The sequence below is a fragment of the Pristiophorus japonicus genome, chromosome 4, assembly GCF_044704955.1.
Source record: "Pristiophorus japonicus isolate sPriJap1 chromosome 4, sPriJap1.hap1, whole genome shotgun sequence".
NCBI lineage: Eukaryota > Metazoa > Chordata > Chondrichthyes > Pristiophoridae > Pristiophorus > Pristiophorus japonicus.
In genome coordinates, this window is record NC_091980.1 from 274,622,060 (window position 1) to 274,694,148 (window position 72,089).

The window sequence follows — 72,089 nt, forward strand, 5'->3', positions numbered from 1 at the left end:
CCAGCATCACAATTCATGGTTACATTGCATACATTTTCATACTTGCACCCTTTAATCGCATCTTTAGCTTTAAAGTACGTGTACTCAAATAGTTGAAACTTCCCCTTTAAAGTTCTTTGGTTACCAGTCTCCTTTAAGGGAGCCTTCAAATCCGATTGGCCGCTTGGTGTCACGTGATGCTCCTCCATGTTCACTCGTGGCATGGTGGAGGCCCTTTTGATTACAGGTTCTGCTGCTTGTGGTGCTGCAGCCATTTTTTGGTCTTGCTGCAGATAGGCTGTGGTGCTCTTTGCTTCCACAGGTTTGATCCTGGATGTTGGGAAACCATTTCTTTCATCAATGTTCACCTCTTGGAGTACTGCCCTGGTCCGGAAAGTGGACAGTGGAACCTCCGGATGCTGCGATGGATCCATGTTCAAGGTCAATTGCCGGAGCCCGGAGGCCTGGGAGCAGCTTCACTTGGATAGGATGCCGTTGTGGTCGATTGGCGGGATTCATCCAAAGTTCGTCAAAGGTCGCTTGGCTCATCACAGACTGGCTCACCCCTATGTCGCTCTCCATAGAAACTGGGACTCTGTCGACGTTTACTTTCATCGTCCACGGAGAACTTTCGGTAGAGCAGGTATGAGTTCCATACTCTTCTTCCAGGGGTTGAGCAACTTCACCTTCCTCTCTGTCGGAGCCCCGGTGATCAGCCAACTCATCAGAGACACGGTGAGTACAGCTTTTTCTGCACATCCTTTGAAGGTGCCTTTTCCCTTTGCATGCATAGTCTTCGTAGCGGCACTAGTGGACCCTGTGGTTTCCTCCACAGCGCCAGCACGGGGCTAGCCGGTTTGCGCATGTGGCGGACTCAGGGTTGCGGGACTCGGGGCAGCGTTTCTGCCTTTAGAAGTATCAATGCGGTGCACTGCTCTCATCGGTTTAGAGTCCCTTAGTGCTTCATTTAGGTGGTCACCAAAGTCGCACGGTGCAGCCAGTCTCCTTAACTGTTCCAATCTTTCTACAAAAGCATCCCAATCTTCCCCATCGGTAAATTGCTGAAAGATGCTGAGCGTGTGGTTCGTGACCTCGTATTCCCTTCGCCAGTTGTAGCGTATGTAGGCATCTTTAGTAATGACTCCACGAGGCAGGGTATGATACTTAAACTGTGTTGAGCTGTAGTCCTTTATTTGCAGCTCCTGAGTGAGGACAACAAGCTGTGTGGTTTTTTTTATACTGGGTTACCTGCAGTGTGCAGGTAACCCTTAGGTCTCCTGCAGCAGCATCCTCTGGTGTACAGGCAAGGTATGTACAGTGTAAATGTACATTCAGTGTTACAGACATCACACAGTAAACAGGCATGCATACACAACACCGCCCATTTAAAACTAAGATGAGGAGACATTTCTTCTCTCAAAGGGTTGTGGTTCTGTGGAATTCGCTGCCTCAGAGAGCTGTGGAAGCTGGGATATTGAATAAATTTAAGACAGAAATGGACAGTTTATTAAACTATAAGGGAATAAGGAATTATGGAGAGCGGGCAGGGAAGTGGAGCTGAGTCCATGATCGGATCATCCATGATCGTATTAAATGGCGGAGTAGGCTCGAGGGGCCATAAGGCCTACTCCTGCTCCTATTTCTTATGTTCTTATGTTCTTACATGTCTTTGTAGGGAGATGTAGCATTTGGAAAATATATTTTTTTCCTCCGAGGTAAAGAAAGACAGTTGTTTATCCTCTATTTTTATCTAAAGTGGTGTGAAGTTACAACTTTCGCACATTGTTGTGGTAGGACAGAACTTTCTGTGAAACTAGGCTTATAACTAAAGCGAGGTATTGATATAGTAGCTATAACACATGGCTTCGGTTTGGGAACTAAACATTCCTAGTTATAACATTTTCAAAAGAGATAAAGATAAACAGGGTTGGGTTGGGGAGATTTATAATAATTCAGAGAGATATGTATCAACAGGGCAATAATATTGAGTGATTTAAATTATTCCAATATTGACTGAGGTAAAGGTAATGTGAAAGCAAAATACTGCGGATGCTGGAAATCTGAAATAAAAACAGAAAGTGCAGGTAAGGCAGCATCTGTGGAGAGAGAGTTAATGTTTCAGGTCAATGATCTTATGTCATCAAAAAAGGTAATCAACCTGAAAGGTCATCGACCTGAAAGGTTAACTGTTTCTTTCTCCACAGATGCTGCCTTAACTGCTGAGTATTTCCAGCACTTTCTGTTTTTAGATTAGTAAAGGTAATGTGTCTGGTCATAATGGAGAATCTTTTTTAGAATACATCCAAGACTGCTTCTTAGATCAGAATGGATCTCATCCAAAAAGGAAAGAAGCATTCATTCAGTTCTGGGAAATGAAGTGGGACAAATAAATGACACAATATTAGCAGAACAATTGGATAATAGTCAAAACAAGTAATTAAGTTCAATGTGAAAAAAAGAAAAGGATAATGATGAGTCAAAGCTATGGAAGATGGACTGGCAAAGGGTGAAGTTCCATGAGATAAGAAGGGGTCTGGCCCAAATTAACGGCTGAAATGTTAGCCCAGTTGGATCAGCAGTGGGAAATCTTCAAATATTAGATAGATAGACTACAGAATAAATTTTTTAAAATTTGTTCTCAGGATGGGGGCAACCCTGGCAAGGCTTCATGTATTGCCCCGAGATGGTGATGGTAATCCTTCTAGGTGATTCTTTTTTTTAAACAATGGAATAGCTTGCTTGTCTATTTCAGAGAACATTAAGAATCAACCATGTAGTGGGACTGGAGTCATGTGTAAGCCAGACTAACTACAGACAACAGGTTCCCTTCTCTGCAGGTCATTAGTAAACCACTTGGGCTCTTAATAACAATCCGGAACTTTGATGGTCATAATCATATTTTACCAGCTCACAAATGATCAGATTTATTGAATTAATTTCACAATTTATTATGGAGGAATTATTACCTCATGACCTGTACCACAACCATCCCAAAATTTCCTCTATGGTGAAAAAGGCGTGCATCAAAGGATAGAGTTTTATGGATTAATAGAGAGATCAAACCTAAACGAAAACTTAAAAGATAGACATCCGATAAAATAATAGAGTAATGAACTAAATGGTATATTAGCATGGGTGAAAGGGAATATGCGGGGGGGGGGGGGAGAGCGGGGAGGGGGGAGAGCGGGGAAGGGGAAGCCATCAGATAATATAACTGGAAATAGTAAGGGTTTTTATAAGCAATTTAAAGGAATAATGAAAGAAATATTAGTTTAATTGTGGAGCATGAAAGAATGACATTTGAAATGAGAATGCAAGTGTACTAGAGGAGGACAAGGAAAAATTGTTAAAAGATAATTGTATAAAAAGGAATTGGTTCTGAAATTTTTCAGAACGATACAGTTTTGATTTGCATCTATGATTCAAAGGTATTGAGTTTCAGACCTCTGTTGGGCTGTGGGGGAGGTGACACTTGGAGCTATTGCACTTTCTGACAAGCAGGGATAGAAAACTGAAGGGTGAGAATATCTTGAACCTCCTGATAGCAAGTTAATCATCAGGATTTCAGATGCCTTAGGGTAGTTTGCCTAGCTGCTCTCCCAGCCAGGGAGTATTACTTTGTGGTGGGGTGCGGATCTAAAATCGCTGGCCTATCGCCAGGAAAAAAAAGCCGAAAGTAGCGATCTGAAAAACGGATGATATTCCAGCGATCCTGAAAGCTGAAACATCACTAAGGCTGGAACTTCACCCATTTTTTGGGCCCTAGCGATCTAAGTGGAAAGTCTAGCCCCAACTGACATGATATGATGCATGTCGGAATCCCCCAATGGTGCTTGCAAGGCGATGTGGGTACAATCAATGCAGCCCTGTACATTGGGAAGCCAGCAGTCCTGGAGAAGCCCACAGCCCTGTCATGGTTGCTTGGGCGGTCATGGGGAACTTTATGAAGTCATTCCCACACGCATACAATGCAGTCGTCACCTGGTGAATGCAGACATGTGTTGCATGTTGAGAGATGGCACACACATCCCCAGTTGTAGCTTGAAATGAGCCGGAGGCATAGAATGAAAGTGCAGCTGTAACCTTCACTTCAACTGACAAACCAGTCCGCCTGATGCTTCTAGGTTGCAGGTCTGCTTTGACCAACTCACAGATTTCACTTATAACTTCTTTGCCGAAACGCAGCCTTCTGACACAGTCTGCATCACTCAGGTGGAGGTATAAACGCCTGTCTCGATATACCCGAGGTGGGTAAGGTCTCCCGCCCAACACCCTATGGGCTCTGATGTTCCTGATGTGATGAAGTTGAATCAATTGTCTCCTAAGTAGCACCATGATGCAGAAGGTTCACACAAGGTATGGCATTGTTAGTATTGCCCCCTTACTTAGATTTAACCTTTGAAGGAAGCTCAAAATGGCAGGCAGGACAGGTTTGCAGTTTTCTCTCTCTCCCCAAGGTCTGTATGGATAGACCACGCCCAAAGGTCTTGTGACTTCTCCTCTCTTCCCCCCCCCCCTTAACTAATTGCAGTCTTTTGACCTCCCCTTCTCTCTCTCCCTTCCCACCCCCCACCCCCCCACCCCCCCACATTGCAGTCTTCAGTGCAGAAGGCACCTTGCTCCCCGGGCTCGAAGCCTTCCGATTGGCACCTCGCTCTCTCTCTCTCTCCTCCCTCCCACCCCCATGGCTTGATTTGTAGCTGAGCACCGAGCCGCTGTGACCAGGCGCGAGGCCGATTCTGCCGGCCAAAGCTACGACCCTTCAGCCCTACTTCAAAATGTTCGGTGGTGGCGTGTGAGTGAGTAAAAAAATGAGAAAACTTCTGTAATCCAGCAAATTTACACTTCTATGTTGACAGATTTTTTTAAAAATTGAACTTTATTATTGATCTTGACAGTGTTCTTGACTCCCTCCAAAATCTTCAATTTGAAAACAATGGCGTCTTTCAGCGTCGATTTGTGAATGTGTGCTGGTTTTCTTAACTGCCCAGAAGGTTTTTCGGGAGTGGCCAGATACGGTGATTTAGGAGGAAAAAATGTTCGCCAAATTGCGAAAAATTGAAAAAACCGGGGCAGACATGAGGGAACATAAAATGCAAAAAAAAACTGGCCGCGAAAAATCGTAACTAAGTCAGTTATGCCGGCGCAGATCATAGGGGGAAACTTGGAAAAAATTAAATACACCAGAAAAAACAGCGTGCGCCAAAAAAACTTTGCCAATTTTTCCCAATGCTTTTTTTTTGCGTATTGGAAGAGTTACGCCTGTTTTTTTGGCCCTGACTACTCCAAAAAAGTAACTAGCAAGTTTCGCCATTCTAATTTTTGAAATTGGCACCGCGCAGCCTGTCCTTTCGCTTCGGGGAAGTGGAGCCTCATGGCTGCGCCGAAAAAACAATGCCCCCACTTCTGCATTCGCAGAAAAGAAATGACGTGTTTTACGTGACCGCTATGGCGCGCATGCCCATACAGCTATGGTCTGCATTCGGCCATTTTTAAAGAGCACGTTGTGTGTGAGAACTTTAATTCTCAGTGGAAAAATCAGAGCTGCAATACAATATGCAACGCGGCTCAAGGACCAAGAATTTCTTACAGGATGAAGTGGAGGCACTGGTTACTGTGACTGAGGCCAGATGGCACAAGCTGGACACCAGCAGAGATAACATAAAAGTTACACCAAAAGAAATGAAGAAACGCTGGAACCAACTTGCAGAAGATTACTGTGCAATGGTGATCACCCCAAGGTCCGGAGGCCAGTGCAAAAAGAAGTGGCAAGATCTTGGTCAAGTAGTTAGTATAAGTAATATTTTCATTTATTCACTGGAATTGCAATTGTAAATGTGACCATCTGTATATGACCCACCCAACAGAAAGACACCCTCTCTAAAAAGTTATATTTCCATCTTTGCAGAGGACACACAAGAAAAGTGAAAGAACTCGAACAGGAAGAGGCCCGGCAAATCTGCACCCACTGACCCCCTTGGACGACAGGGTCGCTGCTTTGATGGGTCTTGCCTGGAGAAAAGCAACCACCACTGCACAAGCTGGGCCCACATTCGAGGGAGTGTGTAAGTCCTGCAAATTCCACAGTCTGGCTTTGCTAAATGTTAAGTACTGCGTGGGCTAACCATGCTTCGGTTCATGGGGATGTCCCCGTCAGCTACGCTTCGGTTGATGCAATGTGCTATCTTCATTTACCGTGGTCCTTCAAATGAGCCTGTGCTGTGTGTGCCTACTCATGCCACCCTGCCCCATCCTCTGTTGCTAACCATTTGTCTGTTCTGTTATATTTTTCAGAACTTGAGGCCAACCCTGATGAGGCTGAAGCCGATGCAGAAGAAAATTCAGACGTGGACGAGCCTGAAGAGGAGAACATCTTTCAATCCCACCTTCCAGACCAAGAGCATGGGGGTGAGGGGGAGGGACAGGGGGAGGGGCTGGATGAACCCCTTTCTTGTACACACTCTGGAAGAACTGCAGGTGCCGCCCAGTGAGGTGCCAGGCCCTTTCCTGAGTGGTACGAGTGTTGGGACATTCCATGATTTCTCACAGTCCGAGGCTGGGCATTCCAGCGAGGCACTTCCAGGGCCCCAGAGTCTGAGGCTGCGGGTCCCAGTGGGATGCATCGAGGCACACCCAGGGCCCCACCGTCTAAGGCTGCGGGTCCCAGTGGGATGCAGCTAGCCACACCCAGGGTGAGGAGGGGAAGGAGAGCTCGACAGCACTCTCTTGAGGTGCAGGATCTAACAGATGTGGTTCAGATGATGGCAATGAGTGCAGAGAGCATTGACTTTGTGCAATCACCCCTGGACACCATCAATGGGGTAGGTGATGAGGTATCAGGACTGTCGGGAGAATTAACAACACTCTCACGAGAAATGGGAACACGAGGGAGGAAATGTCGCAGGCAGCTGACACACGGTCAGTGAACATGAGGGAGGAAATGTTGCAGGCAGCTGATACAATGTCGGTGCACATGAGGGAGGGAATGTCACAGGTAGCTGATATTCTGTTGGTGAACATGAGAGAGGGAATGTTGCAGGTAGCTGATATTCTGTTGGTGAACATGAGAGAGGGAATGTTGCAGGTAGCTGATATACTGTTGGTGAACATGAGGGAGGGAATGTTGCAGGTGATTGAGACACTGTCAGGGCACATGAGGGAGGGAATGTCGGAGTTACCCGCTGCAATAAGGGAACACGCCCAGACCCCACAGCCATGGACAGAATCAACTGCCATTGCCACTCCAATCCCCAGACCAGCCTCTGAAGAGGCCCAAACCGAGCCTTCCATATTACCACCTGACCACGCCCCCCCCATCAAGAAGTGCGCATTACCCGAGATGTTCGAAAGAATAAGATTGAACCAGAGAAACGCTGCACCATCACCTGCGGGCAGGGGTGGAGTCAAGAAGACCAAGTGTAACGAGTGGTCTTAAAATAAGGTGGAGGAGAGATGGGTGCAGCCTTTCTTTGCTGCTGCTGCTGTTATTATTATTGTTGTTACTGTTCTCGAATTAAATGTTTTTTTGTAAGTTATGTAAATTTAGAAGTTTAAAAGGTTGTAAGTGATCTTAGTTTTTAAGTGATCTTAAGAATTTGTAAGTGATCTCAAAGTTTGTAAGTGATCTTAAAGTGTGTAAGGGATCTTAACTGTAAACTTTAAAGTTTGATACAAGAATATTATAATTAAAGTACAAACAATACCGCCACCGCTGAGCATGAAAATGGAAAAATCGCAGGAGCGCGCCTTGGCGGTATTCTGGCGGTTCTAAAGACGCAACTGCCGAAATACTGCTAAAATTCAGGCAGTAGCGATCTGGATGCAAATTCCGGCCCACTGTTTTTCCATTTTTAGATTAAAACAATCAACTGTGAAGTATAAAAGTGTTTAAAAATAACCAGAGTACATCATTTTAATCTGAAAATTCAACATTTACCAGCAGAGGGAGTCCCCAAAAATGCTGCAAAAATGTTCTGCCCTCAATAATGGATTTCCCCTTTCATGTACCGATGTTTTTTTTCCCTCTAATTCAAATGTCGGGTATACTTATTGCTTAATTCACTACCAGCAGCTGTTTTCATATATATATATCTACATATACACAGGCTTGATATCAGAACCTTCCTTCTCTCTTGTCAACATTTAATATTTGAAGCTGTGGGTCAACTTTTGCTACTTTTCCTGAGTTGGCTCGTAGATTGTCCAGCCGCTGTACATCAGTCAAACGAGACAATGGAACAGACTCGCTTGGTGCCAAATGGTAAAGTAATCACTTCCTGCAAAAAGAAAACCTCCACACCATCTCAAAAGCTTGTGCTGCAACAAGCTCGCGGGGGGGAGGGGGCGGGCGCAGACGAACGCGCCCGACCACTGGCGCCGGTGCCCGTGCCCGTGCCCGTGACGTGTCTGCGCGCGCATACGCCTCCAACGGCGCCTGCGACGTGCGCGCCCCACCGAGAGCACATTTGAGGCTCTTCATCCCTCTCCTCCTCCGCCGCTGCCCCACCCCCTCTCCTCAGTCCACATTCTCTGTCAGCTCGGATGGAGTGAAGCGAGCAGACAGCGAAGGCAGGAATAAAGAAAGAAAAAAAATAAAGATAAAAAAGAAAATAAAAGAAAAGAAGCCGGGAGACAGTTGAAAGCGATAAATAAATCTCGGAGCGCCAGAGAGGATTCGAGAAGCGCCGGTCTCTGCAGAAACCGTTAGCTCTCGGCACTCGCTCACTCACTCGGTGAGAATGGGGCTGAAAGCCGGCGGCTGGCGGCAGCTGGTCGATTACCTGCACGACCCTTACCAAGTGGCCCGATTTCAGCAACTGTGCGGCGTGGCTGCCGTCCGCTCCTCCGCCGCCAACGGCGACTACAGCCACGGAGAGAGGAGGAGGGAGGAGGAAGAGGCCGCCACCGGCAGCCGGGCCAGGTATCGGGGAGATGCGTCGCCCGCCCGAAGCCAGGACCCCGGCTGCGGCAAGCACCTCGGCAAGAACGGTATCGCCGCTCCGAGCCGCCACTGCGGCGGCGACGCTGTCGCTAACGCCTCCCGGGCACGGGATACCGCGAAGAAGCCGAGGCGCAGAAACTCGCTGAACGACGAGGCGGAGACACAGTTCCTGGTCCGCAACCGGCTGCTCTACTACCTCTTCAGCCTGGGCACCGAGCTGGGCAACGAGCTCTTCTACATCACCTTCTTCCCCTTCTGGCTCTGGAACATCGACCCGTACGTCGGCCGCCGCCTGATTGTCATCTGGGTGTGGGTCATGTACCTGGGCCAGTGCACCAAGGACATCATCCGCTGGCCGCGGCCCGCCTCGCCGCCCGTCGTCAAGGTGGAGCTATTCTACGACTCCGAGTACGGCATGCCCTCCACACACGCCATGTCGGGCACCGCCATCCCCTTCTCCCTCTTCTTCCTAACCTTCGGCAGATGGGAGGTAATTGTGTTGTTATTTACTTGCAGTCTTCTTAATGAACGCTCACCTTTTTTGGGGGGGCGGGGGGGCGGGGCGGGATGGGATGGGATGGGATTGACGTGTTTTTGGTAAAGCCGGGTCTGTCACTGGGTGATGGTGTCAGTCACTCGAGTTGACAAATATCGTGGGACTGAGACAATATTGTTTTGAATATGTTTTTTATTATGTTGTTGTGCTATATTGGTACCAATGCTGGCATCAGAACTGGTAATAGTCTCTGCTTTCAATACAGGTTGGGTAATTGATTGTCGAGGTTAATGTTGGGCGGCATTGCAACCTGTTTTTCCTTTTTTAATTTCTTTTAAGGTATGGAAATATTTAGGCAATACCGAACCATGTGTGTTTTTAAAAAGACAGATGTTTTGGCTCAAGGTGAAGCAGGGTTTTTTTTTCAAATGCACCCTTGTGCGAAACTTCGGATAAATGTGCAACGTTGTTCAGTATTGCATTTAAAAGGAATTGGAACAATGTCATTTTTCAACCAATGTTTGGGAATCAGTTGGTTTCACAGTAGGCATGGTGCTAAACAGTGACGTTTTTGAGGCCGACTGAAAGTTAATTAGAGCAGTTTCGAACAGTTCCTACAGCTGTGATCCTTTTAACAATAAGTATTTGTTGCTTTGACTTGAAGGCGCAGTTATACTGCAGGTAACGGGTTGAGACCAGAGCCGGCACAACCAAGTTGTATTATCAGTTCTGTGTCTGTCAGTCTGCCTGCTCGGAGCTTCTGTAAATACGTACAAGCAACCATGCATCGCGCTCTCCCTATTTGCATTCAAATGCTTGTTAGATTTTAATATGAACAAAGAACCGATGGTGCCAACGTTAAGCTCGAAAACATTTCAAAAGCAAACGTATGCAGCGTGTTAATTATTTGTCACGAGCAGTGTTTAATTAGAATTTTTATTTTGTTACTGGATTATAATCTCCAACAGAGATCAGATTCATTTGTTACTGACACTTTTATGAAGGGTTCTTTAGGACTCGGAATGGAGCAAGAAATACGTGTTATGGCATTAGCAATACGGTATACAAAGCTATTTATTTGGGGCTGCTGTCTTCACCTAAGTAATGATTACATGACAAACATCATGGTGTGGTGGGCACGATAAAGTAAAATTTTAGGTAAACCGCTAACTCCTGCTTTGGCAATCTTTATCTCTCCATTGTTGTAATAGACTGATTCGGCACTAGTGCCTCTTGACTCAAGATTTTTTGGTACCCTGGAACTAATGCTGTGATCTTTCCTTGGGTTGTTTAATATGTGTATAGAAGTTATGAAAAATAGTTTGTTTAATCAATGTGCAGTCTGACAAGTACTCAAAGTATATAGTGAAATTAATTCTATTTTTCTTTGAATATAAATACATTTAAAATGGGAAGTGATCATCCTGCTAGAATTGTTGATTGAGTAATGTAATAACACACATGCCCCAGCAGTCCCAACTTGAATATGAAAGTATCTGTTCATTGAGCTGCAGCAACAAGGCTTTATTACTTCTAATTTATTACCATGTGCTTGCCTCATGTATTCCTTGTGCTATGTTCACTTCCTGGAGTCCAAAAAGCAGAAGTAAATTACTTTTATTAAAAAAACACTTTCAAGGAGATGCAACTGAAATGAATAAGAGCAGAATACCTGGGATATTGATATAACCAGCACACCAATTGTTGAAAAATATCACTGCCTGCATTTCTAAAGCAATATGGATATGGAATGACTTCAACAATCTTTTGTGAAAGCATTGAAGAGGAAACTATAATAATTAGAGAAGTGGATTAGCCAATATCTGCCATCTTTGGGGGAGGAGTGTTTGGCAAGAGAGGCAAAAGTCTGTTTTTAACACTTTTTTTGTTTAAAGGCTAAATTTCTCCATGATTTACCTTTCTGACACAAACCCATACATAAAGCACTGCTTATTTTATCCCATTATGATGTTTCATGGAATACGATAGATGGAAGAATAAACTGGTAGGACCATCTGGTTAGCAATTACAGCATATCTTGGTGCTGTGGTTGGAAACAGTGTTTCTCAGCTGGGAGAGTGCTTCAGCACTGCATCCTTCACTGTCAGACCTTGTAGTGTAATGCAGAAACATGGATTAATTCATAGCTATGGCTAGTCTGGTGGATGATTTGTTGGGGGAAGTAAAAATACATTCAGTAAAGTCTAAAATCTAGGACTAATCTTTGAAATCTTTGTTCTGTAACTAACTTACTGGATTTTAATGAAGTTCTGTAAGAGGATATTGGTGTCTCTACCAATCCTGGGTTAACTACTTGAAACTAAGTTTGAATCTTTTATGAAGAATATTTGCTTTTGTGCTGCTGGCTATATATGTGCTAGGCTGCTGACTGATTTCTTTCAAAATTGTTCTCCATAGCTAGCTTTCCAATAGTAGTTATACTTTCAATACTTGAATGGTGAGTGTCAGTAGGCTATTAATTACAGGGGAACATCACTGTTGAGCTTCCACACATGGAATTCAGACTAACCATAACATCGGAAATAACACTTGCAAATTTTAACATAGGATTTATTCTACTTGGTGTAGAATGACATTTTGTACCTGTTCTACTATGAGCAATTGCCACACTTGTTTCATGGTTTCTATTCCTCGTCCTTGTCCTGATTGAACGGACTCGCGCTGAGGTATGGCACGTCTCCCAAATAGCCATTTTCCATGAGGCTAGACGATGAGTGTTGGCAGGCAGTTTGGCTGTGGGGTATCTGTTCTGCCCAATCCTGTACTTTTCACTGGATAGTGAACAGTAAGACTGGTTGGTTGTTTTCCCCTCCCTATAATCTATGGATGCTGATTTAAAACGTAGAATTCCTGGGGCTACTCTGACTGGTCAGCTCTTGACATAGAATGGCATCAAATTCTAGATCTTCCCGGGATGAATGGCTCAACACCACTCTAGGATTTAATCACTGAGCCATTGGAGAACTTAGTACCACGCTCTGAGTTAGCCTGCATATGACTCCAGTCCCACACTATGTGATTGATTCTTAATGCCCCCTGAATTTAAAGAAAAATCATTAAAGTTTGCCTATCTAAAGGGAAAGAAAAGATATTTGAGAATTGTGTGCTGAAGCTTGTCCAATTGGTCCAATGAAGAAATGATTTCAGGTGGTGTGAGTTGGACTGGATGCTCTTTGCCTTTCCCTCATTGTTCATAGGTTTATATGTAACCTTTAGGGCTGCTGACCAAGGGTCAGGATGGGCCGAAATGGACTCTTTCTGTGCTGTAAATTTCTATGTTTCTATCAAGAGTAAGCATAAATATCAGTGAAGTTTGGATAGGATTGGAGAAATATATTTGAGCAGGAGTTTCCCAGCTACCAAAACAAAACATTCAGCTTTCACTGATATTAGCATTTGCAGTTTTCTTTTTTGCCAAGAAAAATAATTATTGGGTTTGGTGTTGATAACCGGGAAGAGGAGGGAATTGATAGAGAATTGTTTGAACAAAGTAACTAGTATGGTTGATTTTAAGGTTGATTTTAACTGCCCTAATTCAAAATGGAGCAGAACTAGGTACATTTATGGCGCTAAGCAGGATTGTATCTTGACACCGCATTTTATAACCAATCCAGAGCAAGTGGCCAGACTGGATCTAGTAGCTAGCAGTGATAAAGAACGGAGAGATAAAGGAGCACTTGAGCAGCAGTGATCATATTGTCATCGATGTGATGTTACGATGTGAGTAGGAGCTGGAGATAAAATTAGTATTTTGGATAATTGAGTTTCAAAGCTTTGGACCTTGAGATTTGTTTCTATGTTCAGTTTTGCTTCATAATGAATGCTACTTTCTGTAGTTAGAAATAACAGCAAGTCCCTTTGAAACTGTATGCACTTGCTGTCAAATGTGTTTTTCCAGGATTAGGAGATTAATGAGTCAATAGGTGTTGGTCATTGAAAAATTAAGATCTTTTTTCTTATTGCCATTGTTCTCATTTTCAGTCCTTTCCCATCTCCTGAAGCAGCGACCTCTTCCTGCTGCACATTTCCACAAGCACTAATTACCTTCCAGTACCTTGTCCAAGTTGTCATTATTCACTTGTAGGTGTCGGCAGGTGCAGGGATTGTGCATAATCACTAAAACCTCACCTGACACCCCTACATATACACACTTCTAGCAGGGGTCATTGGCTAATGATTAGAAGTGAAACCGTGGCTCATTTGTTCTTCCCTAGCTCTCCTTTCTCCCTACTCCAGAGGCACTGGAACAAATTTTTGGACCCATATCATTCCCAGTTGATATCAGCTGACTCAGCACAGATTGTGAATCAGTCTTGAATTCTCCTGGGATGAATGCCTCCGCTGTTTATTGGATATACTCGCTGACAGCCATCAGGAGACCTCTGACCAAATTTTAATGCTGGGTATCACTATCAGTGTAGACTTTTTCTACATGCTGTTGGTGTCCTAGTGTAAAAGATAATTTTAAACAGGAAACTTGAATGTGTAAAATCCAGCATTTGCAACTTATTATTGCCAATGTCTAGGTTCTCTTGCTAGTTGGCACGTGGTTTAAAATAAGGTAGAAATTTATTTTTTGAGGGCTAAAATTGAAATAGTTCATTTCTTTAATCTGGTATTTGCAAAAGAACTGGTACTGTCTTGTGCATTGCATGTTTGTGAAGTGGTGCCAAAGAACATCACTCTGGGAGTGGTACTTTAAATTGACAGTATGGCCTGCTTCCAAAAACATCAGGTATGTCTCCTCCCTGAATGTAGATATGAGTCCACAAGAAGCCTCATGAAACCAGAGTTTTTGGAGCTTTTACATCATTTTGATTGTCGGCCCAGTGTTCCAAAATTGAGATTTCAGGTAAAATAGTTGTGTTCTGACTTTTTTTTTTGCATTTTTCCCTCGGGGCATTTTTATTAGCCTTTCTCCTCTCCGCTCTGTTTACGTCACTATAAACCATCTAGTGCATTGGGCCCACATCAGCATGTCATACATTGGATGCAAAACAATTGTTTACAAAAAAAAAGGCAGTCATTGACCTGGAGCCTGAATTAATAAGCATTTACCAATCTGCAAATAAACTCTGATCTCACCCTGTGTTTTCTTAACAGCAGTTAGGCTTTGTGGCACATGTCTGTATCTGAGAAACAACATAATGCATTGTGCGTTATATGATATAATTGTGCATATACAGTAGACACCTCAAATTGCCGGAGAAATACCACCAACTATGTCTCCGCAAGATCCTGCAAATCCCCAGGGAGGACAGACGCACCAATGTTGGCATCCTTGATCAGGCCAGCATCGAAGCACTGACCACACTCTACCAACTTTGTTGGGCGGGCCACATTGTTCGCATGCCTGACACAAGACTCCCAAAGCAAGTGTTCTACTCTGAACTCCTACATGGCAAGCGAGCCCAAGGTGGGCAGAGGAAACATTTCAAGGACACCCTCAAAGCCTCCTTGATAAAATGCAACATCCCCACCGATACCTGGGAGTCCCTGGCCCAAGACCAGCCTAAGTGGAGGCAGTGCATCCGGGAGGGTGCTGAGCACCTCGAGTCTCATCGCCGAGAGCATGCAGAAACCAAGCGCAGGCAGCGGAAAGAGCGTGCGGCAAACCAGTCCCTCCCACCCACCCACCCTTTCCTTCACCGATTGTCTATCCCACCTGTGACAGAGACTGTAATTCCCGTATTGGACTGTTCAGTCACCCAAGAACTCACTGAGTGGAAACAAGTCTTCCTTGATTTCGAGGGACTGCCTATGATGATGATGCTGCACAAAACACTACCATCCAATTTGCTGTGAGCAAAGCTCAGGACACATACTGGTATTTTAAAATAAAAATCTATACAGTAAAATATTTCAACAATATGTCTTTATTTTAATTCAATACAAGAAACTAGTTGCAGAAGTTAATTCTTGTTTTCTTTGTATTGGCTGTGGCTTCATGACCTGTGTTTATCTTGTAAAATAAATAATCAGGCCTGAATTGAAATTAATTCCCCCATATGGTTTGCTAAGTGCTATGTTTCCATGAACAATGAATGATACCTGGTGTGTCATTGCAAACTGGCCTCTGCATTATAAATGATGTGATGTTTGTGACGACTGCTTATTTTCCTCTCTGCAACAGTTGACCTATCATATGTAAATATTTAACCTATTCGCCAAGTCTCTTTTAGCAGTTGAGTTTGTGTAACTTTGTTTTACAGCAGTCAAACTTTTTTTGAGTTTTTTGTTTCACCATTTCCGGTTTGCAAAGATCATACGAACAATGACTGACTGACTGGTAAAGACCATTTGGTCCATTGAGTCTGCCCCACACAATTGCGATACCTTGTGTATCACAACATATACACAACAGATGCACTCCAACCACCTGAAGCCATGTGATCTCCTGCGAGAGGCGAAAAAACCCAGGCAAAAGAAATCTGGGAAATTCCTCACCAACCCATCTAGGTGATCAAAACTAGTCCACGAGATCACTCTGGCCTTGAATTCCTTGCAGTACCTACCTTATGTAAGAGGCGATTGTCGCAGAGCCAGAAACAAATCCAGCTTTTGCTTGAAAGTATTCAAGTCTGCATCCACCACACGAAACGGCAGCTTGTTCCAGTGGTCTTCTGTTCTCTGGGAAAGGAACCACCTCCTGATGTCTAGCCTAAATCTAGCCCGACACAACTTAAATTTATGACCCCTGGTCCTGCCTAACCTATTTAATTGAAACCCAATCTATTTAATTGATCTTATCTGATGTGATTGAGTTCTTGTCAAATCTTTCTTGAGTGAGTTTTCTTCCTGTCTCCTTTTATAAATGGCGATCCTTCTCTCCCCTGTAGTCTCCAGTCTCTTTATTTTGCAGCCACTGAAATTTCCCCTCTTTTTCAGAAGCTTCAGCTGCACCATCCTACATTTTGATCGGCACCCTCACTGTTCAAATCAAGCTTACTGCAGGGTGTCCTAACTTCATTCATTATTTTCCTATTTTTTCAAGACTTTCCTTTGTTACAATATCGAGACTTTTAAAAACAAAGTTTGTCATCAACTGGCTACTATGTCGTCTTTTACCTTTCTTACTCCTTGCAGCCTTTAAGAAGGGCGGTAAGTTCCTGCATGAGGAGAGCGTTGCAATAAATCAGGGGTGTGTGGGTTTATCATTTTACTTAGCAATACATTGTGGCAAACGTGGTGATCTGGGTTGATTTAGGGGTTTAGGAAAAAATTGAGTGAAATGTTTTCTGAAACTGAAGTTTTAAAAATATATTTCCATAGTATTAATAGAAGTTAGGCAACCTGTGCATGAGATTATGATTCACAAATTGTTGGGGCTTTTCATATGTTTGTATCTTGGTGGTGTGCTGCACTATAGGCCTTGCCCTTCATGTAAATCTTTATTTTTTTTTAATCTATAGATTGATTCCTTTTGGAATTCAATGGACCCCTTGATGCGTTTTAGTGCTGGGTTTTACTGCACTAAGGTAGATTGGGGTTCTAACCTCACATTTACTCCAAATTTTTTTTGTTTTTGGGAGGGAGAGGGTGGGGAAGATGAGTGACCCCTACATACAACTAGCAGACAAACTGAGAGGTTATTCAATCAGAAAATACCCAAGGGAAAGCTCTGAGAACTCTCCAATGCTTCAGTTGATGTGATGTCCTTACTTGTACAAATATTGTGAAAGCTTTAATACAAATTTAATTCAACAGTTTCTTGGGTGCCACTTAATTTCACTCCCATGTTTACTTTTCCTTTTGCACTTTTGCTGTGCCTCGACTGATCAGTTTGTTCCTGTACCCAAAGTTGTCAGAAGCAGCTGCAACCATTTCCACTGGGAATAATCAAAAATTCAGACAGCTTTTGGCAGGAAAGAAAGAAATGGAATTTATCCTGAGGTTTGTTGTAGATCTGCAATTACATAACCAGTTAATGATGTATGGGCAGCAGTTGAGTGAGTAAAAAGCTCCTTAAGGAACTATTATGTACTTGGGTTAAGGACTACAAAATAATATTGCAGCCAATTGGTTTTCAGTGGTTGTGTGAGAGCATGAAAGCACATCTATTTCCAGGGGTTAAGAGCTTCAAACCTGGATGCTAGTTACTGTCTCATAAATTGGCAGACAAAATGGCACACCAGTAACTCAGTGCTGTATCGTGCATTTTAGCAATTATTATATGTAACTTTGTGGCTTTTAAAGTTAAAGTTTTAATGTGTAGGGATTTTTAGGGAGAGTTAGTTCACTAGAATGCCAATTTTCTGTCTCCTCCTTTCATTTTTTCCCTTATATACTATCCCTTAGCCTGTTCTTTCCTTTAGTCCAAGAACATTATCAAATATAGCTACTTTCAGCTTTGCATGCACTGTATATTAAATTCATTTTTCATAATATTGAAGTTTGTTAGTGCCTAGAGATAATGACAGCAATATGAGATTATAGAAACCAATAATTCTAGGTAATGAGAGAAGGCCTGTGTTGTGGAAAGCGCACACAGTTGACACGAGTTTCTCATTTCATTCTTCAAAGGCAAGGCACAATGTTATGACCATTTCTTATGATTCTGGAGCTAATAGTGAAAGGGACTCTCCAAAACAGCATCTCCTCATTTCTCTTGATTTTGGAAATCCATCAGCTATGAAACCAATCACTGGAGCTTTGGGCAGAATTCACTGGCTCCAACCTCTCATGTTTTTTCCAAAAGGACATGTTAGTACATGAATCAATCTGCTCCTGAAATATTAAACCCAAGTTTCCCTGAATTCAACAACTGCATGTTCTGCTAGCCTCAGTATGAGTAATGTGCAGCTGACTATCACATTGCATGTAAATAGTCTGTAATTCTATAAAGACTATATTTAAATATGTAATGAAGACTGTTAATGGACAACAGTTTTTTGTTGAACAGCACAGGAACCTTTTTGTGCTCCTGTGTCCGTGCTGGCTTTCAGGAGTCCCCTTGTTACTTCTCCATTATTTGACTTTGGCACGCAGTCACTTTAAACATTGAGTTTGTTCAGTTTGGGTGATTTTTTTTTTTACTGCCTCACCCACCCACCTGCCTTTTTAGTGAGTCAAGGCAATCTGGGGATCTAAACTGAAAGCAAATATGAATCATGAAAATACTAAGAAATCCAATTCACCCATGTGGATTAAAAAAATTTGCATCGACTTCAGGAATCAAACATAAAACTTTAGTGCTTTTATATAGCTAATTGATTCAGGGACACATCAATTACTTTTATAACTCAGTTTTTGCATCTGTGTCACATAATACATTTAAGTCTGTTATGTATCTTTCCCAAAAACTAAACCAGAGTTTTGTACATGTTTGTTTTTTGTTCCATTTGACCATTATTATGTAAAAGATCCTAGAACAGGAGGTCACTGATTAGTTTCATTTTATTGTACTGAATTGGTGCAACAAGAGCAAGGTTCAATGGATTGCCAGAATCATCATCCCAGCAAAGAGTTCACTTGTAAGCAATCTTTTGCCATCATTGTGTAGTGTACATGTTTAGCAAGACAGTAATTAAATACTAATTATTAACCTTGGTCTTCAGTTGTGCGCTCTCAGCTATTTAGATGCATTGGACTTTCAACAGAGGTCATAATTTGGAGTTCTTGGAGGATAAGCTAAATGCCAGGAACATTGAGGAACCACGAGAGATGACACCTAAGATTGGAGGGCGAGGTTCTTGGTACAGAACTTGTGAACGCGAAAAACTCTGAAAATATTGCACCTTTTCTACTTGAGACTGTGTCTCTTGCACCTGAGCAGTATGCCCCTTACCCACTTCTGACTTGCTCTGTCTGTCGGGGGAAAGAATACAATGGCACAGCTTCCCCCCCCCCCCTGCCCAGAGTGCAGTACGTTAATAAAAGAAAGAACTTGCATTTATATAGCTCCTTCATATTCTCAGCATGTCCTAAAGCACTTCAGGGCCAATGAATTATTTTTGAAGTGTAGCCACTGTTTTGGAGGCAAATGTAGGAACTAACTTTTACACCGCCATGTTGGGTAAATGACCAGATAATCTATTGGTGGTTTTAGTTGAAAATAGAATGTTGGCCAATATACTGAGTGAACTCTGCTCCTCTTTGGTGCAATGGGATCTATTATACTCACTCTAATGGCTATTTAGAATCTCAGTTTCATGACTCATCCAAATGACAGCACCTCTGACAATCCTACATTCCTTCAGTGCTGCACTGAAATGTCAGCTTACATTGCATGTTCAGTCCCAATCTTATTCTTAATGCACTTTTTGCAGATCTAGAAGTGTATACTGATACTCCTGGCTTTCCTTCAATGGAATATTGCAAATTAATATTGCCATGTATGTATTTCACAATTGTGACAGATTTGGTCAACTAGAATATCAAATCACTGCTTTTCTATCTTTGTCTTCCTAAATGTCAGCTGTGGCTCAGTGGGTAGCACACTCGCCTCTGTCAGAAGGTTATGGGCTCAAGTCCCACTCTAGAGACTTGAGCACATCATAGGCAGTCCCTCGAAATCGAGGAAGACTTGCTTCCACTCAAATGAGTTTTTGGATGACTGAACAGTCCAATACAGGAAATAGTGTCTCTGTCACAGGTGGGACAGACAGTCGTTGAAGGAAAGGGTGGGTGGGACTGGTTTGCCTGCGCTTGGTTTCTACATGCTCTCGGCAATGAGATTAGAGGTGTTCAGCACCCTCGCGGATGCACTTCCTCCCCTTCGGGCGGTCTTTGGCCAGGGATGTTGCATTTTATCAAAGGAGGCTTTGAGGGTGTCCTTGAAACGTTTCCTCTGCCCACCTTGGGCTCACTTGCCATGTAGGAGTTCCGAGTAGAGTGCTTGCTTTGGGAGTCTTGTGTCAGGCATGCGGACAATGTGGCCCGCCCAGCAGAGCTGATAGTGTGGTCAGTGCTTCGATGTTGGCCTGGTTGAGGACGCCAACGTTGGTGCGTCTGTCCTCCCAGGGGATTTGCAGGATCTTGCGGAGACATCGTTGGTATTTCTCCAGTGATTTGAGGTGTCTACTGTATATGGTCCACGTCTCTGAGCCATACAGGAATCTAGGCTGACACTCCAGTGCAGTGCTGAGTGAATGCTGTGCTGTCAGCATTGTCTTTTGTAGGAGACGTTAAACCAAGGCCCTGTCTGCTCTCTCAAGATCCCACGACACTATTTCGAAGAAGAGCAGGGGAGACATAAGAACATAAGAATTAGGAACAGGAGTAGGCCATCTAGCCCTTCGGGCCTGCTCCGCCATTCAAAAGATCATGGCTGATCTGGCCGTGGACTCTGCTCCACTTACCCGCCCGCTCCCCATAACCCTTAATTCCCTTATTGGTTAAAAATCTATCTATCTGTGATTTAAATACATTCAATGAGCTAGCCTCAACTGCTTCCTTGGGCTGAGAATTCCACAGATTCACAACCCTCTGGGAGAAGAAATTCCTTCTCAACTCGGTTTTAAATTGGCTCCCCCGTATTTTGAGGCTGTGCCCCCTAGTTCTAGTCTCCCCAACCAGTGGAAACAACCTCTCCGCCTCTATCTTGTCTATCCCTTTCATTATTTTAAATGTTTCTATAAGATCGCCCCTCATCCTTTTGAACTCCATCGAGTAAAGACCCAGTCTACTCAATCTATCATCATAAGGTAACCCCCTCATCTCCAGAATCAGCATAGTGAATCGTCTCTGTACCCCCACCAAGGCGAGTATATCCTTCCTTAAGTAAGGTGACCAAACCTGCACGCAGTACTCCAGGTGTGGCTTCACCAATACTCTGTACAGTTGCAGCAGGACCTCCCTGCTTTTGTACTCAATCCCTCTTGCAATGAAGGCCAACATTCCATTCGCCTTCCTGATTACCTGCAAACTAACTTTTTGAGATTCATTCACAAGGACCCCCAGGTCCCTCTGCACCGCAGCATGTTGTAATTTCTCCCCATTCAAATAATATTCCCTTTTACTTTTTTTTTCCCAAGGTGGATGACTTCACATTTTCCAACATTGTATTCCATCTGCCAAACCTTAGCCCATTCGCTTAACCTATCTAAATCTCTTTGCAGCCTCTCTGTGTCCTCTACACAACCCGCTTTCCCACTAATCTTTGTGTCATCCCTGGTGTCTTTGCCAATATTTATCCCTTTTATCAACGTAACAAAAACAGATTATCTGGTCGTTATCACATTGCTGTTTGGGGAACTTGCTGTGTGCAAATTGGCTGCTGCATTTCCCACCTTACAACAGTGACTACACTCCAAAAGTATTTCATTGGCTGTAAAGCACTTTGAGACATCCGGTCATCATGAAAGGCATTATATAAATGCAAGTCTGTCTTTCTTTAAATCCTTCTGTCATGCCACTTCCGTCTTTCATTTCAAAAGCTATCTTTTCAATCTTCTGTAAAACACCTTGAGATGTTATGAAAGGCATTAGATAAATGTAAGTTATTGTACCATTTTAATATTGTCCTGTTTGTAGCAGTTATTTGGACCTTTATGTTGACTTTTGTCCTTGGCCTGGCAATTTGCCCTTTTGATTCATAATTACATAATTACACTGTTAGAAAATCAGAGAATGCAAGACATCATAGCAGGAAAACCTGCTATTTATTGGAAAGCCAGCTGCTGTCCAATTCCTCTATAGCTCATTCATCAAAGGCAACCTTTCACGGTTGTAGATTCCAGTCGCAGATTCAGAGTAAGAATAACTTTGAGGAAATAGCCCCTACGTATACCATGCTCTAAAGTTCTGAGGGCAATATTCCAACATTGTGAATGCACAGTAACCAGCAGTACAGTGATGTTCCAAGACCGATTGGATGATTTGTGTGTGCTGCACCTCTCCAAATAGGTATGTCTCCTCTTGCTGGCTTCTCTATACTTCAGCATTGTAGCTGACGAGGAATCCACAGTTGAAGTTGCTCAATGTTGTCCGGACTACAGCCTTTTTTAAAAAAAAACTTGCACAAAGTAATGCATTCATCCAGGGTTCTTACTAAGGTGCTCATTATTAAAACATGGTAAAGTACATGCTAATTTGGGAGGCCTGGCCACTTTTCTTTTTATTGGGAGGGGAAAAAAATCTTCAATTACTCTTCAGCTTGGAGTCTAATCTAACATGGGGCCTTGTTGTCAAAATGATAAGTCATTAAACATTATAAAAATAAACTATGCAATAAACTATTAAATTATGCAATAATTAGATATTTTAAACCTGTTGAAATTTGAATAAGTTTTGTTACTAGAAGAAACAGCCAAAGAGGATTTGGGGAAATTCTTCTTAAAGTCACGATTGGGGAAGTGAGAGCTGAACATTTTTGTGGTGAGGGGAGGGAGTTATAAAAATTCTGCCTATTCATTCTTTAAAACTTTTTGGCTGGCTTTAAGACTAAGCACCAATCCACAAACATGGGGAAGATCTGGCATTCATTTAACTAACTTTAGGAACTTTAAAGGGTAGGTGATTATGTGGGAACTGTGGCCTAGAACCGTGTTATCCAGTATAGATTGTTGATTAGCCACAGATCTGGCTACGGTGATGCTGTTTTAGCAGTATGCACTAATTTTAGTAGAAAACATTTTGTAGACAGTACAAGTAGGTATACATGTTGGGGGAGAGAGGGAAGGCTTCTTTTCCCACGAGCGGGCCCACTGATATAGAGGGTCGACGCTCGCCCCAGCCCACATAGCGATACTCGAAGTTAGCAGACAGAGACGGATGGCAAAGTATAACGATCTTTATTACGAACGTCCGGGAACAACCCGCATCACATTTGCCTGTGAGTGGGGATGATCCCCGAACAGCACAATCATACAACTTTTATACATTTCAAAAACCCCTCTGTTCCCGGACAAGACCTCCCTAGATTTCTAATTGGACTATCTTATCAGCGCTACTTCCCTAATTGGACTACCTTATCAGTACTACTTCGGATTGACAAGTCATGAGCTCTGACTGACAGGCCATGATCTCGTGACCATCTTAGACCGTTCCCAGAATGGTATCATTACATTGGGATTTGTTATACATTTCCTTTGGTGCCATGAAGTCTCTCTCTGGTCTCTTCTCACCGCCTTATCAGCGGTCTGTTTAGGTTCTCTCCTATTGACATTCCATGTTGGAATACTATCTGGTATCCCAACCCATAACAGTACCTTCTGGAGCCTTGGAGCTGGAATGTACAAGGCATGAGAAGAGGTACAAGGCGTGAGAAGAAAAGCCTTTACCTCCTTATGCAGGGACCAGCACTTTAACCCTTGTCCCACTGGTACCCCTAATGCCAAATTTCTCTTACAATACACCACATGCATGCTTACTTAAACCTCTACCACCATTCAGTGAAAACTTTGCATTCTTTCTCTTTCCTCAAAGTTTGGAATTGTGGTATGAATTTATCACACAGCTTATCTTTGTGCAGCTTCCAGGTTTTTGTCCAACAGTTGCATGCAAAATGTTTTGACTTCTTCAGAGTGATTGCTGGGAACGTTGACTTGCGCAACAAGGTGTGCGATACCTGAGCCTGCACTCACTCCATCCAGAACACCGTTAGATGCTGCTTGCTCTTTGCCATGACGTGCCCTATTGGAGCTACTCATTAATTGATCGGGCTTGCTTTCTCCTGGCCTGGAGCGGTTATTCTGATGGAGCTGACCATGTTGACAATTTCCCTCTTCATACAGTATTGATGATATTTCCGTCGTGCTGAAGTTCACACATGTTGCAAGCCATTTTAGCAGATAACCAATAAGCAGTAATGAAGGAAGTAAAGTACATTCAGCAAAGCAATTGAAACTTTCAATGGCCTTGGTGTAATTTAGTATTTACACCATCTACCTTTTATGATTCTATAACCTCTGAACCTATGGTAGGGGCGATAAATACTGCTCACCAACTTAAAACGAGTTCTGGATCTCCAAGCAGCTTATTTTGAGGTTGATCACTGACTACTAAATTGGAATTTGTAACTGGCAAGAAATCTACAAATGTAATTCTTCTGTAATATAAAAGACTGGAAATGTGTTGAAGACCAATCTGTGTCTAGCGAGAGGGTCATTAGAGCTTCAGTTCTGATGAAGCCTCTCAAATCAGTAGAGAGACTAGAGAACAACTTGCATTTATATAGTGCCTTTAATGTAGTGAAACGTCCCAAGGTGCTTCACAGGAGTCTTGAGATAATAAATTTGACACCGAGTCGCATAAGTAGAAATTAGCGCAGGTGACCAGAGATATGTTTTAAGGAGCATCTTGAAGGAGGAAAGCGAGGTTTAGGCAGGGAGTTCCTGAGCTTGGGGCCTAGGCAACAGAAGGCATGGCCACCAATGGTTGAGCGATTATAATCAGGGCTGCTAAAGAGGGCAGAATTAGAGGAGTGCAGACATTCCTAGGGGGGAGGAGGAGGAATGGTGGGGGGGACTGGAGGAGATTAGAGATAGGGAGGGGCAAGGTCCTGGAGGAATTTGGAGAAAAAGGATGAAAATTTTGACATCTAGGCATTGCTTAACCGGGAGCCAATGTAGGTCAGTGTGCACAGGAATGATGGGTGAGCGGGACTTGGTGCGAGTTAGGACATAGGCAACCGTGTTTTGGATCACCTCTAGTTTATATAGAATAGAATGTGGGAGGCCAGGCATGCCTAGATTTTCGCCAACTTTGCAACCGGGTTTTCGCTGCGATTTGACCCTCCGCGGCGAAAACCTGGTCAGGATCCTTGGTGACCTCTTTGCGGTGGCGCTTTCGCGTACCGCCTGGGAGAGGAGCGCCGACGTGCAATGCCACGGATTGCGTTACCGTCATACTTTCGGCTCTCTCTGGACCCGTACACAATGCCCAGAATATCGACGGGGTCAAACCTGAAAACCGAAAATCTAGCCCATCGTGTCTCTCATCTGGGAACCTCCAAAATGGCTTTCTCTCTATAGCATGGCATAATCTTCTGTCTTCTAAAATATTTTAAGCAAAACACATCTATGGATTTGTGTAAAAGAGCCAAGTTAATTTTACAGAACGTTTTGTGTCTGAGAGAATTTAAGTTTGGCAGCATCTTGAAGCAGCTTTTTAGAACCAGAAAGTTGGGTGAGTAGTTGGTCTATAGTGTGAAAGGAAAATACTGTGAATGCTGAAAATCTGAAATAAAAGCAGAAAATATTGGAAATACTCAGGTGAGGCAGCATCAAGAGAGAGAAACCGAGTTAACGTTTCAGGTCGATGACCTTTCGTCAGACACTCTGATGAAAGGTCATCGACGTGAAATATTTGCTGCTGTAGAAGACACTAGTGTGACTAGTACACTGAATTTTGCAGGAAATGGTTTTGCCGATGATGGCGTTTTTAAAATTCCTCTGTCAAATCAGAGCAGGAATGATGTAGCAGTTCTGTTTTGAGAATGTTTGCAGTGTTAGATATCTTAATCAACCTGATCTGCATGCAATGATCATAGCAACTCCCATTTTCGAGTTACAAGAGATGGCTCTACATTGCTTAGTTGCCATTTGCAGTGAAGGGCACAATCTGATTTTCATCTAGAATCATCAACCAAAGAGATAATTTCACTGGATTTCTGTTCTGTTGCTACTAAGTTTATTTCTCTTCTAATCACGAAATTCCCACATTAGTGTTAAGATTGCCAATCCATTGCATCCCTAAACTAGTCTTCAATGTAGCACAATAAAGACCGGTGAAAGTAATTTAAATGTGTATATAGGTAGCTTTTCTCTCTCTGGGATTCAGACACACCTATTGAATTTTTGGAGACGCGATCCCTTGCATGCTCAGGACCATACAGCCTACTTCTGTTTATTCAAAGGCACAACATTTTTTGCACAGTTTAAATTTGCATTAAACAGCTTTGAATTGAATATATATTGTACACTGATAGCACTAACGATCCAGCAACGACCTATCTAAATAGGACGGGTTAATATCTAACCATGTAAGACATCAATGGGTAGCACCTTCGGATAGGTTAATACTAACAATGTAAGATAGCTGGGTAGCACCTTTTAAAATGGAACAATGAAGCAAAACTGGTGAAATGACCTTCGAGGCTTGTTTAATAAATGCAACACTCAGTGTGAAGCTAAACCATACTGTGCTGGCTTTATTTAGTGCTATGTGGCAACACCAATAATACCAAGTTTAGCCATTGCACAATGGTGTTGCTGCTGTGTTGTCTCCAGGTTTGAGAACCAAATCATCATCTGCTTATACAGTGCTCCTAAAATGCATTTGTGATATTAGCTGACCTTTTTTCATCTGAAGAGATACTCATTACTGGTGAATTAGTTATTTGGCCTATGGTTGTATGTGTTGAATTGTTCCCTTGAAGGGCAGTTGGGGATGGGCAATAAATGCTGGCCTTGCCAGCGATGCCCACATCCCAGGAACAAATTTAAAAATATGGGGCAACGGCAGGTATATAGAGTTAGATCTCATTGAATGGTGGAAAAGGCTTGATGGGCTAAATGGCCGCCTTCTGTTCCTTTGTTCCTATATTCGAAGTATTTAGCAAGTGAGGCACCAAGGCCATTTGCTTGATATTTCACCAATTTTGCTTCACCGTTGGTTGGTTTGTTTGTTCCATTCCAAGGCTGGTTAGCATTGCCGTGTTGTCCTAGGGCCGTGTTTTCAATCATCAGGAGCTAATGTGTAATAATCTGATTTAGATCCAGAATTCCTCTGGTGCTCTCATATTGAGTCCTATCTTAGAGTGCACTTCTGCAAATGTCTCTTTAAATCAGCTCTTTGAAAAACGTGATCAGCACAAGGAGTGTAGGGTTTTATCTGCCAATTGTGTGTTTATTTCCTATGCGTATTTTTCTGAATAAATTCCCAAAAAATACTTATTCTCTAACCAACTGAATCTGTTGCATGTGATGGTACAGCATCTCAAACCATAAATACAGTCATGCAATCCCAGCCTAGGTTCAGTGAAGGATAGTTTGTAGCCCTTAGACTGAGCGGTGCCAGCATGTGTCCGAATGCTGCAGCTTTTTGTTTTAGTGAAAGCCACATATCATCCTAATAGAAGCTGCTGGCACGTCAGAATTCGAGCAGTTACGTGACTAGAACTCACTTTCTTTAGAGTGTGCCTGGCAATTATTTAGTCTATACGTAAACACATTGCAATGTGGAAAAGTTCGACTGAGCTTGCGTTTATACAAGAAAGGTGGATCAGAACGCTCTTGACCGGTGAAAGATTATTTTGTCCTTATCTAGAACCAGTAAAATCCAGTCATGGGGGAATATCCCCCATGCAGGCAGTTGTTTGTAAAACTATGATTAAGTAACACGAGATTGTATCCAGTCCAACTTTGTTTCTACACTCCCAATGGAAATGTGCGACGGTGAGCTGTGAAAAGGAAGTGCCAATTTTATCCTCGTTGTTGCTGAAAGGTTTACCAGCAGCTTTTAACTGAATCTTTCATATGTTGGACATGGTTTAGCTGTTTTATATTGGGAACAATTGTAGAATTGTGAATGACCAGACATTCAAACGTTGATTTGTGGTATAATCCTTAACCCTGTCAGCCTAACATCGATGGTAGGAAAAATAATGGAATCCCTACTTCAGAAGATAGAAAAACCTCTAGAAACTAAAAATATTGTAATGAATAGAGTTCAAGAAGGACAGTCTTACCTGACCAATCTCATTGAATTCTTTGAAGAGGTAACCGAGAGAGTAGACAAGGATATCTAGACAATTTATCTAGATTTCCAAAAGGCCTTTACTAAGGTGCAATATAACAGATTAATGAATAAGGTCAGGGGACAAGCAGTAGAATGGATAGCTAGCTGGCTGCAAGACCGAAAGCAGCGAGTAGGGGTATATTGTAGCTGCTGTGGTGGAAAGAAAGGTCCCAAAAGGATCAGTGCTGGGACCACTGTTCACAATTCATATTAAAGATTTAGACTTTGGAATCATAGAAACATAGAAAATAGGTGCAGGAGTAGGCCCTTCGAGCCTGCACCGCCATTCAATAAGATCATGGCTGATCATTCCTTCAGTACCCCTTTCCTGCTTTCTCTCCATACTGCTTGATCCCTTTAGCCATAAGGGCCATATCTTAACTCCCTCTTGAATATATCCAATGAACTGGCCTCAACAACTCTCTGCGGTAGGGAATTCCACAGGTTAACAACTCTGAGTGAAGAAGTTTCTCCTCCTCTCAGTCCTAAATGGCCTACCCCTTATCCTACGACTATGTCCCCTGGCTCTGGACTTCCCCAACATCGGGAACATTCTTCCCGCATCTAACCTGTCCAGTCCCGTCAGAATCTTATACGTTATTATGAGATCCCCTCTCATTCTTCCAAACTCCAGTGAATAAAGGCCCAATTGATCCAGTCTCTCCTCATATGACAGTCCAGCCATCCCTGGAATCAGTCTGGTGAACCTTTGCTGCACTCCCTCAATAGCAAGAACGTCCTTCTTCCGACTAGGAGACCAAAACTGAACACAATATTCCAGGTGAGGCCTCACTAAGGCCCTGTACAACTGCATTAAGACTTCCCTGCTCCTATAGTCAAATCCCCTAGCTATGAAGGCCAACATACCATTTGCCTTCTTTACCGCCTGCTGTACCTGCGTGCCCACTTTCAGTGACTGATAAACCATGACACCCAGGTCTCGTTGCACCTCCCCTTTTCCTAATCTGCCGCCATTCAGATGATCTGTCTTCGTGTTTTTGCCCCCAAAATGGATAACCTCATTTATCCACATTATACTGCATCTGCCATGCATTTGCCCACTCACCTAACCTGTCCAAGTCACCCTGCAGCCTCTTGGCATCCTCTTCACAGCTCACACCGCCACCCAGTTTAGTGGCATCCGTAAACTTGGAGATATTACACTCTATTCCTTCATCTAAATTGTTAATGTATATTGTAAAGAGCTGGGGTCCCAGCACTGAGCCCTGCGGCACTCCACTCGTCACTGCCTGCCATTCTGAAAAGGACCTGTTTATCCCGACCCTCTGCTTCCTGTCTGCCAACCAGTTCTCTATCCACACCAGTACATTACCCCCGATACCATGCGCTTTGATTTTGCACACCAATCTCTTGTGCGGGACCTTGTCAAAAGTCTTTTGAAAGTCCAAATACACCACATCCACTGGTTCTCCCTTGTCCACTCTGCTAGTTACATCCTCAAAAAATTCCAGAAGATTCGTCTAGCATGATTTCCCTTTCATAAATCCATGCTGACTTGGACCGATCCTGTCACTACTTTCCAAATGCGCTGCTATTTCATCCTTACTGATTGATCCAACATTTTCCCCACTACTGATGTCACCTATAATTACCCGTTATCTCTCTCCCTCCTTTTTTGAAAACACAATTTCAAAATTTGTGCCTGACACCAAATTGGTTGGGGAGGGGATAGTTAGTACTGAGGGGGGCTGGGGAGTGAGTCTAGCTGAATTGCTCTTGCAGAGAGCTGGCCCAGTAATACCTCACATTTGTGTTGAAATTAATTTGCTACTTATATGCCCATTCTACAAGTTTGTTTATTGTCTTCTTGTAATATCATATGGCCTCCTGCTGTGCTTTAACGATTCTATGATATTACAAGACGACATTAATAAACTTGTAGAATGGGCATATAAGTAGCAAATTAATTTCAACACGTGAGGTATTACATTTTGGTAAGAAAAATGAGGTCACATATTACTTGGAAAATAAGAATCTAAATGGGGTAGAGGAACAAGGGGAACTGGGTGTACAAATAGACAAATTACTAGAAGTAGTGACGCAGGTTAATGAGGCCCTAAAAAAGTAAATTTAAGCGCTAGGGTTTATTTCTGGAGGAATAGTATTGAAAAGTAGAGGAGTTATGCAAGACTTGTATTAAGCCTTGGTTAGAGCACAGTTGAGTACTGTGTGTACAGTTCTGGTTGCCATATTATAAGAAGAATATAGAGGCACTTGAGAGGGTGCAAAACATTTACCAATGGCTTGTAACTTTACCTCTCCCAAGAGTATTGTATAATTTCTGTATAATTCTGCATAATTTTCCCATGTGTAGATCTTCACCTTGTGTAGCTTTATGCCGTATTTCAGTGGCATTGCTGCCATCGCAGTGCAAGATTGCCAGGGGAAGAATGACTGCGTACTTCACTTAAGTTGAAGATTTATGCACTCTTCCCTCCTGTGCCTGCAACCTCTTGGGACACAGGTAAAGTTACAATCCATTGGTAAAAGTTTCAATAACGGTGACTGTAAAATGCTTGAAAGTGGAGGACAGGGGAAGATCTAGGATGCAGGTAATAAATGCCATAAAAAGATAAGTAGGATTTTAGGTTTTATACATGGGGGCATTTAGTACAAATTCAAGGAAATTATGTCGAATTTGTACTACATGTTGGTTAGGTCATGGTAGGAGTACATGGCATCCACTTTTGGAAGGATATTAGAACCATATGAAAGATACAGTAAAGGTTCATTAGAATGATACTGGGAACAAGAGATTTTAGGACTGGAATAGAAGGTTAAGGAGAATCTGAAGCGTACAAAACTGTCAAATATTTTGAGTGTTAACAGAGATTATTTCTACTGGTTAGTAAATTGGTAGCAAGGAGGCGTAGATTCAGAGTTGCTCAAAGAACAAAGTGGAAAGTTCAATTTTTCTTTTTGCATGATCATTTCATGGTCCGGAATTTGCGGTCCTGATGACGGTGAACTCTGCTCATTTTGCTTTTGAAACTGACTGCAATTTCAGGATTTAGCGCGCACGCGGCCCAACGCGAAAGTCCAGAAATTGCGGTCCTTCATTCACTGCTCCTCCACAGATGGTCCCGTGCCGCCACCCTTCTCCCTCCCAAACAGAGCTGGCAGTCTGTGTAATCTGTCAATTCATGGAAACCGACAGTTAGAATCAAAGGTGCTTACCCACTTCCTGGTTCGCTGTTCAGATAGCTTGTTGTCACATCAGCTGTTCGCTGAGAATTCCCATTATCAATTACGCATTGGAAAAGTCGAACTTCTCGCCAGAGAGATCGCGAGATCCTTGTGCGAAGCTTACTTTGGGGTCAGCGGTAAACACCTTTGCTTCGCTGCTGACCGCAAATTATGGGCCATTAGAATGTGGGATGCTTTACCAGAAATGTTTTCAGGCGGAGACTAATTGGAAAAAGAAGCTCGCACCAGCACGGGTACGATGGCTGCGTGGTCTCCTGTGCTGTAATTTCTAAGATAGTCTTCCCTCTGTTTCTCCAATACAAGATAAATGTCCAGGCACACCAAAGCAAAAATGTGCTTAACTGTTGGGTGACTTATACTAACAAGCTATGGAGTCCTAATTAAGTGGTTTGCTACTATTTTCTCAACATGATCCAAAGTCGGCACGTATTAGCGCTGCACCATAATCACAAACCGAGATTTAATTTTACAAATTTAAAAATAATTGTACTGCAGTGTAATTAAAAATAACTTATTGTGTGTGCAAACAACTTTGTGAATATCTATTTGTATTTTTATGTGTGGGCACAGCATACAAATTGCAACGGTGGTTTTGCCACCCAATAAAGGCATCCTTGTAACCCACATTGTAACCAGTGAGTTGAGCATTATAACATGATTTCATGGGAGGCAGGCAGGCACGCACAGACACACATGATGCACGTACACACACACAGACAGAAAGACACCGACAGGCAGACGCACTCCCGCATTCGAAGGACTCGAAAAGCACTCGCCATTAACAAGTTTGATCCGTCTATGCTGGTGTTACTGTTACTGAAGTTGTGAATAATGTACGACACCACTAATACTCTACTACGTCACCTTTTCTCTCCCAGCTTCGAACTCTCTTGTTAACAGGACAGTGGCAGGGTGGATTACCTTCTAATAGAGCTAATGTGAAACTCTACCTTGAATAGATATTATAGAAGATAAGCACTCTTTTTAGATAGTCCTTGATGTCAGTTGAAAACAACTGAACCAATATTGTACTTCATATGTTTAGCGGTTAGTGCAGTTTTGTGTGCTTAATCTGCAGCTGAAGCCCTCATCCATGCCTTTGTTACCTCTAGACATAACTATTCCAATGCACTCCTGGCTGGCCTCCCACATTCTACCCTACATAAACTAGAGGTGATCCAAAACTCGGCTGTCTGAGTCGTAACTTGCACCAAGTCCTGCTCGCCCATCATCCCTGTGCTCGCTGACCTACATTGGCTTCCGGTTAAGCAACGCCTTGATTTCAAAATTCTCATCCTTATTTTCAAATCCTCCATGGCCTCACCCCTCCCTATCTCTGCCAGCCCCTCAGCCCCTCCCGAGATGTCTGTGCTCCTCCTAATTCTGCCCTCTTGAGCAAACCTGATTATAATAGCTCAACCATTGGTGGCCGTTCCATGCCTTCTGTTGCTGAGGCCCCAAACTCTGGAACTCCCTGCCTAAACCTCTCCGCCACTCTACCTCTCTTTCCTCCAAGATTCTCCTTAAAACTTACCTCTGTGACCAAGCTGCGCTAATTTCTACTTGTGCGGCTTGGTGTCAAATTTTTATCTCAGTACTCCAGTGAAGCGCCTTGGGATGTTTCACTATGTTAAAGACACTAAACAAATAAAAGTTGTTGTAAACTAGAAGTATATATTTAATGAGACCACAGTAGCACTATTATTTAGCTATTGTTTGCTGCTAATTTAAAATACATTTATTTTTCAGTATCCATATGCATTTGGACTACTCCTGGCTTCAAGTTGGTGTATCCTTGTGTGTCTCAGTCGACTCTACATGGGAATGCATTCTATTCTGGTGAGTGAATCACAGGATTTTTCATGACGCTGCTTTTGGTTAGGAATGTTAGTTTAACAGAGGCTTGAAGTATAATATATCAATTTAATAGGCACATGTACACACTGCTGGTATTACTACCTTCTGCCAATTGAATCTACCAATTGGTTGAATCTACAGCTACCAGTGAAGTTCTGGACAAGCTGAGCCCCTCCTGCACAACCCAAGGGATGTACAATGAGGCCAATTTTATTTCCTTAGTATTAATTCTATTTAATGGTATGGGTTAATTATTTCCCCTTCTCCCCCGACGTGATGGCACAAGTTTCCCATGCCTGATGGTATGGGATAAATAGTGTCGGGGCCATTTCCATAAATTCATCCTCATGTGATGCCCATGCCCCATTTTAAATGCATCTCCCATCAGCACTTCAGATAATGTTGCTTTGACATGCCAATCTCATTTAAAGAACCATGCAGGACAGTCAAGAATTCTGGATGACCTGTCAGTGGCTTTCAAGCAAATATTTAATATCCCTGAAAATCTCAATCATTAACTCCTGGCACAAGTGAGTCTCTGCCACTGCAGCCAGAATACAGTGGCACAAAAGCATGCCAGAAACTTGTAGTCATTGCTTTGTTTATATTTGCTTACTAGTGCTGAGATTAATTTTGCCCTTGGAAATGCACATACACAGATGCCCACCATTTGTCAGCAAGGCTGTAATGTTAACATTCTCTCCAAGCAGTTGAAGTAGAAATTGACTGTCTTTTATCAATCATGTCATCTCTGCTTTGAACATTTTTCAGGTGATTGTAACAAATTATTAGTGCTCTAATTTTACAACGTGCTGTTTTTCCCCTCTTTCTGTCCTCTAAGTGCTGGCATCACAACTGAGACTGCTCCTGTTCTTGCCTGTTGTGTCTCTGTGTGCATGTATACTTCTAGCCTAAGGGCACTGAGGCTAGTTACATGATACTGCGTCATTGCCCCAACCCTCTTCTCAATCTTTCTCGCTGCCATGCTCAACCTCACAGTCAACAAGCTCCCCCGCTGGAGTGGAACTAAGCATCAAAACCAGTGGGAACCTGTTCAATCTGCGCCGTCTCCAGGCCAGATCCAAGACCACCCCAACCTCTTTCATTGAGTTACAGTACGCAGACGACGCCTGCGTCTGTGTACATACAGAGGCTGCACTACAGGACATAGTCGACGTATGACGTATTTACTGAGGTGTACGAAAGCATGGGCCTTACGCTAAACATCCGTAAGACAAAGGTCCTTCACCAGCCTGTCCTCACAGCACAGCACCCCCCACACCCCCCCCAGTCATCAAGATCCACGGCACGGCCCTGGACACCATGGATCACTTCCCATATCTCGGAAGCTTCCTATCAACAAGAGCAGGCATCGACTAGATGCCAGTGCAGCCTTCGAGCGCCTGAGGAAGAGTGTTTGAAGACCAAGCTCATGGTCTACAGGGCTGTAGTAATACCTGCCCTCCTGTATGGCTCAGAGACATGGACCATGTACAGTAGACATCTCAGGTTGCTGGAGAAATATCACCAACGATGTCTCCGCAAGATCCTACAAATCCCCTGGGAGGACAGGCGCACCAACATCAGCATCCTCATTCAGGCTAACATCCCAAGCATTGAAGCACTGACCACACTCGATCAGCTCCGCTGGGCAGGCCACATAGTCCGCATGCCAGACACGAGATTCCCAAAGCAAGTGCTCTACTCGGAGCTCCTTCACGGTAAACGAGCCAAAGGTGGGCAGCGGAAACGCTACAAGGACACCCTCAAAGCCTCTCCGATAAAGGGCAACATCCCCACTGACACCTGGGAGTCCCTGGCCCAAAACCGCCCTAAGTGGAGGAAGTGCATCCGAGATGGTACTGAACACCTCGAGTCTCAACGCCGAGAGCATGCAGAAATCAAGCACAGGCAGTGGGAAAGAGTGTGCGGCAAACCAGTCCCACCCACCCCTTCCCTCAATGACTATCTGTCCCACCTGTGACAGAGTCTGTGGCTCTCATATTGGACTGTTCAGCCACCAAAGTACTCACTTCAGGAGTGGAAGCAAGTCTTCCTTGATTATGAGGGACTGCCTATGATGCTTCTCCTGAGCTGAAAATCTCAGCATTGACTGAGGTTTGAGTCTGGGCAACCTCATGGCCTATATGGTGCAGTACTTGCAGTGTTGTATGTAATCATTGAGCTATCAAGTAATTAGCGTCCTTTTGCACTAACCGTCAAAGACATTCATCAGGTCACTAATATTGTCGGCAATGTCTTAGCAATGTAACTGTAGTATAATTTTGTTGCTGTTACACTGGACCTGTTTAAAATAAGTGCACAAAAGATGTATTTCAGCTAAAACTTTTATAATCAGAACTAGGACTGACGAAGAATTTAAATCACCACCTTTGCTTGCCTGGGCAGGTAACTCGTGCATTTGTGGGTTTGGTTACTGGCATTGACATTTTCACCCACAGGAAGTATTAGTCCTTGTAGCTGGCACACACCCTGGAAACTCATGGTTCCCAGTGGTTGGGTAATTGTCCCATTCATGTAAAAACTAGTGTGCAACAAAGAAGCTGGTTTCTTGCTCATTCTCTTACCTGGGTAATGATGTAGAGCTTGGGAGTAGCGGGGGGCCCGGTTTGATGAGGCAAATACAACTAGCTTTTTTGCAGGTAATAAAGCAGCATTTTGCATTGGGAAAAATGGACTAACGGTTTGCTTGTCGGGCTGGAGGAGGTTACTTAGATAGGGAGGGCTGAGACCATTAAGGGATTTAAACGTGAATAAACATTTTTAATTTAAGACTTTGTGGGATTGGGCGCCGATATAGGCGAGCGAGTCGGGGGTTGATTGGTCCTGATGCAGGATAAAATATAGGCAGCAGAGCTTTGAATGAGCTGAAGTTTACAAAGGATGGAGGCTGGCCAGGAGAGTTTGTACTAATCATCTAGTTTGAAGGGGACAAAAGGGTTTCAACAGCAGATGGGCTGAGGCATGAGCAGAGCAGAGGTTTGCAATGTGATGAAGGTGGAAGTAGGGCAGTCTTTGTGATGGAAAATATATAGGGTTCAATTTTCCCCAGTGATTTGCGTAGTTTTTTTTCAGTGCGCGCCGCTTTTTTTGGCTACATTTTTAAAATCCCAAGTTTCCCCAAAGATTGTGCGTCAGCGTAACTCAGTAACAATTTTTTTTAGGTTAGTTTTTTTTGCGTAACCTGATGTGTGCAAGTTTGGCCAGCTTGCATTTCTCCTAGGATGGCGTATGTGACCACTCCTGAAAAGCCTTCTGGGTACTTGAGAAAAAACAGCACACATCAAACAATTGGTGCAGAAAGACGCCATTGTTGGGCAAAGTTTTGGCGGGAGTTAAGAACACACAAATTTGCATCAAGTTAAAATTTTTCAAACTTAAAACGCAGAAAATGGAAGTTTCATGGAATTATTTAAGTTTTGACCCTCAGCAGCGACCCTCTCTTCCAAGGGTGTCAGTGGGTGCAGATTTGCCGGGCCTCCTTTGGTTTGAGTTCTTTCCCGTTTGTTGTGTGCCACCTTCCTCTGCAAAGATGAAAATATAACTTTTTAGAGAGGGTGCCTTTCTGCTGGGTGGGATATATACAAATGGTCACATTTACAATTGCAATTCTATTGAATAAATGAAAATATTACTTGCACTAACTACTTGACCAAGGTCCTGCCACTTTTTGCATTGGCCTCCAGACCTCTGGGTGGTCACCATTGCACAGTAATCTTCTGCAAGTTGGTTCCAGTGTTTCTTTTGGTGAAATTTTTGTGTAACCTCTGCTGGTGTCCAGCTTGTGTCCTCTGGCCTCAATCACAGTAACTGGTGCCCCCACTTCATCCTGTAAGAAATTCTTGGTCCTTGAGCTGCGTTGCATATTGCATTGCAGCTCCGATTTTTCCAATGAGAATTAAAGTTCTCACACACACCTAGTTCTTTAAAAATGGCCGAATGCCGACAGGGAGCTGTGCTGGGCATGTGCACCCATAGCAATCACGTCAAAAACTTCCCTTTTTTCGTCCATGCGCAGAAGTGGGTTGGGGGTGGGTGGGGCGCGCGCACATTTTTTCGGCGCAGACATTAAGCTCCACAACCCCCCCCCCCCCAGAAGCTGTGTGGCGCCAAATGCAAAAAATAGAGTGGGGAAACTTGCTACCTATTTTTGGAGCAGTTGGGATCAAGAAACACAGGCATAACTCTGGCAATACGCCAAAAAACTGCATTGGGGAAAATTGAGCCAATAGGGTTAGAAGCTTAGCTCGGCATCAAATAGGATACCGAGATTTCTGTCTGATTCAGCCCGAGACGATGCCTAAAAGGGATGGAATCTGCAAGGAGAGTACGGAGTTTGTAGCGGGTGCTGAAGATGATGGATTCAATCTTCCCAAAATTTAACTAGTGAAAATTGCAGCTTATCCATGAATGTATATCAGACAAGCAGTCTGACCACAAGAGGCAATGGTGGGAGCTCAGGACAGATCCTTGGGGTCTCCTGAGGTAACAATGCAGAAGCAGGGAGAGAAGCCACTGCTGGAGGTGCGCACCAATTCAGTGATTTGGAGTATGTGAATCATTTTGTCAAACTGAAGTTTTGAAGGTAAAATGTCTCTGGTTAAATATTGTGCTTCAAGGATGTAGTGCCTGCTTTTTAAGGACATGAGTTTGCTGCAGTTTTAGTTTAGTGTGAATAGACCAACTTGTTTAATCCATGACATGGATATAATATAGACTTCTCTTTTAGCTTTTAGCAATAATAGGCAATTGGACATCATTGGCAGGGGAAATTGAAATTTTAGTGAACAGATTTGATACTAAAAGTGGTGGAGATTTGTAAGATGGTTAAGTATGTCTCAATTTATATTCGTGCGTTTACAAAAATTCTGGCGTACTGGTAAATTTTGGCATTTCTTGCGATGATGAATTGTCTTTGGTAGGAGCTCAGCAAGTGAAAGGGCAGAACTGAACTTATGCAATGCATGGGACTGAACATGCTTTTTTTCTTTCTTTCTCCTTTTCTTTCTTTCTCATTCTCTCGTGCTCTTTTTTCCTCTCTCTCTCTCTCTCTCTCTCATACAAAAGCAAAATACTGCAGATGCTGGAAATCTGAAATGTAAACCGAAAATGCTGGAAATACTCAGCCGGGCAGGCAGCATCTGTGGAGAGAGAAACTGAGGTAACCTTTCAGGTTGATGACCTTTTGTCAGAACTGGAACAGGTTTTAAGCTGGGAGAGGGGAGGAAATAACAAAAAGGAAACTCTGATGGGGTGGCAGGCAGGATCTCTATCCTTGATCTTTATCTCAGTCTACCTTGCTGAATCTCTCTTCTCTTTATCTGGGTTGCAGCACAGACTGAGGCATGAGCATTGAGGGCTTGGAGAGAATTGAAGGGAATGCAGTACTGCAGAAAACAGTATTTGATCTTTGGACAAAATGGGGTAAACACTCACTGTAGGATTCCAACCAATTCATGTTAAAAGGAAATGGAATTTGATAGGAATAATGCCTTATTTGGGACTTGCTCTTGGCAGAAACTTTGTTTTCAACTGTTATAACTAATCCTAGTACTGGTGCCAAAACACAGATAAATTGTTTCTGAACCTGTATTTTTAAGTAGAGCAAACTATAAAGCAAGTACTGTAGGTTGGAGCAGGCTGTGGATGGAGCTTTCAGTTACACTGCCAATTTGTCGTAGAAGGGCCTTCCTGTCCCTCTGATGGGAATATGTATTGCACTTTCACTCGTCCCTACTCCGATTTATAAAGTGTATAGTATATTATGAACCTTTATACATGGGCTCTGACATTAAATGGCATCTTTGAATCAGATACAGTATTTCTGCTTTCTGTTCTGGTGTCTGGTTGGGATGTAATTTAGTGCCAATCTCGGTTTCTTGCAAGTTGATGTATCTTTTAATGCTTTACTTTTTTAGAAGCTATCTGTTTACATTACTGTGGTAGAAACGGTATAAGCAGTCATGCTTTGCCTACAGGATAACTTCTGTACTCTTAATATAATAAAAGGGTGAAAAATAATTTGGCTGCACCCACAGGTCTCTGGTTTTCTAATTCAGTCCTGCCTATACCTTTTAACATACCATACTATGCTTGTCGAAAGAAACTGATGACTTACAACAGGAAATGTGATAAAGGCATGAGAAACTTTTTCTAAAAGAACACGAGTGGCAGAGACAGTCAAAGCACAAGGTCCTACCTGCTGATCTCACTGGGGTAGTGGTAAGCACAGTACTGATCGTTTCAGTGCCCCTGACTCAAGGATGAGGGAAAAATCAGCCAGCTGTCGATCATGACTTCTTTTGGAAAAGTTGTGGAATTCAGATTGAATGTGGCTATAACATCCTCCTTGGTCAAATAACCTGCCTGTGCTCAACATATAAGCCTGTCATCAGATCTGACTGGACCACATCAGGTGCTATTGGGCCTCACTTTCCTCTGCCAGAACTGTCGTCTACTTCCGGATCATCCTGGAGAGCAAAGATAACCTCCAGCTTTTCTCCACTACCAGCTGTCTTCTTAAATCTCTCTCTCTCTCCCTTGCTCCTCCACTCTGAGCTCCAGCAACAAGTGTAAAGAGCTCATAGACGACTTTGCCATTAAAATGAACGCCTTTCATTCAGCTGGTTCTACTGCTTTCCCATCCCTCCAAGTGCCTGCTGCCCTATCCCTGAACCTGTATCTTTGTCTAATCTCTCCATCTCCCCTCAGGTCCTCTCCAAGCTCATCCTGTCCATGACACCGCCTTCCTACTTTGACTCCCTTCTCACTAAACTGCTGACTTTCAAACTTCCCTTCCTGGCCCCTATGGTAGCTGACATTGTAAATGGTGCCCTTTCCTCAGGTACTGTTGCTCTTCCTTTCAAAACTGCTGGCATCACCCACCCTTGCAAATTATTGCACCATCTCCAACCTCCCTTTCCTCAAGTTTTAGAAATCTGAAATCTCTCCGCTGTTGACTGACTTTCATGAACTGATGTCCTTAAATGTGGTCCTGCTCATGAGAACATTAGAGCCCAAGATAATTTATCATAGGCAGTCCCTTGAAATCGAGGAAGACTTGCTTCCACTCTTAAAATGAGTCCTTAGGTGGTTGAACAATCCAATACGAGAACCACAGTCCCTGTCACAGGTTGGACAGATAGTCGTTGAGGGAAAGAGTGATTGGTTTGCCGCACGCTCTTTCCACTGCCTGTGCTTGATTTCTGCATGCTCTCGGCGATGAGACTCAAGGTGCTCAGCGCCCTCCCGGATGCACTTCCTCCACTTAGGGCGGTCTTTGGCCAGGGACTTCCAGGTGTCAGTGGGGATGTTGCACTTTATCAGGGAGGCTTTGAGGGTGTCCCTGTAACGTGTCCTCTGCCCACCTTTGGCTCGTTTGCCGTGAAGGAGTTCCAAGTAGAGTTGGGCAGGGAAACCACCAACAATCCAATAAACACCAAATCATTTAAATAAATATACTGCAGAGCGATGTCCATTTCTCGGGAAGGGGTGGTGGTTAAAATCAGAGGACATGGATAGATCAGTGGATCACCCAGCTCCGAGGATGGTTGGAGAATGCTGATCCCCAGGACCAGGACAATGTCGCTCACGATTGTCGTTCCTACTGAGACCGTAATAGTGTGGCATCCATTTGCAGCACTCAGGAAGTAAATAGCTTTTAAAGTGATTCTGGGGGAACAACGGTGAAGAATGGAACCTGTGACCCCCCACCCCCCCCCTTCACACTTCTATTAACTTTTCTTCTAGTACTGCTCCACATACTGTCAGCCCCTCAACACAAAATAAATATTGGGACATGGAAATGTCCCTCTGATTGCATTGTAGCATTGCAGATTAATGGTGTTTACATTACACTAGGCTCAGTGTTTTAATATACACAGTGGTTTGCAGTGTTTGGCTTCACTTGGGTTGGGCTGCAAGTACTTTGAAGAGTAGCTTTCTTTGCCTGCAGCATTATCAAACTAGCTTTTGCAGTCATCTGTTTGTCTGACCACTAATTATTTGAGTATGTTTACTGTTACTCAGTGTCTAGTTCCAAGATTTTAACCCACAAAGCAGGGAACCAAATGTCGTGTGATTTAATACATTGTTACGGACGTGATGCATTATTGCACACAAAAAGCAAGGAACTGCAAAGCTTGAAAGGAATGTATAGTGCAGATAAAGGAGATCAGTTTCTTCACATTTTTATCTCTTTAAAACTGTTACTACAACATAAGCATACATGCACATGAATGCCCTTCCTCTAATTCCCTCCAATTATATTGTGTAATTCATTTTCTGGAGAATGTGGCTTTATTTTTCTCTCTCCTATTCACACTATCCATGGTCAGGAAAACATGCAAATGACCTGTGATCTCCACCAATGCCACAGTACACTGATCTTTAAATAAAGTGAACCCTATTTAATATTGAACAGATGCCAGTGTTTTCCACCTAGTGAAGAGCAATATTAAAAAAGCTTTAAATCTATAACATAACTTTTTAAGCTGTAATTTTATTTTCAAGTACTTTCACTAAAGTAGCTAAACCCTACTTTAATAGAGTAAACTATAAAAATATATCATCCTGTAGTAGTTGCTTTACTGAAGAGAGGTCAGACATAAACTGGAGTGCTACAGTCACTGCCTAGCATGTAGAGTGAGTGGGATGAAATCACTGCTCTTTAGCAGAGTACAATGATTTTTAAATAAAAGATGAACCATTTTCTTTGAAGCTCTCGAAGCGTTATGTCTGTCTCTGTTCCATGTTATCTTCGACTTTTTCCTCCAGCCTTATTTCCTCCTTCTCTGTTGAGAAATTTCTGACCTTCATGCAGTATTTTCCTTGATTACGTGGACAAGATTACTTTTTTTGGGGGGGGGGGGGCGGTGGTGGAGGAGAAAGTTACTACTGTATAGTAAGCCCACTTCCCTTCACTCCACGGCATAGCACATTAACAAAGCCATTCTGCCATTTGTCCCCAAATTGGCATGTCACATTCCCCTTTTTCTTTTACCCTTGTTTTCTTTGTGACTATTCATGTTTCGGGGGAGGTTTGTCTCCAAAGTTAGTTTTAGAAAAGATCCCGTTCCAGATCTTCTAACTGATCTGCATTTATGCACAACCACCATTTTTTGCATACTCATTTGTTTACTGGTATATTTAATATAAAGTTAAGAGTTGGCTGGACTAGCTGTTGAGAGGCCTAAATTGACCTCAGTAAATTTTGCTACATCTTGTTTGAGTTTACAGCCTCGTCTGGTTTTACTCCGATTGGAAGCTCTACTGTTGGCAGATGTAGAATTGTGTAGAGGACTTGGGGCCTGATTTTGAAACTGCTGACTATCTTGCGGTCTCTGTGGGCTCATGCAAAGACTTTTTTAAAACATGGTTTGTTAATTAACAAAACACCAAAGGATTTTCCTGCTGGGGTAAGACTAGCTGAAGTCCATTGTGAATGGACAATCTGGTTCTGGGCCTTTCATTGAGAACATTTTCAAATTATTCGCTGTGTTCCACTTGGCCCATGGTCTCTAGTGGGATCTGTTTACTGGTATAGGGTATATAATTATCAAAGTACATTAGGTCATAGGTTGATATGGCTCTAGTTTTTAAGTTTGATCTATTTTTTGGACTTCTGATACCTTATTCTGATAATGACTTTGTTTCTTTCTCTGACAGGATGTCATCGCTGGTGTGCTTTACAGCATCCTAATCCTAGTCATCTTCCACCCAGCTTTGGACCTAATTGACAACTTCAACTTAACCTACAAGTATGCCCCTTTATTCATCATCAGCCTTCACCTAGGAATGGGCCTCTTTTCATTTACCCTTGACACATGGAGCACATCTCGTGGCGACACTGCTGAGATTCTAGGCACAGGCGCAGGTATCGCTTGTGCATCACATGTCAATCACATGTTTGGCATATTGCCAGACCCTCCTCTTGATGCTCTGCCATTTTCTCCCCCAGCAATCACATTTAATCTCATTACAAGAGCTTTTCTGCGTTTCGCAGTTGGGGTGGTGGTGCTGTTACTGACCAGAGCAGTGCTGAAAGCGGGCAGTATCCCTCTGGCCTGCAAGATATTCCGGATTCCATGCACTGACATCCGCCAGGCACGGAAGAGAATGGAGGTGGAACTTCCCTATCGTTACATAACGTATGGAATGGTAGGATTCGTGGCCCTGTTCCTGGTTCCTTCCTTATTTAATTACCTGAATCTCTCTTGATGGGAAGACAAGCAGGAACGCAATGTTTTAATTGGGAATGTTCCAGAATGGTTACCTGTTCTGCCTCTGCCCTTGAGCAGGCATCTGTTTGGACACATACGAAGCCTGTGGTTGCCTGGAAGAGAATGCTGAGGTCTGACCACAAATTTAAGAAGTTGGAATTTTTCCTGTGTCCAGATGGAAGATTTGAGCCTTCGGAAGAGAATGAGGAAAATGAACTCTTAATGGCTATGAAAGTTCTTATTAAATTCCTACAGAAGCTGATTAAATCTGTGCAGAATGAGTACAGTGTAATATAGTAATAACAAAGACTTAAGGTTCAGGTATCTAACTGCTTATTCAATTGTGCCTTTTAGTTTATTGCATAAGAATTGCTGTAATTTCTGCAGTGATATCATAAATTCTAACTGCCTCAGATGATGAGTCGTGCAACTTTTTTTTTGAGACTCCTTTCTACACCTATTGGAGTTTTAGTCCCGGTAACTGTTTAGGTTTGGGCCACACTCCTAATTTGCAACTTAAACATACAATTGCAATACTTAGAAAGTAAAAGTTTTTCATCTGAGTACAGCTCTTTTCTAAATAGATTTTTTTCAGTTTTGGTTAGTCAGACCTGATTTTAAATGTAAGGTTTGGAGTATTAAGGATACAAGGTGCCATTAACTTTGAGATTTTAAAGTCAGTAACCACTTGATTCAATTCTCTTGGTATAACAGTGTCCCTTGTATTTACATTTTCAGCCTGAGACCACCTTGTTAAACCTGTATTGCTTATGTCCTACATTTTAGGACCCTCTTCATGATAGAGAAAAAGTACTGACCACTATGAAGGTCAAAGTTATATTTCCCATGTTGAAAGTTGGACCTAGTTCCAGCAAACTGTCCCCTGATGGCACAGCTCAATGTACCATGGAGTGAGAAGATTTTCCAGTATGCTAAGCCTCTCCTGGGCTCTGAGCTCAGTTGTAAGGGCGAATGTTGCAGTGGTATATCTGTTAGATGCCTCAAGACCTTGATAAAGCAACGGTCTGATTGTCTATTGATTCTCTGCATTATCTCGTTAAATGTAGATCGTGCAGGCCAAACAATGGGAGAACTTTCATGAGGGAATAGCTGGAGATCCAGATTTGAGCACTAAGCATTGCTGCCTGGCTTCCTACAATGGTAGCCCACCTTGCATACAATGTTAACGATCCTGGTGATTTCCCTCACTGAAATAAGCAGTGTTAATGGCTTATTTTTCCACATGGCTTTGCAGCCGTGCCCTATGTGTAATGCAGGATCTGGTGAAACTGCTATGTGTGGGGAGACTGTAAATCTCAATCTCTTCAAATGGATGATGTCCTTGACTTAATTCTGTGGTTTATGTTATCATGGAAGTTGTGAAAGATACCTTCATTTGAAGGTTACTTGATCGAAACTGGAAAATCTGTCTTTCTAGAGGATGAATGTATTAGTTGAATCCCATATTTTCTGCATGGAGCTCTGCAGTTTAAACCCTTCCCAGTAGGAGTACCATGCCCCACAAAAAAAGGTACTTTTTAAAATGTATGTGTTTTTCAGCCCCACTGTTTCACACTATTTTCCTCTGAGACAGCAGATATCTGACGGTGCTGTTTTTAAATTGGCTGTTGGTTTCGTGAAAGTGGCTGGGGGGACTTGCATAACCGCTGATAATCCTGACAACAGCAACTCAAGCTGTGCATGTCAGTACGCAGCATTAATCACAACCATTTTGTCACAACACACACACATTTTTTTTAAATTCTATATTTAACCTGCAGTATGAAAAATTTTGTTTCCTTGTTGGTCTTCACCCTGTAGCAATAGTCCCCTTAACAGAAAGCCCAATAGGAAGAATGCTGCACCTGTTCCCTTCAAACATTTGTCATTCTCATGTGTGGAGGAATCGCTGGTTGTATTTATAATTTATAAATGTGTCTGTTTGTCTGCAGTAATTGTGTGTCACTCCGAAGACTATCTGCGTCACATATGTGCTTTTTCTGGCAGAGACCTGGCCATAAATTCTCATCTCAATTTCGCCTTGAAATCAGGTGCTCCAGTTTGCCTCCACACAGGCATTACAACAGTGATTACACTCCAAAAGTACTTAATTGGCTGTAAAGTGCTTTGAGATGTCCGCTGGTCGTGAAAGGCACTATATAAATCCAAGTCTTTCTATACCTGCTGCTGTAACTTGTGCTTCAGGAAATTGTTATCTTGTTGGCCACTCCGTGTAAAAGTCACAAGTGTGATTTAAAAAAATATATATATATAATATATATATTATTTATATATATCCTGGATTTTAAGGGAGAGTTTTGTTGGTTAGGGAAGTTTCCCTCCTAGTTTCTGTTGAAAGTTGGGTTCAAGTTAATTTGGCTACAAAAATCTGTTTTGTCAAGGCTGGAGAACACTGCGTACCTGCTGTCAACCTTCCCCCTCTACCATACTCCTTTGCCTTTTTTTGAAATGACAGTAGACCCGATTTGCACTGATTCAGTTGATGCAGAGCTGCATCATGTCCTGTAGGCAAGTTTATGCTGTGCTAGAGGGGCAGCATCCTGTGCATCTTATGAGTGACCATGAAGGGTTCTAGTGGAAAAGGCTCATTGGGCATTCTGCTGACAGGATCACGTTGATATTTTACCTTGCTTACATGTTCAGTTTCTAGAATGTTGATTACCAAGAAAGTGTAGCTGCTGCACTTGACAATATAGTGTTTGTGCATTTGTGTAATTTTGTCTAGGGACAGTGCATAGATGTGAGAGATTCTACTACACCTGATTGACCCTGTTTACATTAAATTTGTTGTTTTTAAATTAAACTAATCTGACCTGATTTAGAACCAGTGAGGTTTGCTTACTTTTATAGATCAACAATATTCCATGATATTGAATGGTGGCCGATTCTTCCTGTACCATTCCACATTGTGTAGACATAGCTAAGGGACTCATTGACAATGGTATCACTGTATTCCTGAGGTAAAATAGGGAAGGAGTAGGGAGGAATAATTCAAACATTTGTTCTCTAATACCTTACTCTGTGGAAACTAAACTACCCCTTTGATTTTGGTCCTTGGCTAGAACCATCCAGAAATCTTTATATGGGTATGACTGAGAATAACGTAACTATTTCGCCCCTGTACATTGCGACTACAAACCAACTGTGCAGCAAAATAAAAAAAAGCTGCAATATTTTTGGGTAGTGTGGGACATTTGGTGAATTGAGAAGTATTTGGGTTCAGTTTGATGAATTACTGCATTGGTTTGATTGTTTTCCTCATTTCTCCACCTCCCCCTCCCCCCACTTTCTCAATGTATCTTCTTTTGAAAGCTGTAGGGCCACTTTGTCCTTGGCGACCTTTCATCTTAAATTGTAAACCTGGCTTTCATTGATCACTCCTCCCCTTTAAGATTTTCCTCCCCTGGACAGCATGCATTGTTTGCTGGCTGAGAGGGAAGAGTTATGATGCTTATAGCAGATTTAGTTAGAAGCATCTAACCTACTGCAGTGACATCTATCATTGATCAAATATAAATTAATATTGTGTTATTGTCTTCCCTGCAGCTAATAGAGAGCCTACAGGGCAAACTGTAATGTCAGTTGCCCTTGTGAAAGTACACACATGATTTTGTTTTTGATCAGCAGTGCTAGAAGGGCAAAGTCATTTTAAGCAAGGACACCCCAAATGGGCATATGCTGATTGTTGTATACCAGACCTAAAGCACTTGTGTCAGCGCACAACATTGAAGTGTTGGTATGGGTGTGATGTATAAAATACCCACAAATATTTTTTTAAGTACGGATTGATTGCTTTATACAAAAAAGATGGTGCATGTTCCTTTGTAGGAATGCATTTTTTTTTATTTCAGCCCTTAATATTTATGGTGATTGGGTCGTGGAGAACACACTTAAATGCGCACTATTGGTTTAATCTACCCTGTAAGTAAGATCTGTGGTTATGTTGTAAACTACATTTGAGGCTATATGGACAATATAATCATCTATCCTAAGCCTGGAACGTCTCAGATTATTGTGATACAATAATCCTATTGGTGCCTATGCACAATGAATATTTTGGGATACTCCCTCCCTATTCATTCCACATGTCTGTAAATGAGGCTTGTTGAAATTTGGGGAACACGTGTTTGAATTTTTTTTTAAATTTTGAATGTTATAACCAAAGCAGATTGCCTGCATCACTTTACAAAATGGGTATTCTGGAATGATGAAACTTAATGAATCCAGAAGGAGCACAGAATTCAGATGCTTCTAACTAAATGTTTAAAGATGAAAGATCTGATGTACTTTTGGCATGCCTGTACCACTTGTCTATTCTGACCCCCAAATCGTTTTCTTAATACTTTCCAATGATGTCTGTTGTAAAGTAGAATTAGAGAACTGATTGAAACCAAAGATTGTTTCTTAACCCGTTCTGGGAATAAACAAAGAAAATTGGAAACTTGTATTTGAAATTTTATTCTGAAATGTTATTACAGTCCTTAAAGGGTTAAAGAATATTTTGGGTGAAACAGGTTTATTTATTAAAGCACTAAGTGCAATTCCTTTGCTTAATTGCTATCTGATTTAAGAAGCAGCATGGTGTACAGTTTTTCTGAAGTTAACAATTCTATTGATTGGAAGTTTAATGACCATCACCAGTGTACAAGGTCTGATGTTCTTGTATCAGGACTTGCTGACTTGTTCATCCAATAACTTGGCCTCCTTGACCTAATTTCCTCATTTTATAGGAGAATTGCCTGCCAGTTGAAACTGCATGGGCACAGTTGCCCCAGCCAATTGGTTTGCTCAGATAAATCTGCTTGCATATTTAAATGTGAAAATGCAAATTGTATACAGGTGGGAGTGTGGGTGATGGACACAGGTGATCTGGAAAGTGAACTCCACACAGGAGTGGCCTGTAAGGAAGCTTGGTATTAAAGGAGTGGGATACATTGGCAAAGAGTGAATTCTTGTTCTACCAAGTATGTGTCCAAAGGATATGTCCCCACCTCTCTGCAGACTGTCCATGTAACTCATAAGAGCCCCCATCGTTTCAGCAGACTGATAATGCAGAGAGAGAGATTACACAGTTGTGGAATTACTTGTGGAGTCTTGGTACAATAACAAAGCCTATTAACTGCCTCAAATTGCAATGGTTGTAGGAATTGGCTGTTTTCAGAATATACAATTGTCTTTTTAATCTTCATTTGAACATTGCACAAAGGTTGTGGGCTTGTAAAGAAATAAATGAATTCATTGTGGCATATGTTTCAGATTGTGATGTAATATGAATGTTATTGACTGTAAATGGATTTGTGAATTCATGTGAGAACCCTCTCAAAACACAACAAAAATGCATGATAAAATCCTTCTGTGTTGACTCTGCCAGATTTTCTATATATGGGATTCTTCAAACTGAACAGGACCCAAATTAACCATTGGTTTTCTTTTACTTTTTCATAACTGTTTTCTATTTACTCCTTGATAGTTAAACTTCTCAACTGCTAGTTGTCCCTTTTCCGTTAAGCAAGTCAAAGCTTTTCATACGATGACCCTTCCTCTTTTTGCTGACAACTTTTGTGCTAATGCTCTTCGCCATTCACCTTTTGAAATAATTCAGTTGTAATCTAATAAAATAGGGAGATATTTTGTTTTCTCCATTGTCTGGTTTCTAGAGTTTTTCTTAAAGCCAATTTAAGCTGTTGGGAGTACTGGCATTGCAACTTGAGATGGTCCATTCTAGCTTGACTATTGTGCTGGACAGAAAGTCCTTTAGCCCAGCTGAGCACGATGTCACATTCCAGCACAACCTTTACATAGAAGAAGTTGGAGTGTGTGGTGTTACCTGGTTGTGGGAATTCAGTCTTTATTCTGCAATCTTCAATGTATGTGGTAAACTATCTGTTTAAAGATTATTTCTTGGGAGGGATAAAAAGGTGGTCAGAAAGACTCTCTCAAAGGATGGTATGATTCTTGATTGGCATATATCCATAGCAGAACTTGATGAAAAGCAGAAGAAAGACAAACAATTGTCACTGGTGACTGAAGAGTAAATGTACTGGTAATTAAATGTTTAATTATAACTCTGAATGTTGAACAGTTATGAATAAAGGTGCATTGCATTATTTTACATAAGTTAAAATGTAGAACAAAAGGATGTTTTAAAAAATCTGTGTAGGTAGCACCAAAACAGTATTATATATATTTTTTTTGTTGCAAGCATGTGTTTTTTTTTATTAAACTATTCAGATCTTTTAAATGTTGCCTTCCAGATAATCATCTTCTGCCTTGAACCCTGTGGCTTTAAATATTGTAACAGTTTGTGTGTTGATCACTGATTTTCTCCCATCCCCCAACACTGTTCTCAGCTCTGCTGGTCAGCAATGTCATATGTGGCATAGCTCACAATTCACTTGTGTAATTGCAGTTTGCACTGAGCTTAAAATAAAAAGTACAATGAGACTTATCTGACTGTGTGGGTTTTTTCAGTGTTTATTTTGTTGAACATAAAATGCTGGCAAAAGTACTCCTTGGGTAATGGCTCCTGATAATTGAACTTGTAGTCGGCTGGTTACCTTTTAATCTTTTATCTGCTCTCAGCAGAACTGTTCGGGCAGCAAGTAATCATCAACAACAACTTTTATTTATATAGCGCTTTTAATGTAGTGAAATATCCTAAGGTGCTTCACAGGAATATTGAGAAAAACAAATTAACACTGAGCCACATCAGGAGAAATTAGGGCAGGTGTCTTCACAAAAACCATGCCAAAAATTGCTGGTCACGGGAATGTGGGAAGCGAGGACCTTGAGACAATCACTATCACTAGGGGGGGGGGGGGGGGTTAGTGCTGGACAGGCTAATGGATCTCAAGGTAGAAAAATCCCCTGGTCCTGATGAAATGCATCCCAGGGTATTAAAAGAGATGGTAGAAGTTATAGCAGATGCATTTGTTATAATCTACCAAAATTCTCTGGGGAGGTACCATCGGATTGGAAAGCAGCTAATGTAACGCCTCTGTTTAAAAAGGGGGGCAGACAAAAGGCAGGTAACTGTAGGCTGGTTAGTTTAACATCTGTAGTGGGGAAAATGCTTGAAGCTATCATTAAGGAAGAAATAGCGGGACATCTAGATAGGAATAGTGCAATCAAGCAGACGCAACATGGATTCATGAAGGGGAAATCATGTTTAACTAATTTACTGGAATTCTTTGAGGATATAACGAGCATGGTGGATAGAGGTGTACCGATGGATGTGGTGGATTTAGATTTCCAAAAGACATTCGATAAGGTGCCACACAAAAGGTTACTGCAGAAGATAAAGGTACGCGGAGTCAGAGGAAATGTATTAGCATGGATAGAGAATTGGCTGGCTAACAGAAAGCAGAGAGTCGGGATAAATGGGTCCTTTTTGGGTTGGAAATCGGTGGTTAGTGGTGTGCCACAGGGATCGGTGCTGGGACCACAACTGTTTACAATATACATAGATGACCTGGAAGAGGGGACAGTGTGTAGTGTAACAAAATTTGCAGATGACACAAAGATTAGTGGGAAAGCGGGTTGTGTAGAGGACACACAGGCTGCAAAGAGATTTAGATAGGTTAAGCGAATGGGCTAAGGTTTGGCAGATGGAATACAATGTCGGAAAATGTGAGGTATCCACCTTGGGGGGGGGGGGGGGGGGGGAAACACAGTAAAAGGGAATATTATTTGAATGGGGAGAAATTGAAACATGCTGCGGTGCAGAGGGACCTGGGGGTCCTTGTGCATAAATTCCCAAAAGTTTGCAGGTGCAGCAGGTAATCAGGAAGGCGAATGGAATGTTAGCCTTCATTGCGAGAGGGATGGAGTACAAAAGCAGGGAGGTCCTGCTGCAACTGTACAGGGTATTGGTGAGGCCGCACCTGGAGTACTGCGTGCAGTTTTGTCACCTTAAGGAAGGATATACTAGCTTTGGAGGGGGTACAGAGACGATTCACAAGGCTGATTCCGGAGATGAGGGGGTTACCTTATGATAGATTGAGTAGACTGGGTCTTTATTCCTTGGAGTTCAGAAGGATGAGGGGTGATCTTAGAAACATTTAAAATAATGAAAGGGATAGACAAGATAGATGCAGAGAGGTTGTTTCCACTGGTCGGGGAGACTAGAACTAGGGGGCACAGCCTCAAAATACGGGGGAGCCAATTTAAAACCGAGTTGAGAAGGAATTTCTTCTCCCAGAGGGTTGTGAATCTGTGGAATTCTCTGCCCAGGGAAGCAGTTGAGGCTAGCTCATTGAATGTATTCAAATCATAGATAGATTTTTAACCAATAAGGGAATTAAGGGTTACGGGGAGAGGGCGGGTAAGTGGAGCTGAGTCCACGGCCAGATCAGACATGATCATGTTGAGTGGCGGAGCAGGCTCGAGGGGCTAGATGGCCTACTCCTGTTCCTAATTCTTATGTTCTATGTAAAGCTTGGTCTAAGGTTTTAAGGAACCTCATAGAATCCTCCTTGCAGCTCACACTGCCACCCAACTTAGTGTCATCCGCAAATTTGGAGATACTACATTTAATCCCCTCGTCTAAATCATTAATGTACAGTGTAAACAGCTGGGGCCCCAGCACAGAACCTTGCGGTACCCCACTAGTCACTGCCTGCCATTCTGAAAAGTCCCCATTTACTCCTACTCTTTGCTTCCTGTCTGACAACCAGTTCTCAATCCATGTCAGCACACTACCCCCAATCCCATGTGCTTTAACTTTGCACATTAATCTCTTGTGTGGGACCTTGTCGAAAGCCTTCTGAAAGTCCAAATATACCACATCAACTGGTTCTCCCTTGTCCACTCTACTGGAAACATCCTCAAAAAATTCCAGAAGATTTGTCAAGCACGATTTCCCTTTCACAAATCCATGCTGACTTGGGCCTATCATATTACCTCTTTCCAAATGCACTGCGATGACATCCTTAATAATTGATTCCATCATTTTACCCACTACCGATGTCAGGCTGACCGGTCTGTAATTCCCTGTTTTCTCTCTTCCCTCCTTTTTTAAAAAGTGGGGTTACATTGGCTACCCTCCACTCCATAGGAACTGATCCAGAGTCAATGGAATGTTGGAAAATGACTGTCAATGCATCCACTATTTCCAAGGCCACCTCCTTAAGTACTCTGGGATGCAGTCCATCAGGCCCTGGGGATTTATCGGCCTTCAATCCCATCAATTTCCCCAACACAATTTCCCGACTAATAAGGATTTCCCTCAGTTCCTCCTCCTTACTAGACCCTCCGACCCCTTTTATATCCGGAAGGTTGTTTGTGTCCTCCTCAGTGAATACCGAACCAAAGTACTTGTTCAATTGGTCCGCCATTTCTTTGTTCCCCGTTATGACTTCCCCTGATTCTGACTGCAGGGGACCTACGTTTGTCTTTACTAACCTTTTTCTCTTTACATATCTATAGAAACTTTTGCAATCCGTCTTAATGTTCCCTGCAAGCTTCTTCTCGTACTCCATTTTCCCTGCCCTAATCAAACCCTTTGTCCTCCTCTGCTGAGTTCTAAATTTTTCCCAGTCCCCGGGTTCTCTGCTATTTCTGGCCAATTTGTATGCCACTTCCTTGGCTTTAATGCTATCCCTGATTTCCCTTGATAGCCACGGTTGAGCCACCTTCCCTTTTTTATTTTTACGACAGACAGGAATGTACAATTGTTGTAGTTCATCCATGCGGTCTCTAAATGTCTGCCATTGCCCATCCACAGTCAACCCCGTAAGTATCATTCGCCAATCTATCCTAGCCAATTCACGCCTCATACCTTCAAAGTTACCCTTCTTTAAGTTCTGGACCATGGTCTCTGAATTAACTCTTTCATTCTCCATCCTAATGCAGAATTCCACCATATTATGGTCACTCTTCCCCAAGGGGCCTCGCACAACGAGATTGCTAATTAATCCTCTCTCATTACACAACACCCAGTCTAAGATGGCCTCCCCCCTAGTTGGTTCCTCGACATATTGGTCTAAAAAACCATCCCTTATGCACTCCAGGAAATCCTCCTCTACCGTATTGCTTCCAGTTTGGTTAACCCAATCTATGTGCATATTAAAGTCACCCATTATAACTGCTGCACCTTTATTGCACGCACCCCTAATTTCATGTTTGATGCCCTCCCCAACATCACTACTACTGTTTGGAGGTCTGTACACAACTCCCACTAACGTTTTTTGTCCTTTGGTATTCTGCAGCTCTACCCATATAGATTCCACATCATCCAAGCTAATGTCCTTCCGAACTATTGCCTTAATTTGCTCCTTAACCAGCAATGCTACCCCACCTCCTTTTCCTTTTATTCTATCTTTCCTGAATGTTGAATACCCCTGGATGTTGAGTTCCCAGCCCTGATCATCCTGGAGCCACGTCTCCGTAATCCCAATCACATCATATTTGTTAACATCTATTTGCACAGTTAATTCATCCACTTTATTGCGGATACTCCTTGCATTAAGACACAAAGCCTTCAGGCTTGTTCTTTTAACACCCTTTGTCCTTTTAGAATTTTGCTGTACAGTGGCCCTTTTTGTTCTTTGCCTTGGGTTTCTCTGCCCTCCACTTTTCCTCATCTCCTTTCTGTCTTTTGCTTTTGCCTCCTCTTTGTTTCCCTCTGTCTCCCTGCATTGGTTCCCATCCCCCTGCCATATCAGTTTAAATCCTCCCCAACAGCACTAGCAAACACTCCCCCTAGGACATTGGTTCCGGTCCTGCCCAGGTGCAGACCGTCCGTTTTGTACTGGTCCCACCTCCCCCAGAACCGGTTCCAATGCCCCAGGAATTTGAATCCCTCCCTGTTGCACCACTGCTCAAGCCACGTATTCATCTGCGCTATCCTGCGATTCCTACTCTGACTATCACGTGGCACTGGTAGCAATCCCGAGATTACTACTTTTGAGGTCCTACTTTTTAATTTAGCTCCTAGCTCCTTAAATTCGTTTCGTAGGACCTGATCCCTCTTTTTACCTATGTCGTTGGTACCAATGTGCACCACGACAACTGGCTGTTCTCCCTCCCTTTTTAGAATGTCCTGCACCCGCTCCGAGACATCCTTGACCCTTGCACCAGGGAGGCAACATACCATCCTGGAGTCTCGGTTGCGGCTGCAGAAACGCCTATCTATTCCCCTCACCATTGAATCCCCAATCACTATTGCTCTCCCACTCTTTTTCCTGCCCTCCTGTGCAGCAGAGCCAGCCACGGTGCCATGAACTTGGCTGCTGCTGCCCTCCCCTGATGAGTCATCCCCCTCAACAGTACCCAAAGCAGATGCGAGTTCAGGGTTAGGGAAGGGGGAACGTCTGGAAGTTTGATCCGGTGGGCTAGGGGAAACATGGAAAAATAGGTGCGGGAGTAGGCCATTCAGCCCTTCGAGCCTGCACCGCCATTCAATAAGATCATGGCTGATCATTCCTTCAGTACCCCTTTCCTGCTTTCTCTCCATACCCTTTGATCCCCTTAACCATAAGGCTAACTCCCTCTTGAATATATCCAGTGAACTGGCATCAACAACTCTGCGGCAGGGAATTCCACAGGTTAACAACGGAGTGAAGAAGTTTCTCCTCATCTCAGTCCTAAATGGCTTACCCCTTATCCTAAGACTATGTCCCCTGGTTCTGGACTTCCCCAACATCGGGAACATTCTTCCTGCATCTAACCTGTCCAGTCCCGTCAGAATCTTATATGTTTCTATGAGTTCCCCTCTCATCCTTCTAAACTCCAGTGAATAAAGGCCCAGTTGATCCAGTCTCTCCTCATATGACAGCCCAGCCATCCCTGGAATCAGTCTGGTGAACCTTCACTGCACTCCCTCAATAGCAAGAACGTCCTTCCTCAGACTAGGAGACCAAAACTGAACACAATATTCCAGGTGAGGCTTCACTAAAGCCCTGTACAACTGCAGTAAGACCTCCCTGCTTCTATATTCAAATCCCCTAGCTATGAAGGCCAACATACCATTTGCCTTCTTTACCACCTGCTGTACCTGCGTGCCCATTTTCAGTGACTGATGAACCATGACACCCAGGTCTCGTTGCACCTCCCCTTTTCCTAGTCTGCCGCCATTCATATAATATTCTGCCTTCGTGTTTTTGCCCCCAAAATGGATAACCTCACATTTATCCACATTATACTGCATCTGCCATGCATTTGCCCACTCACCTAACCTGTCCAAGTCACTCTTAGCGTCTTCCTCACAGCTCACACCGCCACCCAGTTTAGTGTCATCTGCAAACTTGGAGATATTACACTCAATTCCTTCATCCAAATCGTTAATGTATATTGTAAAGAGCTGGGGTCCCAGCACTGAGCCCTGCGGCACTCCACTAGTCACTGCCAGCCATTCTGAGAAGGACCCGTTTATCCCGACTCTCTGCTTCCTGTCTGCCAACCAGTTCTCTATCCACGTCAGTATATTACCCCCAATCCCATGTGCTTTGATTTTGCACAACAATCAAGAAAGGGAAGTGGCAAAGGCAGCTGATTGGTTGGTCTCAATCTTTGAGATAAAGAAGTCCATCAGCTCTTCGCACCTAATGTTGGAGGTGAGGGTGGAGACAGTGGAGAGGGGTTTAAAAAGATGGTTAGCAGTGGAGAATAGAAGCTGGAGTTTATCTTTACATTCCAGAATGATGGAATAGTGAGCAATTTTGGCAAATGAGAACTGGATGCAATAATGCTTTATATGGTCCAGCCAGATCTGGCGATGAAAGGCTAAACCAGTCGTCCGCCATATCCGTTCAAGTCTCTGTCTCTTGGACTTAAGGGAGTGAAGATCAGGGCTGTGTACCAGGGGGTGCAGCCAGGGTAAGAGAGGGTATTTGTTTTAACAGACTTGGGCATCAAAGGAGATGGTGAGGGTGTGATTGAGCAGATCGGTTGCTGCAGAAATGTCATGGTGAATGTAGGGCCAAAGAACAGAAGAAATAAGAGCAGGAGTAGGCCACTTGGCCCCTTGAGCCTGCTCCACCATTTAATAAGATCATGATCTCAGCTCCACTTCCCTGCCCGCTCCCCATAACGCTTTATTCTCTTATCGCTCAAAATTGTGTCTGTCTCTCTCTCTCCGCCTTAAATATATTCAATGACCCAGCCTCCACAGGTCTCTGGGGCAGAGAATTCCATAGATTTACAAACCTCAGAGAAATTCCTCATCTCAATTTTAAATGGTGGCCCCTTATTCTCAGACTATGCCCCCTAGTTTTAGTTTCCCTGGGTGGAAATAACCTCTCTGCATCCACCTTGTCGAGCCCCCTCATGTTTCGATAAGATCACCACTCATTCCTCTGAATTCCAATGAGTATAGGCTCAACCTATCTTAAGTCAACCCCCTCATCTCCGGAATCAACCTAGTGAGCCTTCTCTGAACAGCCTCCAATGCAAGTATATCCTTAAATATGGAGGCTGCACATTTGGGAGTTCATAAGTGCAGTTGTAAGAGAGTCGGGAGAGATATCAACAATGAATTAATTATGGAGCCAGCACACATGTAAATTAAATTTCTTGCCCACAATGGAGCTACAAATAATTAGAAATATAGTTCAACATTGATGTTGGGGAGGCATCAAACAGGAAATTAGGGGTGCATGCAAGAAAGGTGCAGCAGTTATCATGGGTGACTTTAATATGCATATAGATTGGGCTAACCAAACTAGAAGCAATACAGTGGAGGAGGATTTCCTGGAGTGCATAAGGGATGGTTTTCTAGACCAATATGTCGAGGAACCAACTAGGGGGGAGGCCATCTTAGACTGGGTGTTGTGTAATGAGAGAAGATTAATTAGCAATCTCATTGTGCGAGGCCCCTTGGGGAAGAGTGACCATAATATAGTGGAATTCTACATTAGGATGGAGAATGAAACAGTTAATTCAGAGACCATGGTCCAGAACTTAAAGAAGGGTAACTTTGAAGGTATGAAGCATGAATTGGCTAGGATAGATTGGCGAATGATATTTAAGAGGTTAACAGTGGATGGGCAATGGCAGACATTTAGAGACCGCATTGATGAACTACAACAATTGTACATCCCTGTCTGGCGTAAAAATAAAAAAGGGAAGGTGGATCAACCGTGGCTATCAAGGGAAATTAGGGATAGTATTAAAGCCTAGGAAGTGGCATACAAATTGGCCAGAAATAGCAGCGAACCTGGGGACTGGGAGCAATTTAGAACTCAGCAGAGGAGGACAAAGGGTTTGATTAGGGCAGGGAAAATAGAGTACAAGAGGAAGCTTTCAGGGAACATTAAGACGGACTGCAAAAGCTTCGATAGATATGTAAAGAGAAAAAGGTTAGTAAAGACAAACGTAGGTCCCCTGCAGTCAGAATCGGGGGAAGTCATAACGGGGAACAAAGAAATGGCAGACCAATTGAACAAGTACTTTGGTTCAGTATTCTCTAAGGAGGACACAAACAACCTTCCGGATATAAAAGGGATCAGAGGGTCTAGCAAGAAGGAGGAACTGAGGGAAATCCTTATTAGTCGGGAAATTGTGTTGGGGAAGTTGATGGGATTGAAGGCCGATAATTCCCCAGGACCTGATGGACTGCATCCCAGAGTACTTAAGGAGATGGCCATGGAAATAGCGGATGCATTGACAGTCATTTTCCAACATTCCATAAACTCTGGATTAGTTCCTATGGAGTGGAGTGTAGCCAATGTAACCCCACTTTTTAAAAAAGGAGGGAGAGAGAAAACAGGGAATTATAGACTGGTCAGCCTGACATCAGTAGTGGGTAAAATGATGGAATCAATTATTAAGGATGTCATAGCAGCGCATTGGGAAAGAGGTGACATGATAGGTCCAAGTCAGCATGGATTTGTGAAAGGGAAATTATGCTTGACAAATCTTCTGGAATTTTTTGGGATGTTTCCAGTAGAGTGGACAAGGGAGAACCAGTTGATGTGGTGTATTTGGACTTTCAGAAGGCTTTCGACAAGGTCCCACACAAGAGATTAATGTGCAAAGTTAAAGCACATGGGATTGGGGGTAGTGTGCTGATGTAGATTGAGAACTGGTTGGCAGACAGGAAGCAAAGAGTAGTAGTAAATGGGTACTTTTCAGAATGGCAGGCAGTGACTAGTGGGGTACCGCAAGGTTCTGTGCTGGGGCCCCAGCTGTTTACATTGTACATTAATGATTTAGACGAGGGGATTAAATGTAGTATCTCCAAATTTGCGGATGACACTAAGTTGGGTGGCAGTGTGAGCTGCGAGGAGGATGCTATGAGGCTGCAGAGTGACTTGGATAGGTTAGGGGAGGTGCAACGAGACCTGGGTGTCATGGTACATCAGTCATTGAAGGTTGGCATGCAGGTACAGCAGGCGGTTAAGAAAGCAAATGGCATGTTGGCCTTCATAGCGAGGGGATTTGAGTACAGGGGCAGGGAGGTGTTACTACAGTTGTACAGGGCCTTGGTGAGGCCACACCTGGGGTATTGTGTACAGTTTTGGCCTCCTAACTTGAGGAAGGACATTCTTGCTATTGAGGGAGTGCAGCGAAGGTTCACCAGACTGATTCCCGGGATGGCGGGACTGACATATCAAGAAAGACTGGATCAACTGGCTTGTATTTACTGGAGTTCAGAAGAATGAGAGGGGATCTCATAGAAACATTTAAAATTCTGATGGGTTTAGACAGGTTAGATGCAGGAAGAATGTTCCCAATGTTGGGGAAGTCCAGAACTAAGGGTCACAGTCTAAGAATAAGGGGTAAGCCATTTAGGACCGAGATGAGGAGAAACTTCTTCACCCAGAGAGTGGTGAACCTGTGGAATTCTCTACCCCAGAAAGTTGTTGAGGCCAATTCACTAAATATATTCAAAAAGGAGTTAGATGTAGTCCTTACTACTAGGGGGATCAAGTGGCATGGTGAGAAAGCAGGAATGGGATACTGAAGTTGCATGTTCAGCCCTGAACTGATTGAATGGCGGTGCAGGCTCGAAGGGCCGAATGGCCTACTCCTGCACCTAGTTTCTATGTTTCTATATCTATGTTTCTAACATTCTATTGGCTTTATTGATTGCTGCTCTACATTGGCTGGATGTGTTAAGTCTTCTTGGGTTTCTTTCAACTTTATCCTTGTTCAAATACACTGGACAATATATTTACCCACTATCCCGTGCTCTTGTTGCTTTCTGAAAGGGATTCGAGGAATTTCTGGAAAAAGTAATTTGATGAAAGTCTGCATCGGCACAACAGCCTCCTTCCCTTTTCAAAGTAGCCAAGTCGTGTGATCAGTGGACAGAGTACTTACTGGAAACCCTACTTATTCTGTTGGAATAGCAATGAATGCCTCTGATTTAACTAGAAGCTGAGTAATAGTGCGTTCAAATGGGGGTGGGTGAGTGTTCATCTGCATGTGGTATCTTGATAGTTTGACAGGGACAATGTTCTCCCAGTCACTTCTGACCATTGATTTAAAAATACTTCGTTTTACTTTAACTGAAAACCAAAAATTTTGCAATAGTAAGGCATTCCATCTGCTGCATTTGAACAGAGCTAAGTTCTAAGCACTTTTAATTTTTGATTCCTATTTATGGAGTCGCTCCCACTTTCGGTGTGCTGTCTGAACATCACACACAGTCACTTGATAGTCCAAACCAGTCAAGCTATGTAGTGGTACTTGTTTTTAGTGAATAATAACAAAAACATTGTGTGTCTTTTCAAAAATACAGCGTTTCCAAGTATTTCTAGCTTTAACATTGTGTAAGCCAAAGTGGTTTTCTGTCCTGTTCCCATGTCCTTTAAACAACACATGGCACTCTACCAGAAATGTTGATTCCAAGATCAATTTTAATGCAGTGGATTGAAAGAAAGATACTTGCATTATATAGCAGCTTTCACAACCTCGGGACGTCCCAAAGCTAATGAAATACTTTTGAAGTGTAGTCACTGTTGTACAAAACGTGGCGACCAATCTGCACATAGCAAGGTCCAACAAACAGCAATAAAATAAATGTCGATCATCTGTTTTGGATGTTGGTCTCAGGATAGATGTTGGCCAGGACATCACGTGAACTCCCCAGCTCTTCGAATAGTGCCATGACATCCATCTGAGAAGGCGGAGGGGGCATCAGTTTCACGTCTAATCTGAAAGACGGCACCCTCCGACAGTGCAGCACTCCCTCAGGAGTGTCAGCCTAGATTATGTGCTCAAGTACCTGGAATGGGATTTGAACCCACAACTTTCTGACTCAGAGGTGAGAGTGCTACCACTGAGCCACAGCTGTGACAATCAGTTCATTCATGACTAATGATTGGTATTTTTAAATATTTCTATATTCCTCCTGAATTTTATACAACAGAATGGTTTTGTGTGTGTGTAATTGCAAAGGAATTTTTTTTTAGAACAAAATAAGTTTGAAAAAATTACTTTTCTTCACCCATACTTTGCAACTTGCCAAATCTCTCCCCTTGGTGACATCATCTGAAAATGCAACGTCAGGTTCCACATGTATACTGACGACACCCAGTTCTACCTCACTCCCAACTCGCTCGACCCCTCTATTGTCTCTTGTACTGGAGAAATTTTCTCCAGTTAAATATTGGGAAGATCAAAGTCATTGTCTAAGGTCCCCACAACAAACTCCATTTCCTAGCTACTAGCAACCCTCTCCCTGCCAACTGTCTGGGGCTGAACCAGACTGTTCGCAACCTTATGTTGTATTTGACCCCGAGATGAGCTTTTGACTACACATCCACTCTATCACTAAGACCACCTATTTCCATCTCCATAACATCACCCGACTCCTCCCCTGCCTTAGCTCATCCAGACCTTTGTCACCTCTAGACTTGACTATTCGAACGCCCTGGTGGCCTCCTATCTTCCACCCTCCATAAACTTAAGCTCATTCAAAATTCTGCTGCCTCTATCCTAACTCCTAATTCCTAATATGGAATTCAGAAGAATCTTCTTTCGACAGCAATGAAAATGTGGAACTCGCTACCACAAGGAGTGGTTGAAGCGAATAGTATAGTTGCATTTAAGGGGAGGCTAGAAAAGCATATGAGGGAAAAGAGAATAGAGGGTTATGCTGATAGTTAGATGAGGAAAGACAGGAAGAGGCTCAGGTGGAGCATAAATGCTGGCATAGACTGGACTGGATGGCCTGTTTCTGTGCTGTCTATCCTATGTAATCCTGTGCAAACTCACACCAAGTCCCATTCACCCATCACCCCCATGCTCATTGACCTATTTTGGCTCCTAATTAAGCAGCGCCTCGATCTTAAAATTCTCATCCTTGTTTTCAAACCCCTCCATGTCCTCACCCCTCCCCATCTCTGTAGCCGTCTCCATCCCTACAGCCCTCCGAAATATCTGCGCACCTCCAATTCTGGTCTCTTGCGCATCCCCGATTTCAATCACTCCACAATTGGCGGCTATGCCTTCAGTTGCCAAGGCCCTAAGTTCTGGAATTCCCTGCCTGAATCTCTGCCTCTCTAACTCTCTTTCCTCCTTTAAGATGCTTCTCAAAACCTACATCCTTGACCAAGTCTGCCTTAATATCTCCTTATGTTAGAACATAAGAATTAAGAGGAGTAAGCCATTAGGCCCCTCAAGCCTGTCCCGCCATTCAATAAGATTATGGCTGACCTTCTACCTCAACACTTTTCTGCACTATCCCCATATCCCTTGATTCCCTTAATATTCAAAAATTTATCGGTCTCTGTCTTGAATATTCTCAATGACTTGAGCCTCCACAGCCCAATGTAGAAAATTCAGAAGATTCACCACTCTCTGAGTGAAGAAATTTCTCCGCATCTCAGTCCTAAATGCCGACCCCTTTATTCTGAGACTATGACCTCTGGTTCTAGACTCCCCAGCCAGAGAAAACATCCTCCCTGCATCTACCCTGTCAAGCCCTGTAAGAATTTTGTAGCTTTCAATGGGATCACCTCTCATTCTTCTAAACTCTAGAGAATATAGACCTAGTCTACTCAATCTCTCCTCATAGGTCAATCCCCCCCATTCCAGGAATCAGTCTGGTGAACCTTTGTTGCATTCCCTGTGACAAATATATCCTTCCTTAGGTAAGAAAACCAAAACTACACAATACTTCAAGGCCATATATAATTGCAGTAAGACATCTTTACTCTTATACTCAAATCCTCTTGTAATAAAGGCCAACATACCATTTGCTTTCTTAATTGCTTGCTGTACATGCATGTTAACTTTCAGTGATTTGTGTACAAGGACACCCAGGTCCCTCTGAGCACCAACATTTCCCAATCTCTCACCATTTAAAACATACTTTTTTCCCCCTACCAAAGTGGATAACTTCACATTTCTCCACATTATATTCCATTTGCCATGTGTAAGACGTTTCCTTTCGGGATGTCACAGGTTTAAGATTCTGATCCAAGAATTATAAGTGAGTAATTGACACAAACATGGATTTCGACTTTATTGAGACGACAGTGATCAAGGGTTACAATACAATGTCAAAACAAAACTTATGCAATACAATGCACGTCGCTGCAAACATATGTTGCGGATAGGATATACATACGATCACCCACAGTGATTATTATAGATGATCAATTCATGTTGATTGTAGATTCTTCGGGCTGAACGGCCAAGTCACACCCCTCTCCCAACCGCAGCTCTATCCATGTAGGCGAGATAACTGGCCAGGCCACCTCTCTGACTGCAGTCTGATTCTCTTAGGAGAGATGACCGACCAACCCACCTCCTTCCAACTGCAGTGATTAAATCTTTTTGGTCCTTGTATTTTATTCTTCTCAGGAAATCACTCTGGATGCTGCAAAGGGCGTTCCCTCCTTTTCCAGGTATGTGGGAGGAGTTGGTCGAGTTGGCATTCTTCCATTGTGTCCTGAGTTCACTGGCTATTGTCAGCTATTAACGTCTTTATCTCCTGATCGGACTCGAGGTCACTTAAGGTCTGAGAGGGTTGCAAAGTTTGCAGAGGTGATCAACAACATAATATGCATTGTGCAAAGGTGGTTAACTTGTGTCCTGTCTTTTAGGTCTCCTTTCAGCTGCAGATGTCTTGATTGTAGTACTGTAGCCTCACCCAGTCTGATCTCATTATCTGGTAACAAGGTTATTCTCAGAATGTTTCAGATCAGCAAGTTTAAAGAGATTTACCCATGAACACGGCTTTCAGTCTCTTAAGGCATGCTGGTCCATTAAAATTCAGTCAAGCATATTTACAGCTAATCTTAATCAGCAAAGGACTTTTTGCGACAGTCCTCCCTCAAGTGTCTCTTTTGAATTCAAGTGAGTCACTTAGGGGCCGAAATTGCCCCTTCCCTTACGACCTGTTACCGCAGGAAATCAGCGGCCACGCTGCGGAGTGGAATGGCCACCGATTTTTCGTGGAATGGCCGGCATTTTGAAAACTGCCTCTCCTGTGATATCCCAGCGGTGACTCACTCCCCCCACTTCCGCCTCGCTGTTGCCAATCCATCCTAAGTGCCTCATCAGAGCGCGCACCGCCGATGTTTCCCCGCCCTCCCCGAACGCAAAATTCCGGGCCGCTCAAAAAAAAAGCCAAAAAGCGGAACTTCGCGCAAGGGGCCACCACATCCATCGCGGCGAAAACAGCTCAAACACATTAAGTGCACCGCGTTTCCGGTGAGGGGCAATTTCGGCCCCTTAAAGTAATGGCTGCTGTTGTTGGACTTGGGGTTGGTACTGATTCATTAATTTTATCAATTGTTTTTGTTTCCTCTTCCTTCCTTGCCTCACGAGGTCAAACATAAGATAGACAATACATAGTAGTTGAATTATTACCAGGACATGGGCTACTATTCGGATCCATGCGTGTATTTCTATGTTCATACCAATTTCCCACCAAAAGGTTCCAGCATTGATGTTTATTTTTGTTCGCGTTGCCCGATTATGTTTTGTAGCTGAAAATAATGTTTCCGAGATCTTCCCACTCGCAACTGTTCCTGTAGTCTATCGACTACTGAACATTTTTCTTCTAACATTTTTCTTTAACATATCTTTTGTTTCCCATTTTTAAACTATTGTTGATATGCCACCAGCTAAACAGCTTTCATAATACCATGCTTCGAGGTGGATCCTATCGTCCACTGTTCTGCAGTCTATAATGACCCAGATCCAATCCTCCTGCAAGGGTAGTTTCCCTGCCACATACTTCGTGATTAATCCATCCATAGTTGTCCCTTTTTTGTTTGAAATGCCATTACTTTCAATTGCCTCGGGCCCCTGATCGGGTGCCAAATCTGTAAGACGTTTCCTTTCGGGAGGTCACAGGTTTAAGATTCTGACCCGAAAATTATGTGAGTAATTGACACAAACACGGATTCTAACGCAACTTGACTTTATTGAAATGTCAGAGATCAAGGGTTACAATACAATGTCAAAACAAAACCTATTGCAATACAATGTGCATCACCACTAACATATGTTGCGGATAGGTTATACATATGATCACCCAAGGATGGGCAATTCATGTTGATTGTAGGTTCTTTGGTCTCCTTTCATCTGCAGATGTCTTGACTGTAGCACTGTGGCTTCACTCAGTCTGATCTCATTATCTGGTAATAAGGTTATTCTCAAAATGTTTCAGATCAGCAAGTTTAAAGAGGTTTACCTATGAACACGGCTTTCAGTCTCTTAAGGCATGCTAGTCCATTAAAATTTGGTCAAGCATATTTACAGCCAATCTTAATCAACAAATGACTTTTTGCTACACATGTTCTAGCTCACTCACTTAGCCTGTCTATATCCACTTAAAGTCTCTTTGAATCCTCTTCACAACTTACATTCCCACCTAGCTTTACATCATCAGCAAACTTGGATATATTACATTTGGTCCCCTGATCCAAATCATTGATATAGATTATGAATAGCTGAGGCCCAAGCACTGATCCTGTGGTACCCCACTAGTTACAGTCTGCCAACCCAAAAATGACCCATTTATTCCTACTCTGTTTTCTGTCCGTTAACTAATCCTCAATCCATGCTAGTATATTACCCCCATCCCATAAGCCCTAATTTTGTTTAATAACCTCTTGTGTGGCACCGTATTGAATGCCTTCTGAAAATCCAAATAAACCACATCCACTGGTTCCCCCTTATCTATTCTGCTAGTTACAACCTCATAAAACTCTAACAGATTTGTCAAACATGATTTCCTTCCCAATCCTATTATTATTTTTTAAGTGCCTTGTTACCACGTCCTTAATAATAGATTCTAGCATTTTCCCTACTATTGATGTCAGGCTAACTGGTCGGTAGTGCCCCTTTTTCTCTGTCCCTCCTTACTTAAATAGCGGGATTACATTTGCTACCTTCCAATCCTTGTAACCATTCTAGAATCTATGGAATTTTGGAAGATGACAACCAATGCAACCACTAACTCTATAGCCACCTCTTTCAAAACCCTAGGATGTAGGCCATCAGGTACAGGGGATTTCAGTCCCATTAATTTCTCCAGTACTGTTTTTTTACTAATAATTTCTTTCTGTGCCTCATTCTCGCTGGACCCTTGGTTCTCCACTATTTTTGCATCTTCTTCCGTGAAGACAGGCATGAAGTATTTGTTTAATTTCTCTGCATTTGCTTATTCCCCATTATAATTTGGATGCATTGGTTGTAATCTACCAAAATTCTATGGATTCTGGGGTGGCCCCAGCAGAGTGTAAAATCGCAAATGTAACACCCCTATTTAAAAAAGGAGGCAGACAAAAAGCAGGAAACTATAGACCAGTTAGCCTAACATCTGTCGTTGGGAAAATGTTAGAGTCCATTATTAAAGAAGCAGTAGCAGGACATTTGGAAAAGCATGATTCAATCAAGCAGAGTCAGCATGGTTTTATGAAAGAGAAATCATGTTTGACAAATTTGCTGGAGTTCTTTGAGAATGTAACGAGCATGATGGATAAGGGGGAACCAGTGGATGTGGTGTATTTGGATTTCCAGAAGGTATTCGATAAGGTGCCACATAAGAGGTTACTGCACAAGATAAAAGCTTACAGGGTTGGGGGTAATATATTAGCATGGATAAAGGATTGGTTAACTAACAGAAAACAGAGAGTCGGGATAAATGGAACATTTTCCGGTTGGCAAACAGTAACTAGTGGGGTGCCACAGGGATCGGTGCTGAGTCCTCAACTACTTACAATCTATATTAATGACTTGGATGAAGGGACCGAGTATAATGTAGCCAAGTTTGCTGATGATACAAAGATGGGTGGGAAAGCAAATTGTGAGGAGGACACAAAAATCTGCAAAGTGATGTAGACAGGCTAAGTGAGTGGGCAAAAATTTGGCAGATGGAGTATAATGTGGGAAAATGTGAGGTGATCCACTTTGGCAGAAATAATAGAAAAGCAAATTATAATTTAAATGGAGAAAAATTGCAAAGTGTTGCAGTACAGAGAGACCTGGGGGTCCTTGTGCATGAAACACAAAAAGTTGGTATGCAGGTACAGCTAGTAATCAGGAAAGCAATCAGGTTGGCCTTTATTGCAAGGGGGATAGAGTATAAATTGGTCTCCATATTTAAGGAAGAATATACTTGCATTGGAGGCTGTTCAGAGAAGGTTCACTAGGTTGATTCCGGAGATGAAGGGGTTGACTTACGAGGATAGGTTGAGTAGGTTGGGCCTATACACATGGGAGTTCAGAGAAATTATTTTATTGAAATATATAATATAATGAGGGGCTCAACAAGGTGTATGCAGACAGGATATTTCTACTCAAAGGGGAAACTAAAACTAAGGGACATAGTCTTAGAGTAAGGGACCGTCCATTTAAAACTGAGATGAGGAGAAACCTCTTCTCTCAGCGGGTTGTAAATCTATGGAATTCTCTGGCCCAGAGAGCTGTGGAGCCTGGGTCATTGAATATATTTAAGACGGAGGTAGACAGTTTTTTGAGCGATAAGGGATTTACGGGATATGGGGAGCGGGCAGGGAAGTGGAGCTGAATCCATGATCAGATCAGCTATGATCTTATTGAATGTCGGAGCAGGCCCGAGGGGCCAAATGGTCTACTCCTGCTCCTCTTTCTTATGTTCTTATGTTCTCATCATTTCTCCTGTCTTAGCCTGTAAGGGACCCACATTCACTTTCGCTAATCTCTTTTTTGCATACCTAAAAAAGCTTTTAGAGTCTTTTTATGTCTCACTAGTTTGCTCTCATTCTATTTTCCCTTTCTTTATCAATTGCTTGGTCCACGTTTGCTGAATTCTAAAATCCTCCTAATCCTCAGGCTTACTGCTCTTTTTGCCAAAATTATAAGCCTCTTCCTTTGATCTAATACTATCTTATGTGGCTAGGTGTCAAATTTTGTTTGATAACACTCCTGTGCAGTGCTGTATAAATACATGTTGTTGTTATCCCACTAGACAATAGACCAGAATTTACCAATAGTTAAACTTGCCTCTGCACCCTTCAGCTGGGCCAAAACCTCAAATTCATAGCCTGTAGGAGTGAGACACCACTCTTGTAATAGTTAATTTGCAGTGCCAGAAAGGTTGATTCGCAGTCATTAACATTTATCACGTCATTAAAAGGGTACTTATGCTTGTAATGACAACACTTAACTTTTTCTGGCAAGTTTAATGGGCAAATACAGCAAGTTCCTGAATAAAAAAACAGGGAGACTTAGAGCAGGATGGTATATCTACGAAGCTAATGGACATCTCGTGCATCTGCTCACCTGAAGTTGCTGTACCATTTACCCGTAAATAACGGCGAGCACTATTAGCTTTGCTGTTATTCTGATGACAAATTCTGGACCATTGTCTACTTCAATTTTCAGAACACCTTTAATAAGGTACCACACAACTGGTTACTCTACCAGACAAAATCCTGTCAAATTGGTAGGAAGTTGCTGAAATGGATTAAGAATTGGCTACATTTCCGCAGGTAGAAAATTATTATTGATGGCTGTGAATTTGATGGGAGGCTGGTTATCAGTGGTGTCCTGCAGGGATTGATGTTAGGGTCACTGCTTTTTACTATTTTCAGAAATAACAGGTTGCAGCTGTTGGAATTGCTTGTGGATCACAGAAAGATTTGTGCGAGTGTTGGGATTATGGAGGAGAAGAAATTTCTGCTAGCAGATTTAGATGTACTAAGGGAATAGGCCAAACTCTGGTATATGGTATTTAACCCAGATAAGTGCAGTGTTATGCATTTGTCAAGAGCAACACCAAGTAAACATAAATGTTACGTGGACCACAGCTGAAATCGGTTGGGAGAGAAAAAGATATTAGTGTATTATACATAATTCTGTTGTCATCTATTATTTACTACAGAATGAATTCCCACAGGACCAGAAAATATATGGAAATCCACAAATGTAACGCCCCTAATTAAAAAAGGAGACAGAAAACAGAAAACTTGTTGTTGAGAAAATGCTGGAGTCCATTATTAAGAAAGCATTAGCAGGACATTTGGAAAAGCATAATACAGTCAAGCAGCGTCAACATGGTTTTATGAAAGGGAAATCCTGTTTGACAAATTTGCTGGAGTTCTTTAAGGATGTAATGATCAGGATGGATAAGGGAGAACCAGTGGATGTGGTCTATTTCGATTTCCATTTCGATAAGGTGCCACATAAAAGGTTACTGCACAAGATAAGAGCTCACGGGGTTGGGGGTAATATACTAGCATGGATAGAGGATTGGCTAACTAACAGAAAACAGAGAGTCAGGATAAATGGGTCAGTTTCCAGTTGGCAAACAGTAACTAGTACGGTGCCACAGGGATCGGTGCTGGGGCCTCAACTATTTACAATCTATATTAATGACTTGGATGAAGGAATCAAGTGTAATGTAGCCAAATTTGCTGATGATGCAAAGCTGGGTAGGAAAGCAAGTTGTGAGCACACAAAGAATCTGCAAAGGGATATAGACAGGTTAAGTGAGTGGGCAAACATTTGGCAGATAGAGTATAATGTGGGAAAGTGTGAGGTTATCCACTTTGGCAGGAAAAATAAAAAAACAAATCATTATTTAAATGGAGAGTGATTACAAATTGCTGCAATACAGAGGGACCTGGGGTCTTTGTGCATGAAACACAAAAGGTTAGTACAGATGCAGCGTCCAAAATCCGGAGTTCCGGAATCCGTAATGTTGCGGAATCCGGACTCTGGACCAATTGGTGACAGGGTTGTCCAGAATCCATAAAATGTTCCGGAATCCGGACCCGCTGACCCTTCTGACCTCAGGGTCCTGCCGCTGGGCAACCTCGAGCCTCACCTCCACTCACCCCGCTCGCCGTTGCTGCCCTTACCTCGGGAACCTGCCGCTGCCCAACCTCGGGCCTCACCTTGTCCTTAGCCCGCCGTCGCTCGCCTCGCCCCACTCGCCGCAGCCGCCGCCCTTACCTCGGGGCCTCCTCACCAGCCCACCCCAACACCACCTCTGCGATGGGTCCACTGGCCCGAACACTTCCTTGGCCCCGGGGCCCGACCAAACAGCTCCTGGATGGCGGGGCCCGCCCGAACAGCTCCTGGATGGCGGGGCCCGCCCGAACAGCTCCTGGATGGCGGGGCCCGCCCGAACAGCTCCTGGATGGCGGGGCCCGCCCGAACAGCTCCTGGATGGCGGGGCCCGCCCGAACAGCTCCTGGATGGCGGGGCCCGCCCGAACAGCTCCTGGATGGTGGGGCCCCCCCGAACACCTTCTCCTCGTCGGGGCCCCCCTCTTTTCAATGTTCCGAAATCCGGAAATATCCGAACCTGGGTTTGGGTGTTTCCGGATTCGTGATGTCAGACAGACGATCCAAAGTCCGGAAAAATGCGTAATCCAGAACAGCCTCGATCCCGAGGGTTTCGGATTCTGGATGCTGCACCTGTATGCAGGTACAGCAAGTAACCAGGAAGGCAAATGGAATATTGACCTTTATTGCAAGAGGGATAGAGTATAAAAGCAGAGAAGTCCTGCTACAACTGTACATCATCATCATCATAGGCAGTCCCTTGGAATCAAGGAAGACTTGCTTCCACTCTTAAAATGAGTCCTTAGGTGGTTGAACAGTGCAATTTGGGGACAGAGGGAAGGGGTGGGAGGGACAGGTTTGCCGCACGCTCTTTCCGCTGCCTGCGTTTGATTTCTGCATGCTCTCGGCGATGAGACTCGAGGTGCTCAGCGCCCTCCCGGATGTACATCCTCCTGGTGTATGTAGCACACAAATCACTGACTCCACACGGTCTGGTGTTAATCTAACTGCTGTGACCTTCGTCCTTTATTGAACAGCCTCAGAGTGCCTCTCAGCTGTGGTGGTCAGCCTTTTATATTGCCTCTTGCAGGTACTTTCAGGGTTCCCACCACAGCGCCCTCTGTGGTGTACCATTGTGCTTATATTACATTTAAGGTACCAGGACGATACACACATCAATACATAACACTCCACTTCGGTCTTTGGCCAGCGACTCCCAGCTGTCGGTGGGGATGTTGTACTTTATCAGGGAGGTTTTGAGGGTATCCTTATAACGTTTCCTCTGCCCACCTTTGGCTCGTTTGCCGTGAAGGAGTTCCGAGTGGGGCGCTTGCTTTGGGAGTCTCGTGTCTGGCATGCGGACAATGTGGCCTGCCCAGCGGAGCTGATCAAGTGTGGTCAGTGCTTCGATGCTGGGGATGTTGGCCTAGTCGAGAACGTAATGTTGGTGCGTCTGTCCTCCCAGGGGATTTGTAGGATCTTGCAGAGGCATTGTTGGTGGTATTTCTCCAGCAACTTGAGGTGTCTACTGTACATGGTCCATGTGTCTGAGCCATACAGGAGGACGGGTATTACTACAGCCTTGTAGACCATGAGTTTGGTGGCAGTTTTGAGGGCCTGATCTTCAAACACTCTTTTCCTCAGGCGGCCAAAGGCTGCACTGGCGCACTATAGGTGGTGTTGAATGACGTCGTCAATGTCTGCTCTTGTTGATCAGAGGCTCCCGAGGTATGGGAAATGGTCCACGTTGTCCAGGGCTGCGCCGTGGATCTTGATGACTGGGGGGGCAGTGCTGTGCGGCGAGGACAGGCTGGTGGAGGACCTTTGTCTTACGGATGTTTAACGAAAGGCCCATGCTTTCATTCGCCTCAGTAAATACGTCGACTATGTCCTGGAGATCAGCCTCTGTATGTGCACAGATGCAAGCGTCGTCTGCATACTGTAGCTCGACGACAGAGGTTGGGGTGGTCTTGGACTTGGCCTGGAGACGGCAAAGGTTGAACAGGTTCCCACTGGTTCTGTGGTTTAGTTCCACTCCAGCGGGGAGCTTGTTACTTGAAGTGGAGCATGGCAGCGAGGAAGATTGAGAAGAGGGTTGGGCCGACGGCGCAGCCCTGTTTGACCCCGGTCCGGACATGGATTGGGTCTGTAATGGATCCGTTGATAAGGATCACGGCCTGCATGTTGTCGTGGAGCAGCGGAGGATGGTGATGAACTTTTGGGAGCATCCGAAGCGGAGGAGAACAATCCATAAACCCTCGCGGTTGACAGTGTCAAAAGCCTTTGTAAGGTCGAAGAAGGCCATGTATAGGGGCTGGTGCTGTTCCCTGTATTTTTCCTGCAGCTGTCGCGCTGCAAAAATTATGTCCATTGTGCCCCGTAGGGGACGAAATCTGCACTGTGACTCCGGGAGGAGCTCCTCATTCACTGGGAGAAGACGGTTGGGG

At 43.2% G+C, this 72,089-nt stretch overlaps 1 protein-coding gene across 1 annotated transcript; it reads left to right on the top strand.

The window, feature by feature from the left end:
• Window positions 1–8,422: 8,422 nt before the first annotated feature.
• On the top strand, window positions 8,423–49,909 carry sgpp1b (sphingosine-1-phosphate phosphatase 1b). Its single transcript, XM_070879492.1, has 3 exons — window positions 8,423–9,410; window positions 33,096–33,185; window positions 42,891–49,909. Exons 1-3 carry the CDS (start codon window positions 8,718–8,720, stop codon window positions 43,440–43,442), a joined length of 1,335 nt encoding a protein of 444 aa, XP_070735593.1. The 5' UTR covers window positions 8,423–8,717; the 3' UTR covers window positions 43,443–49,909.
• The last annotated feature ends 22,180 nt before the right edge of the window (window positions 49,910–72,089 follow it).

Coding starts and splice junctions, on each gene's coding strand:
- sgpp1b (XM_070879492.1), top strand. CDS start 8,718: ATGGGGCTGAAAGCCGGCGGCTGGCGGCAGCTGGTCGATTACCTGCAC. Junction 9,411..33,095: donor TAACCTTCGGCAGATGGGAG/GTAATTGTGTTG, acceptor TTTATTTTTCAG/TATCCATATGCATTTGGACT. Junction 33,186..42,890: donor TGGGAATGCATTCTATTCTG/GTGAGTGAATCA, acceptor TTTCTCTGACAG/GATGTCATCGCTGGTGTGCT.